Genomic DNA, 72,089 nt, shown 5'->3' with positions numbered 1-72,089 from the left:
TTTTCCAGATGGAGAAAAAGAGATAAATTAAAATGACATATGACTGTTACTTATGGAAAATTAAAGTTGGTAACTAAATTTGATGTTGAACCTAATTAATGTATTTTGATAAGAATGTGTCAGTGAAATTTTATGGAAAATTTTATAAAATGGTGGTTAGATCAACATCTGGAGCAAAATGACAGTCATTCATGAACATGGATATTCAAAAAATGAAGATAACAAATGTAAGTATGCTTGGATGGATGTGTAAGTATATTAGGAGAGATAGGATAAGAAAATAAAGTTACACACAACAAGGCTGAGTATGATTTTTTACTTTAGTATTGCGAATATATATCGAAAAATAATGAGTGACTTTCAGTAAAAATTGATTAAGTAAAATTTCTTTAGATAATTTATCTTACAATGTTCCAAAAAAGAAACAAAAATATGAAGGATAAGAGAAAGAACTGGCAAACAAACAAATGTATGATAACTCTTGAATTGGTTAAAGTTGTGGAGTGTGTTGTAGAGGTATTAACATTTAGTCATTTACACATGTTCATGTTTAAAGTTTGAAACCTTTTTTTAAAGTATGATTTTCTTTTTTAATTTTATAAATTGAGTTTGTGTAGTATGGAGACTTAAGTTCGCTGCTTTATCTTTCTATAATATTTATGGTGATCAAGCTAATGGTATATTTCTGCTAGCAGTCAAGAAGTAGGAATAGGCTAGATAGGAACTGTGGAGTTAAGACTACTGCTATTTATTTCTTTTTCATCAATAATGTATTTTTTTTTGTTTTATGAAAAATTATATGATTTGTTGCAAGTATTTGTATTGTTTCATGACAGATCTTTACATGTTGAATATTGAATCATATTCGTGTTATATCTAAAGAAATTCCTCTTTGAAGTTGAACACTTTATCAACGTCATGCTCTCCGGCCCCTACACTAACAAAAGTTTTGCTGGTTTAATGGGCTGCTCCTTTTAGTACATCAATGGAAGTGCAAACACCACATCTTAAAGAGTTCACATAAAAAAAATTATACATAAACTAAAGATTATTTATATTCGTTGGTAGATTAGTGAACGATATTAAATTGAGCATGCAATTATTGTATTAAATTGAGCATGAAATTATAATAGTAATCATGTAAGAAATTCAATTGTTGTTTATGTTAACGTGTACAACACTGTATGAATTAGCTTGTGATGATTTTCTATTTTACACATATAGACGAGCAGTCAACAGTTTTAGCTATGCTACCTAAAAGTACCTCAAATTAATTATAGAAAATTACATCAAAATTCAGCATCTTGGGCCCGTGCTCAGAACGGGCGATTCCATCTAGTGTGTGTGTATATATATATATATATATATATATCAATGGAAGTAGAAGTATCTAGTAATTTTTCAAGTGCTCATATCTAAATAGAAAGTAAATAGTAAACAAAGGAAGATAAATAATCATAAGAATCCAAAGATTATCCATTACATCTCTAAATTTATATAAAAAAAAAGTCATGCGTTCTGTTGAATTTTGTAGAAGTACTTAAATTTGAAGATGGTTACATAAAAAAAAACTTAAAATTAAATAAAATTTCAATAATTACTTAGTACTTCCGCATACACTTCAAACATGAAATCTCTTCCATAGCATAAAACGGATGAAGGATTGTGCGTGTGTGTATGTGTGTGTGTGTGTGTGCGCGTGCGTGCATGCGTGCGTGCGTGTGTGTGTGTGCGTGTGTGTGTGTGCGCGCGCGCGTGCGTGTGTGCGTGTACGTGCGTGCGTGCATGCATGGGTGGGTGGGTGGGTGGGTGTGTGTGTGTGTGTGTTTTGTGTGTGTGTGTGTTGTTAATTTTTCAATTTTCAATTTGTCATAAACAATTACAACTAAATTTACAAAACTCAAAAAGTTGGATAAGAATAGAAAAGAAAAAAAGACAAGAAGGAATTACTCGGTTGGTAAGCACCTTTCACTTTCAGATTAAAAGTTGCGAGTTTGAGTCATCAACGGAGCGCAACAAAAGAGGCGGAAGCTTATAGAGAGAATAAAAAAATAGAGAAGAAAAATGGGTCTTGCGGTTAGAAAATTTGGTTTGCTCAGTTTTCTATTTATTCTTTAACTTTGATTTTAAAATTAACTTATTAAATTATTTAATTTTAATTATATCTTAGCTCTAAAAGTTTTAAAAAGATGCCCGTCCCTTTCCCTTTGGAATGACTGTGGAAGGATGGTATATTATCAATGTTGAATTATAAAGGTGGTCAGATATTTTGTGAAAGCTTATAATTTATAATTTATAATTTATATGGTTAATAAATCAGACGATAAATAAAAGTATACTAAAAATATATTATTATTATTATTATAGTTTGGTCAAGCGACTTACATATTATAAAATTAATATTGAAAAACATAAATATGTTTAAATATGTTTAGGAGAAAATCTCTTCATAAACAAAACTCTCTAAATTAATATATTGTGGATGATATTTTGTTGTGCTACGAGAATAGGGATTTTCAATTTATAAATCTTCAAATTTTTGCTCTAAGAAAAGAATAAATCAAATATGGAAGAATATAATAATTTCCTTTCAGTAAATTTAAAAATATCAATGATAATGTTTTGTCTTTTCTTATAGGAAAAAGGAAACTTCAAATAAGGTAAGAAAATCAGAGTAAAACCATAACAAAATCTACCCTTTTAGCTGAATTTTCTGGGATAATAATTTGGATCCTCTTTCTTCACACAATTTTCATGTATTACTGCTGCTTATCGTGATTTAAAAATTGATATGGATTAAAAATTGAAGCACTATGTTAAAAGTTATGATCAAGGTTGAAAGTAGAGTTATACATTAAAAGTAATATGTATGAGTTAAAAGTGGAGTTCATGTGTTAAAAGTAAGATGCATGAGTTGAAATTGTTGGAAATAATTTTGTTTTAAAGGATGGAGCAACAGATATTATTGAAAACATATTTGAATTTTTTCTTCACATGAAGTAGTACAAAAATCTTCATTATCATCACGTTGATTGCAAATTGATTTGAAACCATATGAGTCTGTCTGCAATCTTATGCAGTCATTAGATCATTGAGTCATGTGCTCTAATATTACTTGATGGTGTTAGGTTGTGGAGCCTGATTAATATTTGATGTACTGTCATATATTACTGTTTACGCGGTTTAACCAAAAATAGGTTGTACTATTTATTCTCTGTAATAAAAAATCCTCTGATTTATTAATATATATATCCCACCGCCGTGGAAGTTACTCACGCGGTGTTACCACGATATATTGATTTCTCTCTTTCTCACTCTAGATCTCTCATCTCTTTCTCTTGAAAGTTCTTGTGTTCTTCATTCATCAAGTGTGTGTGCGTGGATTCGATCCTAGCAACTGGTATCAGAGCTAAAGAGATTCAACACGATCACTAAAGATGGATAGTTCAAAGCTTGGAATCGAGAAGTTTGATGGATCCGATTTCAGCATCTGGAAGATGCAGATCAAAGATTATCTGTACCAAAAAGATCTTCATGAACCGTTGATCGGGGTGAAGCCGAAATCCATGACGGAGGAGAAGTGGAAGCTCAAGGATCGTCAGGCTCTAGGGTTAATTCAATTGACTTTGTCAAAAAACGTGGCGTTCAACATTGTAAAGCAGAAGACTACGTCCGGTCTGTTGAAGGCACTGTCAAATATGTATGAAAAACCATCGGCTTTGAACAAGGTATATTTGATGTGTAGATTGTTCAATTTATAGATGTCTGAGAATGGATTTGTTTATGATCATATATACGAGTTTAATATGATTGTGAGTCAACTCAATTCTGTGGATATTAATTTCAAAGATGAAATTAAGGCGTTGATTTTGATGTCATCTCTGCACTAGTCTTGGATACTGTTGTTGCTGCGATTAGTAGTTCCCGTAGATCTGAGAAATTGAAGTTTGATAAAATCTATGATGTTGTTCTTAGCGAAAGTATTCACAAACAAGAAGTGAGAGATTCATCAGGCAGTGCTCTCAGCGTTGATAAAAGGGGGAGAAGTAAGACGAAAGACAAAATCAACATGGTCGATCAAAATCAAAGAATCGAGGAAAATTCCTGAACAGATCAAACGTGACTTGTTGGAACTGTGGAGAAAAAGGCCACTTTCGGACGAGATGTACAAAGCCAAAGAAGAAACCGAATCAGAAATTTGGAGATTACAATGATTCTGTAAATTCAGCAGAGGACATTGGGGATGCTCTAATCCTTACTGTAAACAGCGCGGTTGAATCATAGATTTTGGATTCTGGTGCATTTTTCCATTCATCTACAAGAAAGAATTTGTTAAAAAATTTCAAATCTGGAAATTTTGGAAAGGTGTATCTTGCTGACAATAAAGCCTTAGAGATTGAAGGAAAGGGGGATGTTTGCATAAAGACCACCTCGGAAATCAGTGGACATTGGAGGATGTCAGATAAATTCCTGGGCTCAAGAAAAATCTGATCTTTGTTGGTCAGTTGGATAGCACGGGATATGCAACAGAGTTTGGAAAAGGTTCGTGGAAGATTGTGAAAGGTGTTATGGTAGTAGCTCGGGGCACCAAATCTGGAACCTTGTACACCACTGCAGGTTGTATTAACATGGCCGCTGTTGCTGAAGGTGCTTCCGGTTCATGTCTGTGGCACAACAGACTTGAACACATGAGTGCTAAAAGAATGAAGATGCTGGTTGCAAAAGGAGCATTAGAGGGTCTGAAGTCTGTTGATATCGGTCTTTGCGAGAGCTGTGTTATGGGAAAACAGAAAAGAGTAAGCTTCACAAAGACTTCTAGAGAGCCAAAGAAAGTGCGGTTGGAAATGGTCCATACAAATGTTTGGGGACCATCTCCAGTATCATCACTTGGAGGATCCAAATTCTATGTTACCTTCATTGATGATTTCAGCAGGAAGGTATGGGTTTACTTCTTGAAGCATAAGTCGGATGTGTTTGCAACTTTCAAGAAGTGGAAAGCTGAACTTGAGAATCAGACCGGTTTAAAATTCAAATGTCTAAGGTCTGACAATGGAGAAGAGTATGACAAATCAGAGTTCAAGGCATTCTGTGCAGCTGATGGAATCAAATTGATGAGAACAGCTCCTGGTAAGGCAAGGCAGAATGGAATTGCTAAGAGGATGAACAAAACATTGAATGAGCGTGCAAGGAGTATGAGGTTACACTGTGGGCTGCCCAGAACATTTTGGGCGGATACTGTGAGCATAGTTGCATACTTGATCAACAGGGGACCATCAGTTCCTTTAGGGTTTAAGATTCCAGAGGAGGTGTGGACAAGAAAAGAACTCAAGTACTCACACTTGAGGACTTTTGGTTGCACTGCTTATGTTCATGTTGATCCAGAAAAGAGAGACAAGCTTAATGTCAAGGCTGTGAAGTGTTACTTCATAGGCTATGGTTCTGATTTGCTTGGTTACAGGTTTTGGGATGACAAGAACAGAAAGATCCTGAGACATTATGACGTGACATTTGATGAGTCTGTCCTGTACAAGGACAGAAAGCAGAAGGTTCAAGAGATTACAAAGAAAGTGGGAGTTGAGGTTGAGTTGGAGAAGAGTAACCCCAGAGATGTCGAAGCAAATACTCAACCAACTCCTACTGAAGAATCTGAAGTGAAGCAAGTTACACCTGAGTAGGTGTTAAGGAGATCATCCATAACCATCAGGGCACCATATAGGTATTCACCTTCTTTACACTATCTATTGCTGACTGATGAGGGGGAACCAGAGTCTTTTGATGAGGCCCTACAAGTGGAGGATTCGATCAAGTGGGAGCAAGCCATGGATGATGAGATGGAACGACACATGGGTGTTGACTGAGTTACATGCAGGAAAGAGAGCTTTGATGAACAAGTGGGTGTTCAGAATCAAGATTGAACCAGATGGAAAAAGAAGGTTCAAGGCTCGTTTAGTGGTTAAAGGATATTCACTAAGGAAAGGTATTGATTATTCAGAAATATTTTCTCCTGTTTTGAAGTTAACCTCTATTCGAATTCTGTTGAGTATTGTTACATCGGAGAAATTGCATCTAGATCAAATGGATGTAAAAACAACTTTTTCACATGGAGATCTGGAAAAAGAGATCTATATGCAACAACCAGAATGATTTGTGGTTCCAGGCAAGGAACACATGGTGTGCAAGCTCACCGGGAGCTTGTATGGACTAAAGCAAGCACCAAGGCAGTGATACAAGAAGTTTGACTCCTTCATGACCAAGAGTGGATTCTGCAAAGCTGAAAAGAATCCTTGTTATTACTTCAAGAAATACACTGATTCGTATGTCTTTCTACTCTTGTATGTGGATGATATGTTGATTGCAGGATCTAGTATGAGGGAGATTAATAATCTGAAGACAAGGTTGTCTGCAGCGTTTGAGATGAAAGATTTGGGTCAAGCGAAGCAGATTTTGGGGATGAAGATTTCTCGGGATAGATTTGCTTGCACTTTAAATCTATCTCAGGAGTTGTATATTTAGAAGGTGCTCAGAAGATTCAAGGTTAATGATGCTAAACCAAGGACTACTCCATTGGCAAATCACTTTAAATTGTCAAAGGAGTATTCACCCAAGACTGCCGAGGAGCGTGATCATATGGCACTTGTTCCATATGCTTCAACAGTTGGGAGTTTGATGTCTGCTATGGTCTGCACTAGACCTGATATAGCACATGCAGTGGGAGTTGTTTGCAGGTACATGGCGAACCCTGGGAAAGAGCATTGGGAGGCTGTGAAGTGGTTTTTGAGATATCTGAGAGGTACATCAAGTACTTCACTTTGTTTTGGTAAAGGCAAGGTGACTCTACAGGGTTTTTTCGATGCTGATCTTAGTGGGGATGTTGACTCAAGCAAGAGTATGTCCGGGTACATTTACACCATAGGTGGAACAGTAGTGAGTTGGATGTACAGGCTTTAGAAGTGTGTTTCTCTTTCATCTACTGAAACTGAGTATGTGGCAATAGCTGAAGCTGGGAAAGAGAAGATATGGCTGGCAGATTATTTGGAGGAATTGGGCAAGAAGAAAAGCGAGAAGATTCTTTACTCAGATAGCCAGAGTGCCATACAGTTGGTGAAAAACCCAGCCTATCATTCGAAAACAAAGCACATCATAAGGCGATACCATTTCACTCGCTGGGTAGTGGAGGATGGTGATATGTGCTTGGAGAAGATAGAGGGTGCAAAGAACCTAGCAGACATGTTGACGAAATGTGTTGATGTTGGGTAACTGGGGTTATGCAAAACCTCGATTGGTCTTCTATAGTTGTTGCTACAGATGTTTCGCTGCGGTAAAGATGTTGATGATGAAGAGATTTTTTTTAGAATGTATTTTTTTGGATGACTGAATCAGTCTCCAAGTGGGAGAATTGTTAGGTTGTGGAACCTGATTAATATTTGATGTACTGTCATATATTACTATTTATGTGGTTTAACCTTCACGTTGAGGTTGCCAGGGGATTATGGGGGCGGGATCTTCCCATCCGAAGGAGGGGTTTGGGGCAGCGCCCCGACCTAAATTTTAAGTTGCTCTATTTATTCTCCATTTATTCTCTGTAACAAAAAATACTCTGATTTATTAATATATATATCCCATCGCCGTGGAAGTTTACTCACGGGGTATTACCACGAAATATTGGTGAATTGTATATGTGTATTGGTTAGATAATTGTATATTATACATATTTATTTGTATATATGGCAAGAAAGATCGGGGGATGAATGAGAGAGACAGGCGATACTGGGAGAGAGAGGAGATAGGCGAGCGAGATCGATAAAGGGAGGAGAGAGGCGAGCGAGAGAGGGCAGACAGTGGGAGAGAGGTGAATTGTATATGTATATAATCGTATATAACTGTATATTATACATATACATTTGTATAAATGGCAAGCGAGATTGGGAGAGGGAGGACAGAGACAAGCGAGATTGAGAGAGAAAGGAGAGAGGCGAGCGATAGAGGGAATAGAGTGGGAGAGAGTTGAATTCTATATGTATATAGGTTTAAAAAATTTCATATTATACATATGTATTTGTATATCCTGGCGAATTCTACATATACAAACATGACTAATTATACAAAGTCAGCTCACGTAATTAATGTATAATGTTAGTCGCGAGTGGTAATTATAGCAAAGTATAGCTATGATGAGTAATTAAATAGTATAAGTTTGCTTAGCCAAGTAATTTTCCCAATTTTTAAATACATTTGAAATTAGGACTTATAAGTCCGACCCATATAAGTTATTGACCCTTGAGGCTTGATTGGTGTCTGGGAAGATCAGTCCAAGAGTCAAAACTTTTTATTTACGGTAACTCAACTTTTTAATTCTATACTCTAGTCAATTAAATACACACTGTGTTGTAATATTATGAATCTTATCAGATTTTGGTACATCCATATACATTACCTCAGAATATATGGACTCAAAATTAGGTTATTTTGTTCTTGATACACTCTATCCAAGTAGATTTGCATGTATCTAGGATATATAGACAAATCTTGCACCCTCACTTCACTCATATCTTGCTTGTCACTCTCTTATATCGCTCGTGAATCTAGTATGTGAAACACATGCTAATTACATTAGATTTTTTGCTAGTGTTGAAACAACACCATTATTTATCGTATTTGATTTGAATATCTTCTCTTTTTCTTGTTGTCATAGAGTTATAAGTTTGAAAAAGCATTAGCGCACCCAAGCTTTTGCCCTTCTAGAGTTGGGTTGGGTTGAGAACTTTTAGGGCCTTCTAAATGAATGATCGATCCGTCTTTGCCCTTCAAATTTCATGACTCTTGAGACTTGGGCCGGATGGGGTGTGATCGGCCCTTTTTTACGGCTCTAATAACTGTGTAGATAATAGGTGTATGTGAGTAGTTAAATAATTTTAGGTAACCACTTTTAAAAAAAATTCAAAAAACCAACTTGACATGTTTCATACATGGGAATTTGAATTCTCCATTTTACATTTTTTAAATTTTATATTCGAATTTAAATTTTTCTATTTACAATTTGGTCACCGACATATATATATATATATATAAAACCGTACAAAAGATAGATTATTATTATTATTATTATTAACTTAAATTAAATATGTGATAACTTTCCACAAAAAAGGAAACAAAGCACCTTTAGATCCTTATCATTCAAAACTAATTAACTTCTCAATTTTAAATTAAAATAATTTTATAAAAGACTTTAAAAAGAAGACAATTGTTTATTATTACTATGATAATTTTATTATTTATTATTATTATTATTATCAATCTTACGTTTACTTCGAGTAGATTCTTTGTACACTTACTTATTTATTTATTTTTTATTATTATTATTATTATTCTTAATATTATGATGATGATAAAGAAAAATTACCAATGCATCTTTTCCATCGTCCACATAAACAAAAGCAAATTCTGAAAATTAATCAAAAAAAATAAAAGATATAAGAGCACTAATAAAATGTCAAAACAAAATTCATAGATAAAAAATCATATGTTCTATTGATTTTTTTATAACGATGATAACACACTAATAGAAAATTGAAAATAAAGAATATTTAAATATATATCTAATATTTGTAGATACATTCCAAGTGCAAGATCTCTTTTCCAGTCATATATCGAATAGATCTATGATTTAGCCTATAATAAATTTCATACTTGTAATTCTTTTGTCACGATCCAAAACGAGTCGCGAGTGGCACACTTACCCTCCTATGTGAGCGAACCAACCAATCTAAACCCCAACATTTCAACCATAATAAACAGAATATAATGCAGAAGACTTAAAACTCATTAATATAACCAATAAATAACTTCTAAAATTTAATATTTATTATTCCCAAAATCTGGAAGTCATCATCACAAGAACATCTATTCTCAAATTACTAAGCTAAGAGTATCTAAGAAGCTAAAATAAGTAAAAGAGATAGTCTGTGTCCGAACTTCAAGACATCAAGACGTGAAAGAAAGAATCCAGTCCGAGCTAGGAACAATAACTCACCCTGAAGTCTGATTTTGCTGATGTCTAGCTAGAGTTGCGGTTGAGTCGAAATCGATGGCACGTTTGCTACACTCCACAAGAAACAAAGAAAGAAACATACAAGTAGGGGTCAGTACAAGGCACAAGTACTGAGTAGGTATCATCGGCCAACTCAAAATAGAAACCAATATATATCAAATAATATCATAAAATCAACTACAATACTCAACAGATAACAACAACAAGTACCATAACCATTGGCCACAACCCCAGCACATCTATGAGGACTCACGCCTCCACACCATACTCGTTTGAGAAATAGGTTCTTTAAATTTGAGTATATTAACATAATTCAAGATTCATTCTTTTTACTATCCTGGTGTCGGAACGTGACACTCCGATCCTCTACTACTATCCTGGTGCCGGAAATTGACACCCGATCCACTACTACTATCCTAGTGTCGGAACGTGACACTCGATCCATTACTACTATCCTGGTGTCGGAACGTGACACCCGATCCATTACTACTATCTTGGTGTCGGAACGTGACACCCGATCCATTACTACTATCCTGGTGTCGGAATGTGACACCCGATCCATTACTACTATCCTGGTGTCGGAACGTGACACCCGATCCATTACTACTATCCTGGTGTCGGAACGTAACACCCGATCCACTAACCTCATTCTTTAGTTCATCAAGTCTTCTTTTATACCAAGACATCATCATTAACAGAGAGGGTTTTAGGTTTAAGCTTCACAACCTTATCTTTCCAACCCATTACAATTACATAATCACATCATGCAAGCATACAATTAAGCATATAGAAGACTTTACAATACTACCCAATACATATCATTCGCTATTAAGAGTTTACTATGAAATCGCATAAACCATAACCTACCTCCACCGAAGAATCGTGATCAAGCAATCTACTTCTCCAATGCTTTCCTTCCCTCTTCGTTCTTCTCTCCCTCTTGCTCGCTCTCCCTTCTTTTTCTTTTTAATTTTCTCCTCTTTAAAAATCCCTTTGTTTTACCCTAATTACCATATAATTAAGTATAAAAGATGGTAAAAGTAACCCACTATTTATTCCAAGGTTATCATCTTTAACCCCCAAGTAATTGAATTATTAACATTAACCCACTAACTTTATAATTATAAGAAGGAATACTCCAAAACGCCCCTTAAAACTTTTAACAGAAATCCGACCCAGACAGAGTTACGCAACCTGTGACGGTCCGTCGTGCCTGTGACGGTCCGTCGTGCCTTCGGTCCGTCCTGCTGAGTCGTCACAGAGTTCAGAGACTCAATTTCATTTAAGAGGTCTGTGACGGCCCGTCATGCCTGTGACGGTCCGTTCTGCCATTCCGTCACGAAGTTCAGAGAGTTGTTCTCAGTACCCAATTTTCCAGAGTCTAAGTGTTCTGGAACGAGACCCCCTCGACGGTCCGTCGTGGGATCCGTCGACCCAGACAGTTATTACCAGAAATAAACTCTTCTGCTCAAAACGACTAACAGGTCTTTACAGTAGATACCAATTTACCCATCGTTCGTCCCCGAACGATCACAAGAAGAAAAACAAGGGCGAAAAGGAGTACCTGAATCTGTAAATAGGTGTGGGTATTTTTCTTGCATATCGGCCTCCTTCTCCCAAGTGGACTCATCAATTGGTCGATTCTTCCATTGAACCTTGATGGATGCAATCTCCCTTGACCTCAACTTGCGGACTTCTCTATCTAAAATGGAAATAGGCTCCTCCTCATAAGACAAATTTTCATCAAGAAGAACTGAATCCCAACGAATGATGTAGTTTCCATCCCCATGGTATTTTTTCAGCATAGACACATGAAATACCGGGTGCACTCCTGAGAGTCCTGGGGGAAAAGCTAATTCATAAGCTACCTCCCCCACGCGCTTCAGAACTTCAAATGGACCAATGTACCTCGGACTAAGCTTACTTCGCTTACCAAACCGCATCACCCCTTTCATGGGTGAAACCTTCAGTAAGACTTGTTCACCCTCCATAAACTCCAAGTCTCTAACCTTTCGATCTGCATATTCTTTATGCCTACTTTGAGCCGCTAAAAGCTTTTCTTGAATGCATTTCACTTTATCTAACGATTCCCTCAGAAGGTCAGTACCCCAATGTCTAACCTCAAATACATCAAACCATCCAATGGGCGACCTACTTCTTCTCCCATACAGTGCCTCAAATGGGGCCATATCAATACTTGAGTGATAGCTATTGTTGTATGAGAACTCTGCTAAGGGTAAGAAGTTATCCCAATGACCACCAAACTCTATCACACATGCACGAAGCATATCCTCTAAAACTTGAATCGTTCGCTCAGACTGACCATCAGTCTGAGGGTGAAATGCAGTACTAAGATCCAACCTAGTACCTAACTCGGCATGTAATGTTCTCCAAAATTTAGAAGTAAACTTCGTACCTCTATCTGATATAATGGAAAGTGGGACTCCATGCAATCGAACAATTTCTGAGATGTAAAGTTTGACTAACTTCTCTGCATTATAAGTCACCTTGACCGGAATGAAATGAGCAGACTTAGTTAATCTGTCAACAATTACCCAAATGGAGTCATACTTACTCATTGTCTTTGGAAGACCAACCACGAAGTCCATTGCAATTCTCTCTCACTTCCATTCAGGAATGGGCATTCTCTGAAGTGTTCCTCCAGGACTCTGGTGTTCATACTTTACCTGCTGACAATTCGGGCATTGAGCAACAAAATCAACAATGTCACGCTTGATCCTACTCCACCAAAAATGTTGCTTTAGATCACGATACATCTTGGTTGCACCAGGATGTATAGAATACCTTGAACTATGAGCCTCTGTAAGAATAGTGTGAATCAAGTCATCGACGCGGGGTACACATACCCTTCCCTTAATCCTCAAAACACCTTCCTCATCGATTTTTGCTTCTTTATCCTCTCCTCGCAACACTTTATCTCAGATCCAGATCAGTTTCTCATTGGTAAACTGGTTTCCTTTAATCTTATCAAAAAAGGAAGATCTTGCCTCCACACAGGCCAAAAATCCTCCCTTCTCATTTACTTCTAGCCTCATAAAGTCATCAGCCAGAGTCTGAACCTCTCTAGCCAATGGGCGTCTAGAAACCTGCAAGTGGGCTAGACTTCCCATGCTCCCGGATGATACACGATAGTGATATTATAGTCCTTCAGTAGTTCCATCCATCTCCTCTGTCTCAAATTCAAATTTTTCTGAGTAAAGACATACTGTAAACTACGATGATCCGTATAGACTTCACATTTAACCCCATATAGATAATGTCTCCATTGCTTTAATGCAAACACTACCGCAGCCAACTCCAAATCATGGGTCGATTAATTACGTTCATGCACCTTTAATTGCCTCGAGGCATAAGCAATTACATTCTTCTTTTGCATTAGCATTGCACCCAAACCAGAATAGGATGCATCACAGTAAACAATGAAATTCTTACCTTCCACTGGCAGGGTAAGAATTGGTGCAGTAGTCAACAAAGTCTTGAGCTTTTGAAAGCTTTCTTCACACTTGTCCGACCATACAAATGGAACACTCTGCTTAGTCAAGTTTTTCAATTGGGAAGCAACGGAAGAAAATCCCTTGACAAATCGACGGTAGTAGCTAGCTAAACCAACGAAGCTCCTTACCTCTGTAACATTAGTAGGTCTTACCCAACTCTTCACTGCTTCGATCTTAGAAGGATCCACCATCACTCCATCCTTAGAAACCACATGCCCCAAGAAGGACACTGAATCTAGCCAAAACTCACACTTAGAGAATTTGGCATAAAGCTTTTTCTCCCTCAAAATTTCCAATACCATTCTCAAGTGCTCCTCATGTTCTTTCTTGCTCTTTGAGTATACCAGTATATCATCAATGAATACAATGACAAAGAGATCCAGGTATGGCTTAAAAATCCCATTCATCAAGCTCATGAAAGCAGCAGGGGCATTCGTAAGCCCAAAAGACATTACTAAGAACTCATAATGCCCATACCTGGTCCGAAAAGCAGTCTTGAGCACATCCATTGCCCGTATTTTCAATTGATGATAACCAGATCTCAAATCGATTTTTGAGAAGGTACAAGAACCTTGTATCTGATCGAACAAATCATCGATGCGAGGAAGAGGATACTTGTTCTTAACAGTTACCTTATTCAGTTGTCTGTAGTCAATGCACATCCGAAAACTTCCATCCTTCTTCTTTACAAACAAAACAGGAGCACCCCAAGGGGATGCACTTGGTCTAATAAAGCCTTTGCTTAACAACTCTTGAAGTTGGGCCTTTAAATCTTTTAACTCAGCGGGAGCCATCCTATAAGGGGGTATGGAAATGGGACGAGTACCCGGCTCCAGATCAATGCAAAATTTGATATCTCTATCCGGTGGCATACCAGGAAGGTCTGCAGGAAACACATCCAGAAACTCACGAACTATTGAAATCGACTCAATTGAAGGTACTTGGGTAGTATCATCCCTGAGGTGTGCCAAGAAAGCTAAACAACCCTGTCTAACCATTCTCTTAGCACGAAGGAAGGAGATGATACGAACTGGAGTGGAAGTGTAGTCACCCTCCCACACTAATGGATCTGTCCTAGGCTTGGCCAACGTTACAGTTTTAGCATTACAATCTAAGATTGAAAAAATTGGAGACAGCCAAGTCATACCCAGAATTACATCGAAGTCAACCATTTCTAAGATAACCAAGTCTACATGAGTATTGCTCCCCATAAAAGTCACAAGACAAGACCTATACACCTTTTCGACTATCACAGACTCACCCACCGGAGTAGAAACACGAATAGGCATGTCAAGCAATTCACACTGTAAATTAAGACCAGTAGCAAATAAGGAAGATACATATGAAAATGTGGATCCAGGATCAAATAACACAGAAGCCATGAAATCACAAACCAAAAGATTACCTGTGATAACAGCATCAGATGTCTCCGCTTCAGACCTCCCAGGGAAAGCATAACAATGGGCCCTACCACCTGTCTGTCCGTTGCCCCTACCATGTTGTGCTGCAGTCGCTCTGGCTTGCCCGCCACCCCGGTTGGTTTGGTGACCACCATTACCTTGACCACCACGTCCTCCAGAATGGCGGCCTCTTCCATGACCACCTCTACCTCTGACTATTGGGGGTCTGTAACTCTGTTTTGGACAATATCTCTTAATATGTCCAATTTCCCCAAATCCATAACACTCTCTGGGTTCAAGCATAGGTCTCTGTGAGAACGAAGGAGTCTGGGGATAACCTCCAAACTCAGAGAAATGTTGACCGGTCTGCGTTGGACCCCCAGCTACAGTCTGTATTGAAGACTGAATAGGTTGGGCTGGATAACCTCCTGAACTCTGCCCTCTAGAGTAAGAACCACTAAACTCACCTCCCTTACGAAACTTCTTAGTTGCTGATGCCATGGTGAAGTCATCTGGCTTCACTCCCTCCACCTCTATCACAAAGTCTACCACTTCCTGAAAGGATTTTGCTGCAGTAGATACCTGTAAGACTGGAATCTGCAAATCTGACCTCAATCCCTTCACAAAACGGCGAATCCTCTCTTGTGTACTGAAGCAAAGCTGGGTGGCATACCTAGATAATGCACGAAACTTAGCCTCATACGCAGTAACCGACATCCTGCCTTGCTCTAGGCTCAGGAACTCATCTCTCCTCCTATCCCTCAAAGTCCGGGGTATATACTTCTCCATAAACAAGCTAGAGAATGATGCCCAAGTCATGGGTGGTGCCTGTGCTGGTTGACACTCAACATACGATCGCCACCACATTTTGGCATTTCCCTGAAACTGATAGATTACAAACTCAACACCGAATCATTCCACTATGCCCATCTTATGTAGCAGCTCATGACAATCAACCAGAAAATCATAGGCATCCTCGGATTCAGCACCCTTGAAGACTGGAGGTTTCAATTTCAAGAACTTACTGTAAAGTTCATGCTGATCACTTGTCATTACAGGCCCTGTAGTCAATCGAGGAAACGTGCCTATTTCCAATGAGGCATCCATGCGGGGGGCCACAGCAGCTGCATGTTGTACTCCCGGAACCTGAGGTGCTGGTGCAGAAAACACTAGAGGTGTCTGGCCCTGATCAGATAACCCGCTAAGATAAGCAAGAACCTGGTTAATCATCTCGGGGTAGGTTGGAATGGTAATTCTTCATTCTGCACTTGGCCATTCTCCCCTTCCTCACCCTCTCTTACTACTTCCTCAGTCGGTGGAGGAGTCACCGCCCTAGTACTAGATGGGCCAGATGCTTGTCCTTTTCCTCTAGAGGACGTCCTCCCACGACCTCTACCACGGCCTCTTGCCACTGATCCTCTTTGAGCTACAGCCTCAGTGGCTATTTTAGACGCATCTTGTCTTGCCGGTGTTGGTGTTGGCGCAGTTGTTGCTCTAGTTCTAACCATCTGCGAAATAGAGTGAAGATGGTCAGATACCAATTTGTATCACCTAGATACCCATTGGATCCAAGTAATAGCACGAAAGAAGAAAAGAATGGAATTTTCCTAAAGTCTTATAGCCTCTCAAAGAAAAGTAAAGGCGTCCCCCTACCGTTTTTCAAGACTCTACTAGACTCGTTCTTGGGTGATGAGACCAAAGAACCTAATGCTCTGATACCAATTTTTTCACGACCCAAAACGAGTCCCGAGTGGCACTCACACTTACCCTCCTATGTGAGCGAACCAACCAATCTAAACCCCAACATTTCAACCATAATAAACAGAATATAATGCGGAAGACTTAAAACTCATTGATATAACCAATAAATAACTTCTAAAATTTAATACTTATTATTCCCAAAATATAGAAGTCATCATCACAAGAACATCTATTCTCAAATTACTAAGCTAAGAGTATCTAAGAAGCTAAAATAAGTAAAAGAGATGGTCCGTGTCTGAACTTCAAGACATCAAGACGTGAAAGAAAGAATCCAGTCCGAGCTAGGAACAATAGCTCACCCTGAAGTCTGATTTTGCTGAATTCTGGCTAGAGTTGCGGTTAAGTTGAATTCGATGGCACGTTTGCTACACTCCACAAGTAACAAAGAAAGAAACATACAAGTAGGGGTCAGTACAAGGCACAAGTACTGAGTAGGTATCATCGGCCAACTCAAAATAGAAACCAATATATATCAAATAATATCATAAAATCAACTACAATACTCAACAGATAACAACAACAAGTACCATAACCATTGGCCACAACCCCAGCACATCTATGAGGACTCACTCCTCCACACCATACTCGTTTGGGAAATAGGTTCTTTAAATTTGAGTATATTAACATAATTCAAGATTCATTCTTTTTACTAACCTGGTGTCGGAACGTGACACTCCGATCCTCTACTACTATCCTGGTGTCGGAACGTAACACCCGATCCACTACTACTATCCTAGTGTCGGAACGTGACACTCGATCCATTACTACTATCCTGGTGTCTGAACGTGACACCCGATCCATTACTACTATCCTGGTGTCGGAAATTGACACCCGATCCACTATTACTATCCTAGTGTCGGAACGTGACACTCGATCCATTACTACTATCCTGGTGTCGGAACGTGACACCCGATCCATTACTACTATCTTGGTGTCGGAACGTGACACCCGATCCATTACTACTATCCTGGTGTCGGAACGTGACACCCGATCCATTACTACTATCCTGGTGTCGGAACGTGACACCCGATCCATCACTACTATCCTGGTGTCGGAACGTGACACCCGATCCACTAACCTCATTCTTTTAGTTCATCAAGTCTTCTTTTATACCAAGACATCATCATTAACAGAGAGGGTTTTAGGTTTAAGCTTCACAACCTTATCTTTCCAACCCATTACAATTACATAATCACATCATGCAAGCATACAATTAAGCATATAGAAGACTTTACAATACTACCCAATACATATCATTCGCTATTAAGAGTTTACTATGAAATAGCATAAACCATAACCTACCTCCACCGAAGAATCGTGATCAAGCAATCTACTTCTCCAATGCTTTTCTTCCCTCTTCGTTCTTCTCTCCCTCTTGCTCGCTCTCCCTTCTTTTTCTTTTTAATTTTCTCCTCTTTCAAAATCCCTTTGTTTTACCCTAATTACCATATAATTAAGTATAAAAGATGGTAAAAGTAACCCACTATTTATTTCAAGGTTATCACCTTTAACCCCCAAGTAATTGAATTATTAACATTAACCCACTAACTTTATAATTATAAGAAGGAATACTCCAAAACGCCCCTTAAAACTTTTAACAGAAATCCGACCCAGTCAGAGTTACGCATCCTGTGACGGTCCGTCGTGCCTGTGACGGTCCGTCGTGCCTACGACGGTCTGTCCTGCTGAGTCGTCACAGAGTTCAGAGACTCAATTTCATTTAAGAGGTCTGTGACGGCCCGTCATGCTTGCGACGGTCTGTCCTGCCATTCCGTCACGAAGTTCAGAGAGTTGTTCTCAGTACCCAATTTTCCAGAGTCTAAGTGTTCTGGAACGAGACCCCCTCGACGGTCCGTCGTGCCCATGACGGTCCGTCGTGGGATTCGTCGACCCAGACAGTTATTACCAGAAATAAACTCTACTGCTCAAAACGACTAACAGGTCGTTACATCTTTCTACAATTTCTTTGTTGCATAAAATTATTACAAGAGTTGCATGCTTGTTTTATTCGGTAAAAACCATATACATGAAAATATAAAAAGAAGTGATGAAAATTGATTCATAAGTTTTTTAATATCAAAATATGAAAAGAAGTGATGAAAAATGATGATTACTTTTGACAAAACGAAGTTTAGGATTTCTTTACATAGTGGAGAGAGTAAATTCCTTTCACCAATTGCTTAAACAATGATAAAATTTTAAAGTGATCAATTATATTTAATTTATGACTTTATATAATATTTGAATAAAAATACATTCATAACTTTTTTATTTAATATTTAATTGGCTATTTAAAATTTAAAATTCAAAATAAATTAATTAGTAGTTATCTGATCTTTTAGGTACGTGGCAAAGAACTTTTAAAACTACTTTATTCAGTTGGATAAATATTTGTTCTAAAATAAAGATTAATTCATTTTCTAAATTATAAATTTTATAAGCGTAAGATTTTATAAATATTTTTGAGATTTTTTTTGTATTGATAATTATAGCAATTCTTATGGCTATATATATGGGAAAATACACAAGTACCCCTCAACCTATGCCTGAAATTCCAGAGACACACTTATACTATACTAAGGTCCTATTAGCTCCCTCAACTTATTTTATACGTAATTTTCTACCTCTTTTTAGCTTACGTGGCACTAGTTTGAAAAAAAATCAACCATCGTTGGGCCCACAAGATAGTGCCACGTAGGCTAAAAAGGGGTAAGAAATTACTAATAAAATAATTCAGGAGGTAATAAGACCTTATATATATATATATATATATATATATATATATATATATATAAAATTAAATTATTAGTTTAATTCTTTTCTTCATTTATATCCATATTCTTTTTTATTTTATGTAAGATTACATAGTATCCTTTCTTTTCTTGATTTATCTCCATATTCTTTTTTATTTAAGATTATATAGTATCCTTTTATCTTTTGAACAAATTTTTGTCCGTGGTGCATGTAGCATTATTTGAGTTACATATTTGTTATTAGTTGATACTTTTTATTCCTTTTGTGAATTTATCTTTTAATTACTCTTTTGAAATAAATTTTAAAAACATATCTAAATTATATCATTTTATTGAGTTTCATATCTAAACTATTGAGAGTGTGAGTTTCATACCTAAATTATCACCTTTTAGTTGAGAAAAGTTCTCTCTCTTTTATACCACTTTCAACATGGTGTGTGTAATACACTCTTTTATTTTACAAAATTATCACATCACATTCCACACAGAAAAAATATTCAACCTTGACAAAAATTAAATAAATAAATAGTATTATTTAAAATTTAAAATTTAAAAATTATTATCAAAAATTATTATTTCTTTTATAAAATAAAATGCAAAATTTTTTTCTTACCCTACTCCATCAGCCCCTCCCCCCCCCCCCCCTTTTCAAATACTAATTTAGATATTATTTTAATTTTTTTGAGATAATAATTCTATCCACCCCATCTAACCCTCCGCTTTCAAATTTTTTTTCATATTGTCTTAGATATATAATGTAGTCACTCAAAATTTATTAAATATAAATTTATAAAGTTGTTTGGATTATATTAAATTAATAAATATACTATTCCAAATAAATATTATGAATTAATATAATTGATTTAATTATTTAAATTCAATAAATATAAATTTAATTAAAGCCCGCTCCATAAAGCCCATATGATATTTCACTTAAATCTGATTGGTCGAAGAAAGTCTTGTTCCAATCGCAACTTCTTTATTCTAAAACTATAAATAGGGGTCTCATAATTCAGAAAAATGGACCCAAGAATTCTAAACAAGAAGCTAGAGAAATCTCTTAGATCAAAAGCCATAAATTTCTCTACAAGTTCAAGAATTCAAGTGTTCAAGATCAAGTCCAAATCCTAGAAGAAGTCAAGATCAAGTCCAAGTCCAAGAAGAAGTCAAGTTCAAGTTCAAGAACGATCAAGATCAAGACAACTGAATTCAAGATCAAGCTCCAAGCCCTTGAATTCAACTAGAAATTCAAGATCACGATAAAGTTCAGGTCAAGATCTAGATCAAGTCCAAGTATAATCAAGATCAAGACCACAGGATTCAAGATCAAGCTCCAAGCCCTTGAATTCAGCTAGAAAGTCAAGATCAAGATAAAGTTCAAGTCCAAGATCAAGTTCAAGAATGATCAAGATCAAGCTCCAAGCCCTTGAATTCAACTAGAAAGTCAAGATCAAGATAAAGTTCAATTCAAGATCAAGATTAGGTCCAAGTCCAAGAGGAAGTCAAGATCAAGTTCAACAACGATCAAGATCAAGACCACCAAATTCAATATCAAGCTCCAAGCCCTTGAATTCAACTAGAAATTCAAGATCTAGATAAAGTTCAAGTCCAAGATCAACATCAATTCCAAGCTCAAGTTCAAGTCCAAGATCTAGATAGAGATCAAGATCAAGATAAATCTCAAGTTCAAAATCAAGCTTTAACTCCCTTGAAATTATATTTGAAAAGACAAATTCAGAGGAATCGTAGAGATTGTAATACTCACACTTGAAATATTAATCGATTGTTGCTATAATCTTTCCCTCTTGATTATTGTTTTCTCGACATGAATTTTATTGTCTACAAATTCTGGCATGTCCAGTGGGACAATCTCTACCTCTCATCTCAACTTTTCAAGCATAAAAGAATATCAAAATATCTTCCACTATAGACGAACAACTAGTAAGTTTAACCAAATCAATTGAAGGCCTGACAAAGTGCGCACACAAACAAGATGCTAAACTTTCCAAGCTAACAAATAAGATGGATAACATGATTGAAAGAAGATCAAGTCAATCACCTGTGAAGCTTTAAAAAATTCAAGACGAATGAGAGTCTTGCGTAAAGCAAACAAAGATCAATGACATTCATATCTCAGCTGAAGGTTTGATTCTAATTGATCAATTAAAGAACTTTATCATCGAGGCTATCAAAGACAAATTTGAGTCTTCATCCAAATTTCCTCCCATATATGCAAGGTCATATACACAAAGGATTGATAACTTGGAAATTTCTAAGGGCTATCAACCTCCTAAGCTGCAACAATTTGATGGCAAAGGAAATTCCAAACAACATATAGCGCACTTTATTGAGACTTGCAATGCTGCTGGGACATAAGGTGATTATCTTGTTAAAGAGTTCGTTCGATCTCTCAGAGAAAATGTATTTAATTGGTACACAATTCTCCTTAATAATTTCTATAGCACGAGACATGTCATTAGTATGATGGAACTTATAAAGGTTCGTCAAGGTGAAAATGAGTTAATTGTTGACTTTATCAATCGCTGGAGAAGTCTGAGCCTCAACTGCAAAGATCGCCTTAGTGAAATTTTCATCCAAGGTATGAATTGGGATCTTCACTACATTTTGCAAAGATTAAAGCCCAATACATTCAAAGAATTGACAACTCGTTCACATGACATGGAATTAAGAATGACTTTAAGAAAAGATCAATAATCTCCTGTCTATGGACCTCATGAAGATGAAGATATAGAAAAACTCCAAAGTGGAAACAAGTCTGCATCCGAAGATGACTTTGAAGAGTCAATGTATATCTAGACGCTCCTTAACGCATGAGCTTAAACTGAAAGTTACAATGCTCCTTAAAACACGAGCTTAAACTATATGTCACTTAAATCTTCAAGCTGAAATGCTCCTTAAAACACGACCTTAAACTGTATGTCACTTAAATCTTGAAGTTAGAGTTAAATCTTCAAGTTGAAATGCTTCTTGAAACAGGATCTTAAATTGTATGTCACTTAAATCTTCAAGTTTGAGTTAAATCTTCAAGTTGAAATCCTCCTTGAAACACGAGCTTAAACTATTTGTCACTTAAATATTCAAGTTTGAGTTAACTCTTCAAGTGTAAATGCTCCTTGAAACACGAACTTAAATTGTATGTCCCTTAAATCTTCAATTTTGAGTTGAATCATCAAGTTGAGATGCTCGTTGAGAAATGATTCTAAACTGTATATCATAAAACTCTTTAAATTTGAGCTAAATCTTCGAGTTAAAATGCTCCTTAAGGTACAAGCCTAAATTGCATGTCACTCCTGGCCTGCAAGAGTATAAACTGTGTACGATACAACAAAAAATCACTCACTCCTCCATAACTACGTTGTGACTTGATCCTCTTCATCGAGGTACATAGGCACTTAGAATCATATTCTAAGTTCAGTTGCATGAGTGTCAAAAAAAAACAAATGTTCTCACTTGATCTGTTGTATGAGTGAAAGTTATGAGTAATCATTTATAAAACTTCAGACTTGCACCGAATGATGGTGGCTCAATGGGGGCAAACCCTTATGAATAAAGTTGATTCAAGATGAAGTCTTCAAAATCTCCAAGCATCCAAGTTGAAGTCTTCAAATTTTTCAAGCCTAGTTTTTGAAAGATAAAATATCTCGACAAGACTTGAAGAAGGGGCATTTGTGCTCACTTGAAATTTATTAAATGTAAATTTATAAAGTTGTTTGGATTAATATTAAATTAATGAATATATTAGTCCAAATAAATATTATGGACTAATATAATTGATTTAATTGTTTGAGTTGAATAAATATAAATTTAATTAAAGCCTATTCCATAAAACTCATATGATATTTCACTTAAATCTGATTGGCCAAAGAGAGTTTTGTTCCAATCACAACTGCTCTATTCTAAAACTATAAATAGAGGTCTCATAGTTCAGAAAAAGGGGCCCAAGAATTCTAAACAAGAAGCTAGAGAAAGCTCATAGATCAAAAGCCATAAATTTCTCTACAAGTTCAAGAATTCAAGTGTTCAAGATCAAGTCCAAGTCCAAGAAGAAGTCAAGATCAAGATCAAGACTACCAAATTCAATATCAAGCTCCAAGCCCTTGAATTCAATTAGAAAGTCAAGATCAAGATAAAGTTCAAGTCAAGATCAAGAATAAGTTCAAGAATAAGTTCCAGTCCATGATCAAGTTCAAGAACGATCAAGATCAAGACCACCGGATTCAAGATCAAGCTCCAAGCCCTTGAATTCAACTAGAAAGTCAAGATCAAGATAAAGTTCAAGTCCAAGATCAAGTTCAAGAACGATCAAGATCAAGACTACCGGATTCAAGATCAAGCTCCAAGCCCTTGAATTCTACTAGAAAGTCAAGATCAAGATAAAATTCAAGTCTAGATCAAGATCAAGTCCAAGTCCAAGAAGAAGTTAGAATCAAGTTCAAGAACGATCAAGATAAGACCACAGAATTCATGATCAAGCTCCATGCCCTTGAATTCAACTAAAATGTCAAGATCAAGATAAAGTTCAAGTCCAAGATCATGATCAATTCCAAGCTCAAGTTCAAGCCCAAGATCATGATCAATTCCAAGCTCAAGTTCAAGTCCAAGATCATGATCAATTCCAAGATCATGATCAATTCCAAGATCAAGTTCAAGTCCAAGATCTAGATAGAGATCAAGATCAAGATAAATGTCAAATTCAAGATCAAGTTTTAACTCCCTTGAAATTATATTTGAACAGGCGAATTCAGAGGAATCACAAAGATTGTAACACTCGCACTTGAAATAATAAATCGATTGTTGCTATCTTGCGTTCTTAATTATTGTTTTCTCGATGCGAATTTTACTGTCTACATATACATGTCGAAAATAATTTTTACTTGTTGTCGCATAATATTTTTTAAATTTTTTACTTGTTTATGTTACATTTGGTACAGTAATAGAATATTATTTTCTAAAAATATATGTACATACATATCTAAGACAAAATGAGAAAAATGTAAAAAAGAAATCAGGAGCGGAGGTTACACAGGATGGGGTAGAATTTTTTGGGTACGTAGAGGAAGTGGGGTAAAAAAATAATTTAATTTTTTAATTTTTTAGATAATAATACTTTAATTTTTTTTAATTAATATTATAGTTTATTATTTAGTTTTTGTTAAGGTGAAATATTTTATCCATGTAGTGTCATGTGTCAAGGTTTTTTTCAAATTAAAGAGAGAGTGTATTGCACACACCACCAAGGTGTGTTTCTCAAACTAAAAGGTGATAGTTTAGATATGTAACTCACACTCTCCATAGTTTATGTATGAAGATAATTTAAGTGTGTTAATTACACTTATGTCTTCTTTTTTTGTTAAAGATTATGAAGTATTAGTATCCTTTAAAGATTATTTTTATAATAATAATCTTTAACTTTATATATTGTCTTGAATTTGACTTCAATAACTCTACAATTTTGTAATAAGAAGCAAGACACTTGCAAAGAATTGTGCTCCTCGTCTTACTTATGCTCTCTTCCACATCTCAACTGGTGTTCTTGTTGTAGCTCAATCAATAAAGTTATTTTATGAACAATTGGTACATCGTCATTAACAATCAACTCTTTAATTATTAACAACATTAATAAATTTTTGACACTTACATGATGCTTCTTTCCATATTTAATAAAGTCAGTATCAGATGTAAAACTTCAACTCATATAACTTGCAAAATCTCGAAGACGGCTGCAATTCTAAAAATTGAAAACAAAATATACAAATTTAATTATATATCAAAAAATACAATTCATAGAGAAAACAAAAAAGAAGTACACAGAACTAAAAGGAGTAACTGATAGACATACCAAAAGAACTCGTTGACATTTTAATACCTTGGCACTAAGAATATCATGGAAAACATTTAAATTCATATTTTGAGTTATTAAATACATATCGTTCTAGCACCTCCTACTCTACTCATATTCACATTTCTCCTTGATGAATTGTTTTCTTCATCACGCATGAGAAGACAATCTGAAATAATTAGTTAATATTGTTATATTCAAATAATGATAAAACTTTTGAACAGTTACAACGATGTATGGTAATTTCGAATTTGCGGTGATTGATTTTTTTTTTTCCGTAGAAATATTGAGTGGGGTTGGTTTTAGAAGACTCATGGGATAGTTTATTTATAGGATAATTGTAATGAAGTAAAAAGTCGTTCATTATAAGAAGTTAATAAATTGATAAGAAGTTGCCATCAGTTTAAAATTCAAATACATCAATTCAAATTAAAAATTTAAAAATATATTTTTTGTATATATTTTTAATTTCGAAATTAACTTATATATATTAATAAAAAGTCTCTCCCCCCCCCCTCCCCCCCCCCCAAAAAAAAAGAAAAAAGACTATAAATTTTTTTAGAATTGTTTTAAATTTTTTTTAAAACGTTTAGTTTATAAATAAAAACTATTTTATTATTTGATTCTATTACATACATATTAGATTATTAAAGATATCCGTTTTTAGATATAGAATAGTGATAAAAGATTATTATTATTATTCAAATTAATAAAAATATAATAACTCCATAAAAATATAATAACTCCCCACTTAAAAAAAATCACACATCCTAATTTTTTCGAACTGTTTTAAGTTAAAGGAAAAATACTTTTAGTTGTAAAATAAATAATAATTTAATATTTATAATTTTTATCCAAAGAACGTGGGTAGTTCTTTCAAATACTATGTTATATAATTAAAATTTATTTTGAGATAAATAATTAGTATTAAATTTTAAAAAAAGGAGGATGAAGAAGAAAAGTTCTAAACGTTAAAACACAGGGTTTTTTTAGTGATTGAAATTTTTTTTAGTTTAAGATTTTTATATTTTAAATTAATTTTAATAATTAAAAAAAAATTGTGGTGCTGTGGTACATTTTCTTCTTCAATTGTATATAGATAAATGATATGATATATGATTTTAATTGTAACTCGTAGAAGACCACGAGAGTATAATGTCAGGTACCTCAACTCTTTCTTCACTCTTCTTCTGCAATTCTTTTGTAAATATTGTTAGATTTTATTTGCCCTGATTTCTTACCATAAATAGAATTTTCTTTTAGGAAAAGGTTTTGAATTGACTAATTCTTTTTCTGGTAGGAAAAGGTTTAGGACTCTAAGGAATGTTCGTTCTAACTTAATCAACATTCAAAATGTAGTTTTAAAGGTTTTGAAAGTTTTAGTTAGGGAGAGAATTTATGGGTCACAAGCTTGATACATTATCCCTTGTGTGAGCCTCCCATGTATTCCGAGTGAATTGGTTGATGTTGTTTCTCTCTGTATTTTGTACTCTCAAATTTATAGTGATTGCTCATCTCCTTTGTGGACTTAGGTTGATTGACCGAACCACGTTAAATCTTTGTGTCTTTTGGTATATTCCTCGTTGTCTTCTTACTCATGGTCTTTTGAGGTTTGCTTTGCTAGCTTCCGCGTATACGCCTGCTTATTTACGGTCCTAACAAGTGGTATCAGAGCCAGATTCAATGATGGAGTCAGGTTTAGTGGTTCGATAATCGATGATTGAACCAGGTTAGAAAGATGTGTTCATCTTGGCGGGTGTAGTTCTAGCTGCAACCATTTTGACAGTAATGAAGATTTTGTTGGAGAAATTGTTTCAGAGAAATTGTCTGTGTTGAGACATAAATTTTGCAAAGGAGATTATGGAGAGGAGAAGCAAGTTGTTGAAGATTAAGTGAAGAAGGTGGACAAGTTTATTTTGTCAGAAATTCCGGCCAAGGGGAGATTTGTTGGGTTTTATTTGCCTTGATATCTTACCATAAATAGGTTTTCCTTTTAGGAAAAGGTTTTGGATTGACTAATTCTTTTTTTGGTAGGAAAAGATTTAGAACTCTATAAATAGAAGAATGTTCGTTCTAACTTAATCAGCATTCAAAATGTAGTGTTAAAGGTTTTGAGAGTTTTGGTTAGGGAGAGAATTTATGGGTGACAAGTTTGATACATTTATCACTTGTGTGAACCTCCCATGTATTTCGAGTGAATTGGTTGAGATTGTTTCGCTCTGTATTTTGTACTCTCATATTTATAGTGGATTGCTCATCTCCTTTGTGGACTTCGATCGATTGACTGAACCATGTTAAATCTTTGTGTTTTTGGTATATTTCTCGTTGTCTTCTTACTCGTGGTCTTTCGAGGTTTGCTTTGCTAGCTTCCGCGTATACACCTTTTAGTTAAATCAAGAATTATAATTATACTTGGGTAAATCTAGTTACTTATTTTATTTGATATTTTTGTGGACTATGGAGTTGCATTTTAATTTTATTAAGTGTTAGCTTACCCACCATCATAGTATGTGTTAAGATTTGTGTTTTATTTATTTATTCAACTTCTTGTAAGAGTCCATACGATCACAAAAAAAATTCAAGTCTCGAGTCACGTAATATTCTCTTCCATCGCTAGTATGTCAATTCTTCTATAAAATCAAAAAAGTTAGATCTAGGTGCTCTTGAATCTATTGACATGACAAATTGATAATAATATTTATATTTAAAACACAAATTTAAAATTCTGAAAATCTACCTATATGCCACAAGCAAGTAGTGTCATGCTTTGTTAGTTCATCCCCACAACCAGCTTAAATACTTGTGATCATAATGTTTGTTTATGATCTGAGTAAACCCTATCAACATATGAGAGAAACATTGTTGATCCAACTTATAATTTTTCCATCTAGTAAAGTTATTTTCATTTTTTTTTTTTGACTCAACTAAGATCTAATTTTTCCATTTCCAGTCATGAGTGAGTGTGTAGGCAAAGGAGGAGAATCGTCCTATACTTGCTTCTAATTTATTTCGTCATAGCTCAATACATAGTTGCGTTTCTCAATTTACAATCATCAAAGGAGTAAATATTCATTCTATATTCTGCAGCTGACGAAATAACGTTTCAATTTGTTTTGCAAAGCTAAATATCACCAACAAAACCTCAAAGCAGTTCCGCTGCACCATAAAGTAGAGATACAACACAAAGCCGTATTACATTCTCTGACTCAAACCACAAAATCACTCCCCCTGCACCATAAAGCAGATATATTATATTCAAGACTGGTTGACATACAAATCAGAGTAAAAACAGAACCAAATTCAGATCAGTATTTCATTAAAGTCCACCAAACCCAAAGATGTTGTGCTCCTACTGTAAGCTGGAACGTTCAACAAGTTCATAGGATAACTGATCCAATAAGAACACAATGGCAGTAAAGTCGAACTGACATTATCCCCTCTGGTTATCCTAACAAGACTATTGGCTCACTCTAATAACTTACCTTTTGCATGATGGGTCAACGAGGAAATGAGAACAACGGCTTAAGACATTAGGCATGCGAATCTTCTAGTTCTTCCTCTTTGATTCTAAACTGATCGATCTAGCCATGAGTAGGTTGAAGAGAGCTCTTACATGCCTTGGAGGACCCTACTTTACAATGGATTACTCTAATGGAACCATTTCAGGTCCAACCACATGTCCCTTTTTATCAGGTGTTCACTATAATTCAACAATGGAAGGATAAGTAATTAAATTTGTTTTTAAATCACCAAAGACAATCCAGTGAGGACTTAACATGCAAGAAAGATTTATGTGTTATGTATCACTAAGATCAATCTTCCACAATCGACTCGACTGATTGTAAGCCCAACTCTTTGGAATACCAGAAATTCCTATTTCAGATACTATGATAGCAGTCAACAAGATGATAATCTAGTTTATCATACAATGGTGATTACAACAAACAATCCTAGTTCAGTTCAGAACAATGACAATATTATTCTTTTCTTGCTTTCTCCCTAAACTACTCCTCCATCTATCTATTTGTTTCTTCTTCTCTTTTTTTTTCCATTTTACTTTGAATGCATTCAGGGCCTTCTCTTTCCTCTTTTCTGGTTAGGATAAAGGGGCAATTACCTTTTGACGCTTTGAGCTTGGTGGCAGTGGAGGATCGCGACGCTCATGCGAAGAACTTGCATTCTCTGTGTTTTCTTGCGCCTGCAGAAAAGCAAATGATGCTGGAATATATAGTCTATTGTGCAAAGCTTTCAATTCTACAAGTGATAGGTGTTGCAAACTATTAAGTCTCTTTTCAAATCAACCTTGATTTCAAATTTGGCTTCATATAAGAAAATAAGATGTCAAGCATATAAATATACCTGTGTTTGACGACCATCGCTTCCATCTTCAGCCATATTTGATCGCTCACTAGGTAAATTAGCTGATGATGTTCCATTGGTTTCAGAAATAATTGGCATGATATGACGTAGAATATTTGATAGAAAAACCCCGTCATCTCTTGCTGCTTCTGTCCCCTGAGAATTGCTATTGTTTTCAGCTTCCACACCATCTCCACTAGAGGAATTCATACTTACACCACGATCATTAACATTCTCAGGATGAATAGATTCCCCAGAGAATAATGACCTCAGAAGTTGGTCAACACTACTTTGGTACTGAGCAGAAAACTCGTCACCATTTGATGCTTCACTGAATGAGCTAAAGTTACCTGAAACCATTGTGACATATCAAATACGTAGAGATAGTTTTTGCATAAGCTTATATACTCAAAACGGAAAATCAAAAGCAATGTCAGACCAAGTAAATCACAGTCATATAACCACATTGCAATATCACATGTTCCTCTCTTGGAACTCAGAAATAAACAAAAACTCTACCAGATTTGACCTTAAATACTTTTAACTCCGTTTTATCAAACTGGAGCATACAAAGTTTTTTTTTTTTTTTTGATATGTAGCATACGAAGAATATTGATGCAACTGACATGTCAAAGCCTCAGTTATATTTAGTTCATACAAAACCTGGAAATATCCATCATGAAAAATGTTTCCTTCTAAGATGGAAGATTGATACAATAGACAAGAAAGGAAATCTATTGAACAATACATGCCAGTGACCTATGAAAGTTATGAAAAAAGGTTGAATTTGTGACCAGTAATATATACCGCAACTTTATGATAACGGATGTTGGATATGTCACACTTGTCAAGTGTGAAGTACAGAAAGTCCACAAAACTTGTCAAAGTGCAACCATCTTCCACCTCATAAGATTTAGCACCATGTTCAGAGAAAAAAATTGCAAGCGCTTATACATAAACCAACAGAAAGCAATAATTATATAAAAAACTGGTTACCTTCAACACTAGGAAGTCCAGCATTTTGTTGTTGCCCAGCAGAATCAGGATTAGCTGGGTCTCGAGTGTCAATACCATGTAAATTATTTTGATCAGATTCTTGAGAAGCTCCTGAACTGTTAGAATTCCCAGAACTGACATGTTGCACTCTAGCTAAAACTGGATAGAATATTCCCATGGGATTTCGAACTGAATCAGAAGTTGAACGCCCAATGGAAGCTGGAACTGCAGTAACTACAGTCCTAATAGGAACTACCCGCACAGCTGACTCCCTGGCAGAAGAGCTTCTAGAGCCTCCAGTGTTCTGTTGATCAGAACTTCCACCAATAGAAGCTGCTTGACCAGCTTGCCCTGGTTGCTGTGGACCACCAGCAGGCTCTCTTCGATTCGGATTTGAAGCCATAAATGAACCTAATGATACAAGTGAGTGAGTAAAAGAGAAGATAAACATGCAGTCTTTGTACCTAGCAACAGCATAATAAACACTAACAAGAAAAAGTAACCTGTTCGTATTCTAATGTCAATATTCCTTGGAATAAAGCCAGAACTAACAGATCCCCCAGAAAATCCAGTATTATTTTGTACAGTTCCAACAGAAACAGCCCCAAAGCTTGTATTTGGCTGAAAAGGTAATGGCTATACAATCAAAGGAACAGATATCAAGCATCCACACAATCGGCTGCATAATGAAGTATATATCTGACAAGAAAATAACCTGAACCATTATAGGATTGGGGCCAGCAGTGGACACAAAAACAGCGGGTCCAGCATTCACAACAGCATCAGCCTACGGTTGTTTTTCCCTTGTTAAATACTTTTTACCTTCTTATAGCAGGATGAGAAGAGAAAACAACAAATCTGGGAAATAACCACAGAAAGGGTGATACTACACTCTTGAAAGAGAAAACATACTGGTGTTTCGCCCATTCGCAATGTCATTGCCGTCCGACCAAGCTCAAGTAGCATAGCACCTATGTTTCGGAAAAGACCGCCTGTTCTCAAAGCATATGATTGAATTCTCATTCTCTCCCCTGGATTTGTGACATTTGCTTGATTCTCTAGCAATGTCGAAAATTGCTGCACCAAAGGTCAGAAAATGAGACGCACAAAAATCGATTGGCGCAACAATACAACCCCCTAATGTAAGCTACCAGTACATCTCTAACCTCTAGGCATCTCTAGAGGACTTCCCTCGGGACTTTGCTGTAAGTCTTTTCAAGCTCAATGAACACCATAAGCAAGTCCCTATTCTTTTCCCGATATTTTTCCACCAGTTTCCTCAAAAGTACATTTTTCACTTTTGTTAATATTAAAATATTTTGCAAAATATGAGATGATCATTATTTTATATAATTTAGGATAAAATAGTTAAGTTCTACATGAAAAAGTTATATACATGTTGATTCCATAAAAAAGTTCATTAAATTAGGAAAAGTAAAAAATGTTATTTCTTAACAGGCATCATTTGAAAGAAAAATAAGGCTTAAAGTACGAACAGTTTAAGTTTAAGAAAAATAAAGCTTAAAATACGAACAAATTACTGGTTTAATTTGAAAGAACATCTATAAAATTATATTTCAATACCAAAGCTTTTAAATATTTATGTTTAGTCGTCAAAAAATATTTATGTTTATATATAAGTTAACCATTTTTTTTTGAGAAAGTAACAACCAGAAAATCAGGTTTCCTAATTACAATTCAGGTAGAGTATCCAGAAGATGTTCAACCCTTTAACAAAAAACTACAAAGAGCTTAAGACGTCTATAACTGTTTCTAGATCTTGTTCTGGTGGCACTTGAGGTTTCTTTGTGTCCAAGCACACTACCAGATACACGCTGGTGTAATTTTCCACCTATCCTCGTGGTCAGAAATGTTATCATAGCTGCTCCAGATCTTCAGGGTCTGAGCTATTTTCCTGGGCATCACCCAGCTCAGACCCTTCATATTAAGGAAGATTTCCCACAGTTAAAAGGTAATCCTGCCGCGTATAAATAGATGAGTTACTGTCTCAACCTTTTCTTCACAAAGAGGCACCTAGGGCTAAGATGGATCCCCCTCTTCATGAGATTTCTTGAGTTAACACAGCTTGTTTAGCCAAAGCCGAGTAAAACAGGAAACTTTACAAGGAATTTTAACTTTCCATATAAGCTTCCAAGGCCAGTCATTAATCTGATTATCATAAGCATTAAGCTTTTTGTAGGCGCCTTTCACACTGAATCTACCTTGACTGTGGCCCTGCAACTCCAATCTATCGAGGTCATTTGAAGTTGCTTTGAATTGCTCCAACTTGTTGTAGAACTCAACTAACCTCAAAATCTCCCAGTCATTAAAAGGTCTTGTAAAGCTCAACTTCCATCCTTGTTCTGACAAAACTTAAGCCACAATGGCCCTTTGTTGTTGGTTTAGGATGTATATGCCATTAAAGGTATCCTTAAGGGAAGCTTGTTCAAGTCAGTTGTCTTCCCAGAAAGAAAAATTCCAGCTATTTTTGTTCTTATACTACAATTCTCTCTTAGCTTTGGCCACAGATTCCTGATGGACCTCCAAAGGCTGATTCCATAAGTGTCGGTGGCCATTTTGGTGGTCCAATGATCTGTCATTTCATATTTCAACTGGATTACTTCTTCTTTCCAGAGTGCCAGTTCACTAGATGCAAGTTTCCAGAGCCACTTCATTACAAGGCATTGATTCTGTGTTTTTAAGTCCTCAGCCCCATACCCCCTTTTTGTTTACTCCCAAGCAGTGCATCCCACTTTACCAAGTGGAATTCCATGGTTTCCCTATTTCCTTCCCAGAGAAAATTTCTTCTTAGAGCATCCAATCTCTCAATGACCCCATCAGGGATAGGTAAAAGGGACATCATTATGTAGGCATTGAGTCCTACATTGTAGCATCTGTTAGTCGCTTGACGAAATCCCTACATTGTAGCATAACTTTTTTCGATGATTTTTTTCTCATACAGGACCGCAATACGGGACAGAGGATTGGAACAGGATATGAATCACAAGGCCTTTACTATCTTACCTCTTCAAATTCCTTGACAGCATGCTCCGTTACAGATTCCCCAGATCTAATTCACAAACGTCTGGGACACCGAGTCTATCCAAACTGCAAAAGATGGTGCCTAGTTTGTCTAGTTTATCTACATTAGATTGTGAGTCATGTCAACTTGGAAAACACATTCGTGCTACGTTTTCTCGTAATACTGAGGGTCGTTTAGAGTCTATTTTTTCATTAGTTCATTCTGATATTTGGGGTCCTAGTAGAGTTAGTTCCACCTTAGGATTTCGTTATTTTGTTAGTTTCATTGATGATTATTCAAGATGTACTTGGGTTTTTTTAATGAAAGATCGTTCTGAGTTATTTTCTATTTTCAAAAGTTTCTTTGCTCAAATACAAAATCAGTTTGGTGTTTCTATTCGTACTTTCTGTAGTGATAATGCCTTAGAATACTTATCATCCCAATTTCAGCAATTTATGTCTCACCACGGAATCATTCACCAAACATCTTGTCCATACACTCCTCAACAAAATGGTGTCGCAGAAAGAAAGAATAATCATCTCATAGAGGCTGCTCGCACTCTCCTCATCGAATCCCATGTTGCGCTGCATTTTTGGGGCGATGCAGTCCTTTCAGCTTGTTATTTAATTAACAGAATGCCCTCTTCGTCTATTCAAAATCACGTTCCACATTTCATACTATTTCCTCAGTCACATCTCTATCCTATTCCCCCTCGTGTCTTTGGGAGCACATGCTTTGTTCATAATTTAGCCCCACGGAAAGATAAATTAGCTCCTCGTGCCCTCAAATGTGTATCGTTGTTACTCTAGAGTTCAAAAAAGGGTATCGTAGTTATTCACATGATCTTCATCGATACATTATGTCCGCTGATGTTACCTTTTTTGAGTCTCGGCCTTACTGTATATCTTCTAATCATACTGATGTCTCTATGGTCTTACCCATACCTCAAGTTTTACATGTGCCAACCTTAAAGGTTTCTACAATTACGTCTACATCTCCAGTTGCAATGCCACCACTACTAACTAATCATTGTCGTCCACGTCCAACCCTAGTCCCAGATGATTCATGTCATGCGCTAGATCCTGCTCCTACTGCGAACTTGCCTCTACCTAGCCCACCGCTTGCACTTCAAAAAGGTATATGATCTACTCGAAATACTAACCCGCATTATACCTTCTTAAGTTATCATCGTCTATCATCACCCCATTATGCCTTTGTGTCGTCTTTGTCCTCTATTTCCATTCCTAAGACTATAAGTGAAACACTTTCTCATTCTGGATGGAGGCAGGCTATGGTCGATGAGATGTCTGCTTTACATAAGAGTGGTACTGGGGAGCTTGTCTCCCTTCCTGCAGGTAAATCTAATGTTGGTTGTCGTTGGGTTTATGCAGTCAAAATTGGTCCAGATGGTCAGGTTGATCGACTTAAGGCTCACCTTGTCGACAAAGGGTATACTCAAATATTTGGGCTAGAATATAGTGACACTTTCGCTCCTGTGGCTAAAATAGCATCTGCTCGGCTTTTTCTATCTATGGTTGTCGTTCGTCATTGGCCTCTTAATCAGTTGGACAAAAAGAATGCTTTTCTGCATAGTGATCTTGAGGAAGAAGTCTATATGGAGCAACCACCTGGTTTTGTTGCTCAAGGGGAGTCTAGTAGCCTTGTATGTCGATTACGTAGGTCACTCTATGGTCTGAAACAGTATCCTCGAGCTTGGTTTAGGAAGTTCATCACAGTAATTCGGGAGTTTGGCATGACTCGTAGTGGAGCTGATCACTCTGTGTTTTATCGACATTCTACACCAGGTCAATGTATCTATTTGGTTGTTTATGTTGATGATATTGTTATCACCGGTAATGATGAAGATGGTATCACCGATTTAAAGCAACATCTTTTTAAGCATTTTCAGACTAAATACCTTGGCAGATTGAAGTATTTTCTAGGTATTGAGGTTGCTCAGTCTAGATCAGGCATTGTTATCTCTCAACGCAAGTATGCCTTAAACATTCTTGAGGAGACAAGAATGATGGGATGTAGACCTATTGACACTCCGATGGATCCGAATGTTGAACTTTTTCCTGGACAAGGGGAGCCACTTAGTAATCCTGAAAGGTATAGACGACTTGTTGGAAAGTTGAATTATCTCACAATGACTAGACCATACATCTCTTTTCCCGTGAGTGTTGTAAGTCAGTTTACGACTTTGCCTTGTGATAGTCATTGGGAAGCACTTGTTCGTATTTTTCGATATATAAAGTCAGCCCCCGGCAAAGGACTACTCTTTGAGGATCAAGGTCATGAGCATATCATTGGATATACAGATGCTGATTGGGCAGGATCACCCTCTGACAGACGTTAGACATCCGAAAATTGTGTTTTAGTTGGAGGTAATTTAGTGTCGTGGAAGAGTAAGAAACAAAATGTGGTTGCTCGATTTAGTGCAGAATCAAAATATCGAGCAATGGCGACAACAACTTGTGAGTTAGTTTGGCTCAAACAGTTACTGGAGAACTAAAATTTGGCAAAATTGATCAGATGGAACTTGTGTGTGATAATCAAGCGGTTCTTTATATCGCATCAAATTCAGTGTTCCATGAAAGAACTAAGCACATTGAGATTGACTGTCACTTTGTCAGAGAAAAGATACTCCCAAGAGATATTGTTACAAAATTTGTGAAGTCAAATGATCAGCTTGCAGATATGTTCACCAAGTCTCTCACATGTCCTCGTATTAATTACATTTGTAACAAGCTAGGTGCATATGATTTGTATGCACTAGCTTGAGGGGGAGTATTAGAATAGGAATAAGTATTTCTTACTTAGAATATGAATTAGAATAGGAATTAGAATAGGAATTCTAGTTGGAAAAGGTTTCCAATGTAGTGTCTATAATAGGGTCTTCATGTAACAATTTAGATACACAATTCAATAATATTTTCTCCAATATTTCTCACAGACTCTATAGTCCACTAGTTCACTTGCCATTAGGATGGCATCCATTATTTTCCTTCCTTCAATGAAAGCCAATTGTTGGGTGTCCACCAATTTGTGTAGACACTACCGATCAACTGATAGGTTTGAAATGCGTGAACTCTTTAGCACCCATATCTTTAGGAATCAAAGCTACATAGGTAGAGTTGAAGCTTTTCTCAAAAACACATCTTTTATGAAAATTCCTGATTGTACTAATTACTCCCCCCTTCTTACTTCCCAATAATGGACATAAAAAGCCATGGTGTATCCATACGGGCCAGGATCTTTGTCTTTGGCACAAAGTTCCACACATTCCTATATCTCCTGTTCCTCAAATTCCTTTTTTAACATTTGGTTGTCTTCAAAAGCAACTATGTGGTCTACCCTGCATCCACCAGATGGTCTCCATGTCTCTGTCTCAGTGTATAATCCACAATCTCCTTCTTTATAGCTTCTGGATTTTTGGTTGCTTCCACATCTACCATTAGTTCATCAATATTGTTATGTATTCTATGAGCATTTGCTGATCTATGGCAAAAACATGGAGTTGTTGTCACCCTGTTTCAGCCAGTTAACCCTTGATCTTTGCCTCAAAGCTATTTCCTCAAATTTAGCTATGTTTTTAAATCTACAAGGAGTTCTTCCTTTGAGTGTGTCTCATCTTCTCTTAGTGCTCTTTGATCCTGAATCTCCTCTAATTCTGTCAGTTGATCAAGCATGCTTTGTTTCCGGATTGCTAAATTCCCATGGGAAGTTTTACTCCATTCCTTCAATTTATCTTTTAAAGCTTTCAACTAGAATGTCAAGATAAAATCTGGTCTCCCTTCACAGACTGTAGAGTTTCACCACAGCATAACTCTATCTAGAACACCTTCTATTTGCGACCACCAATTTTCGAATTTGAAATAAGATTTCTAGGTTCCCAGTTCCCACTTTGGAGCATTATGGGGGTGTGATCAGAGATTACCTTGTGTAAGGTTGTCTGCTTGATGTTCTTGAATTCCTCAATTCATTCTTTAGAAAATAAGAACCTATCAAGCCTGGCAACAACATAATTCTATCCCCTTTCCTCCATGTGTAATTGCCCCTATCAAATGAGGATCTTGTAGGCTCATCCTCAATGAAATTAGACAGATCATTCATTGCTCTTGTGAATCTAGAGCAGTTTCTCTTTTCTAAAGGAAATCTGACTATGTTGAAATTCCCACATACTACCCAAGGCCCATCAAACAGTCCTTTAGTGACCTCATTGGTACACCATTGGGAGTCCTGTCCATACTTGTTAGGTTTTTTGTAATTAGCCTTCCTAGCCCCTCTATGTACGAATTTTTGGAGGTCACCAGCATGTCCTTAATGTTGAGGAATACAACACTACCGTTTTCAAAAATATATATATAACCAAGAAATATTCCGCAATAGGGTTCGAGCCCGTGATACGCCCAACCACACATCAGGCATTGCAATCTTGCCTCTGACCAAAGTCTGGGAGCGGAAAAAAATACTCTTACCAGATATTAGCAGTTTTAAATAAAACTACTAAAAGTACAAGCACATACCGACAAACACTCTACCACTTGTTCCATGAATAATTGTCTCGTCAAAATAATCACTTCCGCCAAGGATGCAGGTGTCGGGAACCCCCTCTCTCCGATTGAATGAGCGGTAGCCTCCAAAGCTGTTCTATCTGCTAGATGTACACCAGCAGATTGTGTAGTCTCACTTTGTCCTCTAGCTGCCAACACCAAATTTCATTTAATAAGAACATATCTTACCCACCCACCCACCCCACCCCTCCTGTAGGAGGCGAGTGTATGTAAAAGAAGAGGAAGGGACTTTTACCATTGGCTCTGAACTCTACAGTTAAATGGCTCAAGTACTGGGTCAAAGTTGTAAGAGAATCAGGAATAACCTGCATGAAAAAAAACAAAGATATTAACGTGGAAATCAGAGGAGATGAAGTACAAAAACATATGAACAATGCTCTGCCATCTTAAATGATGCATGAGAAGGTCAACATGTTGACTACATGTTGAATGAAGAGTGTGCCCCAAAAACATGAAGGAGAATTTGAAGTCGAACAAATTGATGTAAAATTTACCGGTGCTTGCAGAGCTTCTGGTGGGACATCCGTCGAACGTGCAGAAGCACTATTAGTGACGTTGGATTGATCCCTTGTATCAGCTTGCTCAGTCTGTGATCTACCAGAATCTCTAATATTTCCTAGACTTGCCGGACCAAAACCCTGCAAAGAATACAACATGCATGATTACAAAGTCACAAACGATTATCCCACGGCCAAGACTGAAACTCCTCCCAACCCCACATATGGGATGTGTGTTCATTAAGACCAGGGTACTTAGTCCCTAAATAACGACCATAATAGAAAAACTACTTGCCTCAGTTCCAAATCAGTTGGATTGGCTATATAGATCCTCACTAACAATTAAATTCATTTCGGGCCAACATTTCAATAAAAGAAAAATGATCAGTACTTGAAGTTCTCTATATTTATTGGCATAAGAATATACAATAAGGAGATAAGTCTTATAGAATGAATAGGAATATAAAATAGGGAAAGAAGACCCTTAGAAAGCATAGGACCTAAAGTAAATGTATAAACATGACAAAATAAATTCCAAAGATATTTGGTATCGCCTATATAAATCTTTTCACTGTGTCCTATCTTTCCCCAGAGATGATTTAAGTCTATCTAGTCCCTTTTTTAACACTCCCCAGAATTTCACACCTGTTGGTCGATGCATTAGAAGATCGACATAGATTATGGCCAAACCATGCAACACGACCATAATGGAACAACACATAAGATTATTGGGACTTCACAACATAACTTGTATTCAAACCAAACAACCCCTTCCACCTAGTGACAAGTATTGGGACTTCCAACTGGATAGTTTCTTCTCACACTTCTCAGTGACACCATTCCATATTTCCTTGTATTTGGATTTAGCTCTTAAAGCATACCAAGATATACAGATGGAAGGACCCTACTTCTCCCCTCGTTGAGGCTAGGAACTCCATATCATTGACTTCATTAATTGGATACAGTGAGCTCTTCCTCCAATTTGATGTGCAGACAGTATACACGGCAATTGAACCAAAATCACCCTCAGATACTTCAGTTCACCCACATTTGTATCACAGAAAATTAGAGTGTCACTGGCATATTGTAAGTGTGATCTTCATGCTAATGTTTTCCTTCCTATCCATTTCAAAACCATTAATCCAGTCGATGTGCTTAGCAGCTTTTTTCACTATGTTGTTAAAAACTTCCATTGCCAAAATGAACACCTTCTCTTAGCCATCTTTGAGCTTCGAAAAAACAAGAGGAGAGCCATTCATCAAAACTAAAAAGCATATTGTGGAAATGCATTGCCTGATCCAATTGATTCATGTTCCTCCAAAGCCCTTATAATCTCCAGTAAGAACCCCAGTTGACATGATCATATGCCTTTTCTATATCAAGCTTGCATAATATTTCATGTTTTTCCTGTTTGAGTCTTGAATCAACTTCTTTAGACGTTAACACAGCATCCATATTTGTCTCCCTTTGATAAAAGTCATTTGTTGAGAATCTACCAGTTTTGCCATCACCTTTGTTAATCTCTCAGGCAGTACCTTTGGAGATAGCTTATAGATACTCCCTATCAAACTAATATGCCTGAAGTCTCTCAATTGCTGAAATCCTTTCCTTTTTGGGATTAGAGCTATAAAACTCTTTTCAAATACCTCATGTTCATGAAAATTCCTGAATGCATCTATAATGTCTTGTTTCATTATCTCCCAACAAGTGAGGACGAAATCAATAGTGATCCATAAGATCCTAGGGCTTTGTGTCTAGTACACCACAAAACCTCTTGTTCTTCAAAGTTCAAAGGTAGATTGCTAAGTCTCATTTTCTTGCTCTGAAATAGCGGGGCAGTAGGCAAAATTGTAAACGGGTCTCCAGCGCTCTGTTTCTATATATAACTTCTATTACAGAAGTCAATGATCTCCTCTCTAATTCTTGATGGACCTTAAATAATCTCTCCTTGAATCATCAGCTGGTCTATATTATTGTATCTCTGATGAGCATTTGTGGAAGAACTTGGTGTTCTTATCACCTTCTTTTAGCCATTGCATCCTGGACCTTTGACTTCATAAAATTTCTTCAATTTTGACAAACTCCTCACACTACATAAAGTCATAAACAGTGCAGCTTTCCTCACATTCTCCTCCTCATTTAATGGTCTGTGATCCAGGATGGCCTCTCGTTCAGATAATTGCCCAAGTAGATTCTTTCTCTGAAAGCTGAGATGTCCTTAATAACTTTTACTCCACTCCTTAAGCTTTGATTTGAGAACTTTGAGTTTATTAATGAGGATGAAGTCTGGCTTCCCTGAGAGCTAAAAGAACTCCATCAGTACCTGCTTCTATCCATAAATACTACAGTTCCCAGCCACTACTTTTTCTACTTTGGAGTCGATTTATTATGTGTCCATGTTCCACATTGCAAAGCCAGCCACTACTTTTTCTACTTTGAAGTAGATTTGTTATGTGCCCATGTTCCATATTGCAAAGCCAGCCACTACTTGTTCTACTTTGAAGTAGATTTATTATGTGCCCATGTTCCACATTGTGATCTAAAACCAGTCTTTGCGTTAGAATTTGTTCTATGTTGCTGAATTTGTTAGCCCATTCCTCTAAAATAAGAGTTTTGTCAATCCTAGATGTTGTGAGGTAGTTATCCCCTTTAAACCATGTGTAGATTTCCTCCCTTCCAAGTTAAGATCAATCAGCTTGATATCTTCTCAAGAGTCAAAAAATTACACAATATTTTTGGATCTTCTCTTGCAATTACTCTTTTCTGTGGGGTATCTAACTATATAAGAGCTCAAGTCCTTCCATCAGACCTCTAACTGCACTACTTTCATCCTATACTATTCTACTTTCAGTGCCACAATTAGGGGCATATACACCTGTTAAATGACGAGTACTCCTGAAGAAGAGTTCAAATTTGCAAGTAATAGTATAAGATCCAGTTTCTAGAACCTCCCCTTTCCACATGCTACTGTCCCACAACAATTAAATTCCCCCCTTGAACCATTAGCCTTCAGATATGCATACCTCACCCATCTATATCCCCGTATTTGCTTAATCATCTCTTTACGTCCCCCTCCAATTTGGTTTCTTGGAGGCAGAGGATATCTGTGTTCCAATCTATAACCAAACTCTTCACTAATGTTATTCTATCCCGTGCATTCAGACTCCTTAAATTCCATGAGACAAGTTGGAAATTCATGAGTCATTTGTTGTCGAATTAATTCCCCTGCTCTTGTTACCACTTCCCTTAAAACTTCACGTCAAAAGATACTAGGTCTTTTAGCTCCTGTACATCTTTGAATCTAATTTTCTTGAATTCCTTCTCCATTACAGCCTCATCATGTCCCGAAATGTCCACCCCAATCAATTTGCTCAACTTGATCAAATTTTGATGAACCCAAATAGTTGCATACATTTCTTTATCAAGGGCTGTGGTTTGGGGTTGCATCTGAAGTGGCTCCGCAACTTCCACTACCCAACTCTACTCCTTCGGGTTTGTGTTTAGAATCGCCATCGGAGATTCATCTTTTCCCAACGCCACACTGATCTCGCCCTAATCATTACCTTGTACCTCTGCACCCGTCTTTCTCTATGTTTTCCACTCTCTATTGTCTGCTCTGCGCCTAGACTGCATGTTTTTAAAATGCATCACTAGGATGTACGACCTACTTACTTATATGCCCAACATCTCTCCTATGTTTTGCTAATGTGGGACTTCTTATCCTAAGTTGGGGTGTCACACTGAACGTCTCCTCTTATCTGATCATTTTTTTTATACGGTTGTCAGAATCTCACGCCAAAACAGTAATTTGAAAATATAACTGTCATTTCCCATTTCCACCTCTCTTGGAACTTCTACTTTGTCTCCCCTAACTTTAATTTTAGCCCAAAGCATGATTCTTCAGAGTTGTTTCATCCTCTGTTTCAATCCAACCCCCACACATCTCACCGATATGCTTGAAGGTGATTACAACCACAAGTTCATAGGCAGAGCATAAATATGGATCCATACCTAGCTTCTTGCCACTTCATTCGGCCAGCATCCAGCAGTGGGGGACCACTATTTTAGTGGCAATTTGGATTTCTTCGAATTCCAATCACCATTAATGGCATGCTCTGCTTCCTTCCTAGATGGAAGCTCAATCAGAAACTGGGTATCATTCATAACATATATGTTGATTCCATGAGAAGGCTTCCACATGCTGCAAACCCATCTCCATATGTCAGTCAGAGTTGGCTTTCTTGCTCATGTCCAAAAGTTTCCCCACAATACATCTGCCAAGCACATGGTCTTTTGAAAATATAGAGCTTCCAAGGAGGGTGATTCTGTGGTGTCAAACCTTTTATTGCTTCTGTCTGCCATTTATTGCTTCTGTTGGCTTCAACAAAAGAAGATTTGATCTGATGTTGTCTAATACTGCTGGTTTCTCACCCCTTTCTGAGACTCCAATGAACTTTGTAACTTACTGAGCTGTTTCTATCCATACATCATTTAATGTAGTCTCAGGAGTTATAATAACTGACCTGCTGCCCCCTTGTACTGCGATAAAACTGGCATACCTACAATGCTCATTGTATTTAAGAGTGCAAAAGAATTCAGCAAAGTGATGTTTTGTTTTCCATCTCCCAACTGTCATTATTTGCTCCTTTGAAGCTTCAATAAGTACTTGGACTAGCCATCTCATAACTTGAAGGCTTAAAGTTATTTTCCTCATAAATACCTGCTACGCTCAGTCCATTTAAACCATGTTTCTGACCTACAACTGAACTTAAAGATGTCATACGATTTAAATCTAGAGCGAAGGTGAATCCTTTCTTCCCCCAAGTAAAATTTTTGGTTCTTAATTCTGAAAAGGTGAAAGAAATAAGGGTGAAAGCTAGCACAGAAGGTGAAAGCTTGGCCTGAGAAGACAAAAGAAAGTCCTAAGCTGAGAGATTTTGTCCATGGGATAATTTTAAAACCACATATTTCAATCATCCGTAGAAAAGGGAAATGGACAAACTACAGCATAGGATAACGAGTGAAACCTTTGATACTTACATGGAGATCAATCCCCTCATTCCCACCGCCAGCGCTTGCAATTCCAAAAGATCCAAGCACAGCTGTTACAATCTTAAAATATGAAACAGAAAAAATTAGTCCCGTCTCCTGAATTCTGACAGCAAATACATCATGAAAAGGAAGAAAGAATGATAATGCCTACACGATTCAAATCAGGGAAAATTCCATCTCCATGATCAGATGAGCTGTAGGTTCCAACTACCATATCAGGACTCACTCTGTTTCCTTGACTGTACCCAGCATTTGATGCAGAAGCAGTTGCTGCAAAATTTCAAACTTAATGGTTATAAGGAACTCGCGACATGACAGAATCCATATAAAGTTTCAAGACGTGACAGAACCCAAATAAAGCATTTATCATGGTATTGTCTTCTGTACATTTTCCGGTACTGTCCGACTTCAATTACATCCATTTATAATCAAGTTTCCCAAGCTTCCCAAAGTTGAAAGATTATAAGATAAATCAAGACAGCAAGAATGAAGACTAACACAACGGAAGTTCATGCGACCCTCTGTAGCTACAGTTCTTCGTGTCTATTTTCAAATGGAATTCAATAGTTTGTCCAAATAATACAAACCTTGGGGATCAGGGGTACTGTCTGATGAAGGTTGCCTCACAACCAGATGCAAAGTGTGACCGTCTTCCACATCTATTTGCAAATCCGTGAAGGAACTCAAATTCCTAAATCATATATTAGGTGCATGCTATGTTCCTAAAACACATGAGAGTCAAAAGGATACGGTAAGCGGAAAGCAGCTGGTCATCCTTCAACACTTTTCCACGGCATATGAGCCGTTGTTGTTCTGTCAAGACACCAGTAACTGTCGCAATTTGTTCCTTCAATGCAGGGACTGGCACCTGTATTGGAATTGACAAAAGGTATTAGAATGAGTGTCAGAAAATTCTAAAGTTAAGCAGATAATACTACAGTCAACTTTTAAACTCTTAGTTCAAGAGCATGATTGGTCTTTGTTATTGTATTGCAATATCCAACAAGAATGCACATAGGCAACTCTCACAGATACAGAAAATCGGGTGTATATGGAGCAACGATTAATTGAAATTCCACTGTTTGAAGAACTATATAAACAAATTACAAATAAACCGATTGGCCTTGATGTTTATATTGTTCCCCCTGTTTGATAGGTAGCACAGCTCTTTTTCTTAAAGAATTGAAAATAAAAGCAATAGATATTTACACATTTATCCACTCGCAATGTATACGTCTGTGAGTCCAACATCTTTATCTTTATCTCCACTGTGGTCTCAGGACATTCAGCCTCACCACTTCCACAAATCTGCACATCTTCAGCACCGTTGCTAACCATCTTCTCCAGGTTTCTTTCGACCCCTGACTAACATTCAAATTACAAACAAATGTGTGAATAAGGTGAAAAGTCTGCAGTAAAAAAAACAGAAAAACTATACGAGGCAGTTACATTGCAGAAGAAATAAGAGTATCCAACAATTATCCATTATTCAATACATCTCCAGGCATGTATAACCCTGTTTGGTAGTAAACTAGAAGAGGGAAGGGCAAACGAAGAAATTGTCTCTTCCATTTTTTGGTTTGTTAAAATAGGTATTGAAAGAAAAATAGGAGAAAAAACAGTCCTCTTTCATATCATCCCACCTTATCTTTTACTATCTAGGCGGAGAAACTGGAAAAAGTTGTCAAATAAATCAATCAACTAAGCTTTGACCCCAAGCTAGTTACATATTCAATATAGATCCTTTACATATTCTCCCAGTTCAAGCCAATTCCATTCCAATACTGGTAGTAACTTCTCTTTTAAGGAAAGTTAAGGGTTTTAAAACTGCAGGTTCCAAAAACCTCAGACTTGCCCCTACCCAATCTCGATGTAAGTGGAACCACAACATTATAGTCTTAATCTCAAATTAATTTGTATCACTATAAATATCGTTTTCCTCTATTATGATACAGTCAAACCCCTTATTTTGAGTCTTTACCCCTAAACTAATGTTTCGAGACTTTCTACAAGTTGTTTTTACCATTTGGGACTTGTTGGGGTGGTTCGGTTTGAGACCCAAGGAGCTTGGGTGAGGTTTTCGGACCATTGGAACAAAAACTGCAGATTCATATATTGTTGTCAACTTGTGCACCACGATCACGGCCACCCTGCACAATTGCAAAGAATGATATCCCTCAGTATTGTGTAATCGTGCATGAAGATCCCGATAGGCTAAGTGGCCAATCACTGCAGCGTGATCATGTCCCATCCTCAGTGATTGCGTAAGCCAATGCCTAGGTCCTAGCCACCCCCCTTTGTTCAGCGCGATTATGGAAGGCATGCAGTGATAGCTGTGATGTAAACGCACCAGAATTTGCCAAAACTAAGTCTAATTTTCCATGTTTTAAGGGTCCTAAGCTACAGGATTTCACTCTTTCTAAAAAGTAACCACCCAGTCTTTGAGGTAAGGTTTATAATAGTAGCTTTGGTTTATATACATGTTTTCCTTTGAATTTTTAAGATTAAAACATGCATTTTCTAGTGTTTCAAGTTGGAATTAACCCTAACTCGTTGAATCACCTAAATTGAGATTAGACCAAGTAAAGTAAGTCAAGATAGGATTTTGACTATAGGTTTAAATTCCCTAGCTTACTGGTGATGTGCTAATATAATTTGTTCCGGGTTTTGACCCCATTGACCCATATTAGGCTTTGACCAAAGCCTAGATTTCTAAGATGAGTCCAATGGACGTAAATTAACCCCAAGGTTCATTAATTTGGATAGATTGAGAATTTTAGCAATCCTTGGTGCGGGCAAAAGCTATTTTACATCAGCAGCTTTTATGGATACGAGGTATGTTTAGACATTGACCTTAGATAAGCATGTTTAAGAAAAGCCAAATGTCTACTATAAGGAAGGGGGTGACTATGTAAACAAGGAGACGAGTGTATACATATACACAGGTATATACATTCAAGTCACAAAAATTGCTAGTATTTATGAATTGTGTGTATCTAAAATACACTTATGATATGAGTTTATATGCGTTCTCATATGCTTTAATTTAAATATAAGAAGATTATATGTCAAGTGGAACAAATTACGGGTGAAAATGTAGACTTTTTGGGTGGGTTAAGGCAAGCTAAGGAGGGCAAACAAGAAGGGGAGGGCAACTTAGTGATGTATGGGAGAAGGAATAGGAATATGGGAAGTGTTAGGGGTAGAATAAGGAAGGAAAAGGAAGGGGGGGAAGGGGGTTTCAAAGAAGTTATTGGATAGATAATAAAATTGCTAGCTGGAATCTGAGGTGATGAAACCAAACAAAAGGGTCATCATCAAGATAGGGATCAGAGTGTAGGTGAAATATGACCAGTTAGAGGCTCGGGGAAACGCAGGGGGGATATTGTCACTTTGGGATGAAAGGAAGATTACGCTATGGAAGTGGAGAAAAGAGATTACATGGTAGCAGCGACATCTAAAATATTGGGAATGGGACAGAATGGAATTTGGTGGAGTTAATGGTCATGTTTGGGAGGGGTCTAAGGTGGCTTTTGGGGAGAAATGGGAACAGTTTTGGGACAGTGGTATCTCATGGGTACAAGGTGGGGGTTTTAACACCATCAAATTGCTGAAAGAAAGAGTGAGGCATAGGGTGGTTCCTAGGGAAATAAAGGAGTTCTCAGAGCATTGATAACTTTATTCGTATTAATCTTCCATTGACAAGTTGCTGCTTTCACTTGAGTTAGGTCATAGGGTTCATCTTTTAGATAGCGAGTCGTTCTGGATTTTCTGCCTGATGGAGTTTGCTCCAAAAGTTATACAAACTATCCTTATGAGGTTGACATAGGATCATTCATCCATTTTGTTAGATGGTGAAAGAGAAGAACTCCCTTTAGATTAGAGAATATGTGGTTAGGAGAGACGGACTTCATGAAAAAAATGGTTGGATGTTGGAACAACTATGATATGGTGGAAAAACTGTCATTCAGGCTAGCAAAAAGCTGAAGATGCTTAAATAGGTGTGGAACAAAGAGGGGCCTGGAAGGGTACAGGTGAAAATAAAGGGGCTATGAATAATACAGAGGGAACAAGGAGGGAATTGGGAGAACTGTCCATAAAGCCATCAACTTTAGCCACAGATGCTAAAATTTATAGTAGCCTTGATTCTTTTTGTTAACTATCCATGAACTCATTAAGGATTATTCTAGTTGACCAATCCACTGAAAAACTTAGAGCTCAGGCATAGAAACATTTCATCTAGCCAACCCAAACTAGTTTGCAATTAAGGATAAGTGATTTTGCTTTTATTCAGTAATAACCAAAGAGGATAACAAGCTGAATACATAGAAAAGTGTCAAATCAACAAAGATGTTCTTGTAATCAAGTGGCCATCACAGAAAAATCAAGCAACGAAAACGAACAGCATTCTCTAACGAAAAAAGAAAAAAAACAATTGCTCTATGAAGTTGGTTATGCTAAAAGATAGACCATGAATTACCATAGGAGTGAGACCATAAACATAAACAGTACAACATCAACTCCTATACATAGCATGTAACAGATAAAATAGTAAAATTGATGAGATGAAGTAGAAAAGTTTTTACCAATTTCCTGATTTGATCAATCAAAAACAAGAATCAGGAACCCTAGAGATTATCGATGTATATGATGTATATATAAGAGAAGAAAGATGAAAAGTAAAGAGAATCAGACAAAAACCAGATAGAGAACTTGATCCACAGCGTTTCGTAACAAGTATCTACTCAGCCGAGCGGACAACAAGCAGAGCTGATGTCTCTCTCTTGCTATTTTTCTGTCTGAACCAAGCAACAACGGTAAAGATGAGATCCCTTCTTACATTACATGCCTATAATACTTTGCTTACCTGTTTATTTTCATGGTCCTTTTATTTTTTTAAGAACGTCTATATTTTTATTTGTGAATAGGAACAAAAAAAACGCATAACACCTTTAACTCGTAAACTATGGCTTTCAATTTTGATTACGTTCAAGTATACACTTAAATTTATATTAAATAAATAAATAAGTATTTTTGTATTATATTACATTCTCCATAATATATACAATATGCGTGTCTACTTATAAGATTTAATACAAATTTAAGTGTCTATTTGTGCACATCCAAAATTAAAGGTCGTATATATTAACTAAACTAAATTAAAGATCATTCTTATATATTATGTCAAAATGAGTAAAAAAAAAATCTTAAAAATGAAGTTCACTTTATTTGATTTGACATGACTTGACTATTAAACATGAAGAATAAGACGAGCCTCACAAATTACTTTTTTAAAATTTTATTTATTAATAATTAAATAATTTCCTTAAATGATCACTTGAGCTTTTTAAATTGCATTCAAATATTACTTTTATTTCAATTATTAAGATCAAGATATTATTCAACTATCACTATTTTACTTAAAAAGAAATACAAAACACCTCAAAAATCGTTTTCTCTCCTAGCTAGCATGATATATTATTCAACTTTTTTTTTTATAATAGACTTATTTACCTAAAATTATGATCTTCTTATTTAAAAAATAATACATTAGTTTGCCCATACTTAAACTTTATTTATTATACTTAAAAATTCTTGATTGTATTTAAAATTTTATATATATTTCTACTATAAAAAAATAATTTGAACACTTACTATAAATGTCATCAATTTTGAATAGTTATAGACAAATGTATCCAAAACATATCACGATTTTAAAAAATTCAATAAAAGTTCAAATTGAGTCATGATATACAAAGCATTTCTTGAACATTAACTTATTTGATCATACTGTACAATAGATCAATGATATTTAAAGTCAATTAATTATTAATAATAATAATTGTGTACTTTGAAATTCATATTCCAATATCTTTGAATATTTTTATTTTTTCAGAAGTGATCGCTCTCTTTATTATGCAAACCCTAGTATGTAACGCTTGACTTGATGGACATTGCAGTGATTGATCAATTGATTCCATTAGCTTATGAATACAAATTTCTACTCTCTTTTTTCTTTTATTAAGATAAGAGTTTTATTCATTTGCGTAGAGAACCTAATTTGTCAAACGGGGAGCGTTTTGAAATTTAAGGAAGACAAAGATGCAGCTTTATTGAAGCTCACAAATATGAATTAACCGAATAAAATCAAAGCTCATGAAGGTGCGCTAATATTGCTTAAGCTAACTACTTTTTATAATGGTATTCTGAGTGTGACATGAACGAAGGATGAAGTTAAAAGGATGAATATCTTATAAAACCCTCAATATGCAGTGATAGCAAAATTTTCATAAAGTTGGCCAAAATTGAAGGAAGTGAAGGAGTTAATTCCATCTCAATGTTAAATGAGATAAGATTTGGACTGTGAGAAATAAGCATTATTAATAAGGCTGAAGTTATTTGAAGATTTTGTTAATATGATGTCTAGGCCTTTTTATTTCTATTTATATTATTTATTAGGAAGGTATGTGATACCCTATGAGACTTTCATCTATAATGAAAAATTCAAGATTGTTGAAGAAACTAAATAAGTTGTCGTATGAATTTTCTTCCTTGATTTATAACCTACATTGTTTGGGAAGGAATCTTTCTTTTCACTAGCTTCAACAATTAGGAAATCAATTCACCTTGATAAGGTAACTAATGACAAGATGAGACTAAGTTGTGCAAGGGTAAAAGTACAAGTAGATTTACTGAGTGATTTACCTAAGTTTGTGAAGTTAGAAGTTATTGATACCTCAAAGAACTCATTTAGAGTTGAAAAGGTAACAATGATATATAATATGCTTTTAAAGTATCGCAAGAAGTTCACACTATTGGGTCATAATGAAGATAACGATATAATTCTTTATCCTGAATTAAAAAAGGAGAGATTAAACTAAAGAGAAGAATTAGAAAGACAAGAAAACATCTCAACAACAACAATAAAGATTCCTATGAAGAAATTATAAGTAGTGAATTCCTACTAGCAGAAGATTTATCAGGAATAACATCATCTCTGTTAATACCACTAGAACGAAATAGAGAAAGAAAAGGTTATCACTAGTAACCCTTTCAAGCACTTACGTAGCAGGATATAGAGAATGCAAATGCAATAAAGGATATTTTTGTTTTAGATTATAATTTGGAGTAGAGGAATACTAAAGGATGGATTTGTAATGCCTTCTATAAATTAACTAACAAACATGAGGAACAGAGTATTAGAATTCATGTAGTCACAAGTAAAAAAAGTCGTGAAGATACTAGCACAATTACAAACATAAAATAAAAATGATCCATAAATGAATATGGATCACAACAAAAGTACAGAATCAAATGAGTTAAATATAATGGATCAATATGATCGTGAAGACTTGAGCAAATTTGTTGTTGAACACTCCAATCTGTAGAGCATAACATATGAAATTAACATAAGTAGCAGTGTTGAAAATCAAGCTATTGTACAATTGGTTATTAAGGGGCATACAACGAATACTAGCTAAGAAGAGGAGTTCCCACTTCTTTGCAAATTGATATTGTTGATACTACAAATGCCTCTGAGTAAGAAGATTTGTTAGCATTTCCATTAGTGATAATATTGTGGAAAAATCTAATAAATCACTTGGAAAACAATTGATAAAAGAGTCATCAATGCAAAATGATAAACTGATAATACCTTTTGTAGAAAGTCAACAGAGTTATCCTATTTAAATGTTTCATGAACTAGTCTCTCATCCAGTAGAAAATAAGGAGAAATCAATATAAGTGATATCAACACAAGATATAAATTTAAAGGTGGAGGAACATAATGAATTTGAAACCAACATAATTTTTCTGAAGTTTGTAAAGAAGTAGGGGTATCACCTCAAGATAAATCAAAGAAGATAAAGAATAATCTTCAATGAGTGGAGCATCATGGTTAATCTTGTGATGTTTGGAAGATCTATTTTGAAATGAAGTAAAAGCTCTCATATGGAATATCAAATTTATGAGGCCTCATCATTCTTTCCATCGAGTTCAAATGTTTTATAGGCTTTGCAAATTTGATTTGATGGCACTGATGAAACTTTTTCAAGAAATAAGATATATTCTACAATATAAAAGAAGATTGGGCATGACTTATGAAAAATATAATGTAGACGGTAAGATATGATTATTTGTATAGATGGGCGTAATATTCAGAATAATATTTGGTTGTGGAGTTACTTTTTGATAATGGTCATCAGATGATTAATATTTTGATATATGCAAAATGTAATCCCTTTAAGAGACTTTATGGAATGAGATCCATCATATTAGTCAAAACATGGCATACCTTTGGTTTGTAGGTGGAGATTTCAATGTCTTGTAGAATGTTGAAAAGAAGATTGGAGGACTGCTGGTGTATCTTAATGAGGTGGAAGATTTTGCTTTCTTTGTAAACTCATGTGAGTTGACTAATTTAAACTTTAAAGTCAATCCTTTCACATGGTGGAATGGAGGGTTGATTAAGAGTTCGTCTTTAAAAGATTGGACATATTATTTGTTATCATTTTTAGGATAAATGTGTAGTGTGGATTAGATATTCTATTCCAGATCTAGGCTAGATCATGCTTCAATGCTTCTATATTGTGGTGGACATGTTCCATATTTTCATAAGCCTTTCTGATTTTTTAAAATTTTAGATAGAAAAGGAAGATTATAAAGAAGTGGTGTTACAAAATTGGGTTGTTAAAGGTTATTCAAATGTCTTTGTTGGCGTGAAGATGAAAACAAAGAGAACTAAATGAGCACTATCAAAATAGAGTAGAGATTGTTATGAATATATTCTCAACCACTCCTTATCAGGAAAGATATTGTAAGAGTTAAAAAACAACTATTTGAGGAGTCATATATTGTTGCCAGCAATGCTATACTTAGTAGAGTTCATGTTGAGTATAATATGTACTTACACTTTGAGAAAGTGTTTTGGAGACAAAAATTAAATATTAAGTGGTTCACAGAGGGACAATAAAAATATAAAATTCTTTATATTGTCTTATAAAAGGTAGAAGGAAAAGATTGGAAATTTTTTATATCCAAAAAATTAATGGTTCATGGTATAGGTAATGAAGTAGTGGATGAAGCCAACGAATTTTATCAAGATCAGTTTAATATATAGAAGGTTAGCTGATATGAATATGTCTTTATTATATTTGACTCCTTCTGTGATATCTGAAGAAGATAATAATGATTTGAATAGACCTTCTACTTTTGAAGAAGTCAAAAGAGTAGTTTTTGAGCTAAATGGAGATAGTTTATGTGGTCTTGATGATTTTTCATTGTTGGTAATTATATATTTGAAGTTGTAAGTAACTTTTCGATGTTTTGACTCTACCTAAGTTAATTACTCATACAACTTTGATTTTAACCCCAAAAAAAGAATGTGTCTTTTTTCAGATTTAACACCTATCAATCTTAGTAATTTTCTAAAAATCATTTCCAGATGTATCCATGACATTTTAGAGGTGTTATTATAAAATCTTATCTCTACTAACCAATTTGGCTTTATCAAATGTAGTAATTTTTTAAATGAGGTCATTTCGAGACGTACACATGACTAACTAGAGGTGTTGTTACCAAATTTTATCTCTGCTAACTAGTTTTGCTTTATCAAAGGTAGGAGCATTATGTAGTGTCTTACTTGCACAAGAAATTATAGTAGACATCAAAAAAAGGAGTAAAACTGCTATTGTAATCTTTAAGCTTAATATGACAAAAACGTATAATAGAGTGAACTAAAGTTTGTTATGCAAGTTCTTGAAAATATGAGCTTTCTGTTTTTTGAAAAAAATTGGAGACTAGTTGCAAATAACCAGTACTGTGTGTTTATTAATGGATAAATTTCTAGTTTTTTTATTCTACTTGAGGGGTTTGATGAGTCTGAGATTTCGAATCATTTGAGGCCTTTTTATTTCCATAAATAATAGCCTTAATGCCTATTTATGTCCTTATGTGATGATATTTTGATGTTTTGCATTTATGAAGACTAAATGAAAGGCTCAAAAGTCAAAAATATTGAAAAGAGTGTAAACAGAGGATCGCCTAACACAATGGGTAAATCACCTAATAGGTCGGGATGTCACCTAAAGTGATGGTTTTCAATTCTTAAAATCTTTGAGGTGAGTCAGTGATACAAAGTGTAAACGGTGATTCGCCAAAAAAGTTGGGCAAACTAAAACTTTCACCACCAAAAGTGGCAGACATTTGAGTTAAAATGAAGATGAATGAGCGAACAAAGGCGATAATCGGAGATTCACCGAGTGTGAAAGGTAGACTCAATAGAGTTAGCCGATTGAGGTTCAAACACTTAAATTTTGAAGCCAAAAAACAGTGAACTGAAGAATAGAAATGTGATGCGTCGAATCATGTAGGCGAGCCCGACTAATGTCACCAATTAGGACACACAAGGAATTTTAGACTGGCTGTATGAAAAAATATGAATATTCCAAAAGAGAATGAAAATATACCCCCCCTTTTTTTATCTTTGATGTTTTATTTTTTGACATCGAAACTTTTACTTTATATCTGTTCTAGCTTTTTTCTTCGTTTGGAGGTTTTTGAACAATCTTGTAATTCATAATTGAGGGTTCAATTTAAAGAGGGTGTTGAAGATTATTGTTGATTATTAATACTTTAATGGCTGAAAACATAATAAGTATAATATCTTTTCCTTTTATGATATTTGGTTAAAACATCAAATCTAGGGGTGTAATTATGAATTAGTGGGTTTATAGTCTTGCTCTGATTTTTCTAATACACATTCATGGATTTAAGTTATTTAACATTGATTTAATTTATGGGTTAAGGATGCAAACTTAATCCTATTTTAGATCTTTGATTGATTCTTGAAGAGATTAATTGAACTAAGTAAATATCTTAATACTTGCAAATTGGATTTGATTATTGTAGTTTGCTCGAAAGAGAAATTGTAGTTCCATTCTAATTGTCAAATCTTCTCAAAAGAGATATTTTAGTAATGGACCAAAAAGAGATTCTATGATATGAAACATTGAGATTGAAAGAAGATTTGTGTCGTTAGCGATTACCCAGCCTATCCATGTTTATCCAACATGTTGAGCAAACACCTTTATTTGATGTTGATACCAACTTCCACGCCACTACGTCATATTCTATTTGTTTAATCCCTATTTTAAGTCAAATTATGAGAATTGATTCCAAAATCCTTTTACTAAATTTGGTGGAATTATCCACTCATTTGTCCTAATTACTACAATGAATTGGTTTGCACTTTTATATTCCTCCTTAAATTCTTACATTTATATCAATCCTTGTGCTATTTGACCTCGACTCTTTTATTGGGTATGATTGCTAGCGATCGCTTACTCATAACTGTCTTAGTAAGTAATTTGAATGTTCTTAGGGTAAAGCAAGGGGATACTTTATCCCCTTATGTTGGGGGTTCTTTCTAGGGCTATAAATAACTTATACTCATATTATAAGGATATGGAGTGAAAACATTACTCACTTAGCCTATGTTGATGACATCCTGATTTTCTTAATGGTTATAGGTGTTCTATAGAATTGTTGATTGCACGACTATGAAAGAAAACGGAGATAGAAGATTAACAAAGGAAAAAGTGTCTTTATTGTGCAGTCTATGGCTGCTCAAACAGATATTTAGCTTGTAGAAGAATATTCAGGTTTTCCTAGAGACAATTTTCCCTTAACTTACCTTGGATGCCCAATTGGGATGCTAGGAGAAGAAAAACACACTCTTCTGATATGTGGAAGAAAATGCATAATAAGTACAAGCTTTTAAAGAAAACTATTATCTTTTGGAGGAATGATTGTTTAGATCAATAATGTTTTATAAAATATACCTAGTAACCTATATATCAATTATATGTAATGATTCTTCCCAAATGTGTGATTCCATGATCTACATAAAGTTTTTGCTAAATTCTTTGGAGCTTTAAGAAAGTGGGCAGAAATAAGCCCTAGGTTTCTAGGGCTGAAATTTGTCAACCTAAGAAATTTGGTGGCTGCCTAACCATGGATCCCCTAGTATTTTGATGATTCGAATCATCTTGAAATACTACACTACTATCAACGAATGTCTTTTTCTACTTATCCTTTTTAGGATGATATTAATCAGTTGATGCAAGAGGGCAGGTGGAATGAAGAATTTGCTAAGACATAATTTCCATGAAAGAGTGGTAGAACATATACTTAACAAGATTGGTATAGTATAAGAGAGTAAGGAGGTGACTAAACCTTACTGGATACTCAATCATTCATGTAAGTTCTATTTTATTTCAATATAGAAGGTTATAAAGACCCGTAGAGTAACACATGAAAGGTCTAGACAGGTTTGAAAAAAAAGGCACTCCTTTTAAAATCTCTTCTTTCTAGAGATTAATCGAACAAAGAATTCCTATTGGAGAATATTTTGTCATAGTAGGACTAGAGAAGGTTGTTCATTATTGTTGTTATTTTGTCAAAAGTAGGACTAGAGAAGGTTGTTCATTATTGTTAATGAAACATTGGAACACCTCTTTATCTCTTGTAATGCAAATTTGTGGGAAATGTTTGCTAGAGTAGCGGGTCTGGAGGGGACTTTCTTGTAAATAGAGGACACTATTTTTAAATGGTGGAATGGTAAATTAACACCTAAATTGATACCTTTGTTTAATGTTATCCTTGGTTTTATACTCTGGCAAATTTTCAAAGGGAGAAACAGAGTAAAACAGGTAGTTGACTATTTTGGTGATTTTATTTTTTCCTGTGCAGTTATAGATGTTAAAGCTTTTAATTTGTTTCAGAAGGTACCTAAAAAGGGATGTCACTCATCATCATATATACTAAGAAAGTTCCCAATTTAAGATTTACTAAATGTCAAAATTCTTATTTTGCATTTTAATGAGAACAAACACTACAATACATAGACACCAACATCTAGTCAAATCAACACTGAGAAGGGCTCAACAAGATTCATCTTATAGAAAGATCATGGATCCTATATCTATGAAAGGACAAAGGATTAGGGTTGTGGTCTTCTCTCTTTGATAAGACAAATGAATAAACAAGAAAAAAAAAGCACTAGTTATTTGGAATGCTATAAGATTAGGAGCTTATAAGTCCAGAGGCACACCAACTGGAGAACTATTGTGAAACAAGCAATTAATCATAATAGTTTCTTAAAATGTTGATATTAGAGAACTTACCTTCGACATAAAAGAGTAGATTTGGGCTTCCTCAAATAGGATTACATGATACTTGTGAGAGTTAACCCCATTGAACTAAGAAAGAGTCTTGTATCGACCAAGTATTTATTTAGAATATTTATTTTGATAGATCCGTTTTGAATTTGTTATTCCATAGATCTTCCATGAAGAACGGAACGAATTGATCTGACCCACAATCTGTATCTTAAATCTTTGAGAGTTTTGAGCATTCTCGATGTAATCCATCCAAGCTCATTGCACCTCATCTCTAATCTCTTTCATTAATAAGGTTTTTTTTTGCATTAATTTCATCTGTTTTTGAGTTCATCAATGGCGACCAAAGGTCAGGAAGACGATGGGTGACTTCGTCGAGATATTCCCATTTCTAATGGATATTTTTCTTTCTTTCATTTTGTTTGTTTTTTCTTTTATCAATAGGTTTTCATTATTTTGTTTTGTTTTTCAAGTTATTGGCCACTATTGGGCCTAAAACCTTGTAAACATTTCCTTTTTATTAATAAATGCCTCATTGGGCCTTTTAGTTAAAAAGTCCTCTCAATATCTTTTTAAAGGGAAAAAGGATAAATATACCCTGAACTATCGTAAATGATATGCATATAGCCTCTGTCATACTTATGGAACATTGGGGGCCCTAACTTCCATAAACTAGCGCATATACACCCTTTATACTAACAAACATTCACGTGTCATAATCTTATCCACCGATCCGACATTTATCGACGGATAAGATTGCGCCACATGTCTCTATTTAGTCTTCTGTTAGAGTGAAGGCATATGTGCTCTAGTTTTTGGACGGCAGGGGCACCAATGTCCAAAGAGTATGACAAAGGATATATATATATATATATACATACATATATATATATATATATGTATGTATATATCATTTAGGATAGTTCGAAGGTATATTTGTCTTTTTTACCTTTTTGAAAATATAGAAAGTGAATATATGTGTATCTTTATCTAATGGATGATAAAGCATGAAAAAGATTATTATACCACATTGATTAAAGAAAATAAATTTTGACTTTTATTAATGAGAATATTAATCTCATATAGTGTGTGGTTAATTAGATTAAAATAGGTAATTGTTATGTTAAAATTGCACAAGCAAGTGTACGTATTCTAACAAATAATAAAGTGACTCTCATTAACTAGATTATTAAACCGAAAGAACTTTTGACTAGTAAATATTCAATTCAAATTTCAATTTCATTTAGTGCAAGTGCTTAAAAAGTATTCTAATAGTGATTATAACTTAAATATTGCAATTAACAACTATGTAGAGCTAAGTGACGATGACTTTAGTTCAAACTAGTTATAATCAATATTTAGGAATTTCCAAGGTCACGACTTTCATATGAAGTCATGGAGAGTGTTTGCACCATTAGATTTTTCTTGGTTATCGAGTTATTGACTTACGAGGTTGACAATATGGTTATGGTATCTCTAGAATCTAACATTCTACCAAAATTGGATACGTAGCTATATAGTTGATTGGCGATTGGCCCAATTTCAGAGCATTACACTATCTTCTGATATATTAGACAAGAGACACAAACTAGATATATCCTAATCCTAGTTAAACATCGATTCCTTGGTTTAGCAAAAAATGAACTCACTTTTTATATTTCATGTTCTATCTCTAAATCCCTCTCATGAGTTCAATACAAGACAATAGTTGTATTTCAATGGTTATCAAGCATCAAATTGGTAAAAATACGACAATAGAAATAACTCATACAATAACCAAACTTCATCTTATAGTTTTACAACTCCACAATCATTTGTAGTTGAAACCTTAGAAAGATAAACTTTAGCCACTCATAATTTGATTCACAAGCTTATAATTTTGTTCATGTCCCCAACCAGAAAGGGGTGGATATTAAGGATTTGTACAAGAAATTTCTAATTAATATGCTAAACTCATGCTAAAGTTGTAGACTCATAAGAAACTAAACAAACATCATGACTCATATGAAAACATAGATAATAAGAGCGCTCAATGGGCGACTTCAGAATTTAAACAAACTATGTGTAACACCTCAAAAGCTTAGCTCAGACAGAACAACAAAGAATATGTGAACCATGGAGGTGTTCACAGACTATGAAAGAAACACAGTCTGTCATCCTCATCGTGGTTTACACCGTCCTAGGATTTGTGGATCACAGGATCTTTTACGAGTCGTGGACCACCACAGGAGCCGTGGAAAGGCTTGTAGAGGTGAGACAAAACCACCAGGCCTAAAGCGTCAGACCAAAGAGCCATCATGCGTCGTGGTCTTGATGACAAGTCATAGTGAGGCTCGTGAAGCTGATCCAGTAGGTCCCTAGCCAAAGTGAAGGACCACGCTAGCCTTCATGATCCATGATCGTTCACACGGTCAGTGAAGTAGACTATAGAGTGAAGGGCCCTGAACCAGTAGACACTAGCAAAAAACCACGACCCACTTGATGGTCCGGGGTCCCCACGACGTGCATTAAGTGGCACCATGGTCGACCTCATCAGATTTTAAGTTGGGGTTATTTTTGTCTTTTACCCTATGCACTGGACACATAAACTACGTCTCTTAACCCCTAAACTAGGTCGTTTTATTCAGTTTATGCCTATTATTCTAATCAGAACCTACCCTAATCGATTTATTCACAAAAAAATCATCAAACTGAGAGCAAGAAAGTAGAAAATAGGTGACCCAAACTCTTCCAAGAACTCAACAAATTTTCTTCAGCTCCAGCCTCAAAATCAAAGAATTTCTCCGTGAAATTCGTTACTAAATATTTGGGATTTCACTTTATTTGGTATTTCACTATTAGGTTCTTTTCATCTATTAGGTCCCTAGAATTCAGTTACATTCTTTATTCCTATATCTTGTTTAGACGTGTTTGTAAACCTTAGAGATTGATTGTGATTTCGCTGCCAAAGTATTCCTAATTGAATTATCTAGTTGTTGTGGAATTGTTGCTTAGTTCCTTGCATGAAACTGAGAACCCTTGATATGTAGATTGTCTTAGTTCATGAATAAAAATTGCTAGGTCAGTTAAGCAGATATACATGTTACAATTTTAATGTTTCATTGTCAGTACATAAATGTTGCATTTTTAGATTTGCATGTCAGAATGTTGAGCTATACAATATTTCAGTGACGTTGCATCTTTCACATTTACATTTTGGAGTACGCTAAGAACCAAGTTGGACTAAGGATTAGTGTACCCTCATAGTCCCAGAAATATGTGCCTTCATATGATTATAAGTCTCATCTGTGGGCATCAGATTTATTGATCACGCTAGTCATGACTTTATATCCCTTTAAAGGTATATTGGGTCCTCTTAATGAGGCGTATACATTGGACTCCAAGTTTAGCCCATGTGGTTTTATACCGGTTAAAAGTGGCTCCACAATCAACTATTAGAGCATTTGAACAGCTTTTAGTTATACTATATCATCCAGTCTCAACATGTTATGTTAAAAATCATTACTTGGTCATTGGATTTAGTTAAGCTCATATATGTATATTTCAGTATTATTGTTATAACTTTGGATTATGTAATTGCTCAGTTATATTTTGTTCATCTTATATATTTGTCTAGCTATTATCCATATCCTACATGCTCATTACATTCCAAGTACTGACGGATACATATTAAGGAAAATAACATTATCAAAGACACTTCATCAAGTGTCATCGATCATTAATCAGTATATAACTCAACCAAATGAGTTGGGGTCGAATCCCACATGGAGCGATACGCGTTTGAGTCTCAATTGGAAAGTATGAACATGTTCAAATCAGACATAGGAATAAAAGTTATCGATTAAAATTATCATTCAAATCAGGTGCCAACACAAATATTAAATGAGGGTTTTGGTTTTGATTAACTACTACAAACAGTAGCAATCAATACGAAGTACGAATAATGAGATGGGTTCTTCGATGTGATTCGAGTATAGGCTAATATAGACAAATGGGTAATTGAAACTACTAGAAAATAACTAGATATTAGTGAATAAGCTAGGGTATAGAGGATATAAATTTTCTCTAAAAAAATCTACCCTGAATCAAGTTGATTTCTCTAACATCAACAAGCAAGAAAAATAAGAACAACTCACACCTTATTCCATTCACTCTCTCGAGCTGAATATGTGGGATTGGGTTTAGTATTCACCTTCTCGAGCTGAACCCAGGTCAACCCAATACCCACTTACCATCAATCAATAAGATTATCAATACCATTAGTTTTAAACTTCTCTCTCAAGCAAGCCAAAAACACAAGGGTAGAACTGCACGTATAACTACAATTCTTAAATTAAACCACAATTAATTATTGAACTCACTTCTATATAGCATTTAGACTAACAATTATCAATACCCATAATTTAAATCTGCCCATAATCACATAATTAATCCCCAAAAATTGGGGTTTTAGCCACAGATCATAAAAAGGTAAAAACTATTACCAAATTGATTATTGATGGGTAAGAGTAGATTTCTCCTTGCAATGCTCCAATTCGATGAATCTCAAAGACCCACTTCCAATTTCTCAAAAGTGAAAAACTTCAATTCTTCAAATCTTAGGAAAAACTAGAGAAAACTTGTCTTAGTACTCAGAATATGTTGCGAAGAACCATTTGGCGAAGTAAGTCGGTCTCGCCGAACCAACCGCCCGCTGCCCTTTGGTCACTTTCATCGCCTTTCTGCCTTGGTAGTCAGCATCCTCAAGGTTGGTAACTTAGGATGATCCAGCATTGCATTACGAAACTACTCGGTGATTTGTCGACTTCTCCTTTCCATCGCTAATTTGTTTTTTTCCCTCAGGGCTTAACACACTGGAACTTTAAGCGGTCAAATGTCCACTTGGCGATCACCAGACTTGCTTTTCTTCATTCTTTCAACTCGCTTTTTTCCTTTTTGCAAATTAGTGTCCTTTCTTTGTTCCTCAATCCATATACTTTGAAATCAAGGGTTTTACATCAGTTATTGGCACAAAATAAGCATTTGAGGACACTAAATCTATATAAATAAAGACCTAAATAATTTTAAATCTAGGACTCATCAACACCCCCTACTTAAACTTTTGCTTGTCCTCAAGTTAAACTCAAGTTCAGCAGTTAATAAATGATGTCTCAAACAGTGCTACACAAGACTCAATAATAAATTCACACAAAAAGACTCAACTTACTCATGCATTGTGCACTCAAAGATTCAAGTTGTAACTCATCATCATCAAAGATTCTCAAGTTCACCATACTTGCTTCAAATGCAAGTTCAATCTCAACGAAGATACTCAAATGCCCTATCAGAAGAATGACTCCATATTCACACACAATTGTTCAACCAATTATAGTTCTGGAATGACATAAAACTCTCACACTCACAAAGATGAACACTCAAGATTCACTTAAATACACTCAAGATCAAAAAGGGCTTTTCTAGGCTTGTAACAGGGATAAGTGTAAAGGTATGCTCATTTAGGCTCAGTGGCTGCTATCCTCATGAAATGTTGTATGAACATCAATTTTCTTCCTTTTCTTTAACATTTTCACTCATGTTCAATTTCTAATGGAATACCGGACACCCCATTTATTTTTCCACTTTGCCATTTTTTTCTCCTGCTTTTTTTTTAGTATGAAGGGGTTCTATCTTTTTCAAATCCATGGATAAAAGGGGGGGTGTTCTTCACACTCCTTGATTTGCCTTTTCTTTTCACCACACCCCAACTTAGGCTTTTGCCCTATGTTGTCTATTCAAATAATCCACACTTCATGAGGATTATAGGTGAATGGATAAAAAGGGATTACAATTGCATCAAGTTTCTTCCAAGAAAAGGATAAGTCTCAAAAAGGGTTCAAGAGAAAGTTTACACACTCACAAGATTGGCCACAAAAGAGGTTTATTGTAAAAAAAAATTGACGCTTCAAAATTGTTGCCTAAGATAATTTTAAGAGCTTGCATCACTTATTTAACCGGATCAATAGGGAAAATTCACGGTGTCATCACACAAAGTTCAGGGCAAGGTCATCACACAAGACATTGGCACCAATATTAAACAAGACTCCACACTTTCACTAGTGTGCAATGTTCATCACAAGAAAACTCATTTGATAATGTGCTAGTTATAACAAGATGCAAAAAGTCTACATATTGTCTATGTAACTTCATTTCGCCTCATCATAGCTGCACATTAATTTTTGTTTGATAAAGAGCACTATTTAAGTCATTTGTATTAATCATAACTGACACTAAAACTTGCACAAGAACAACCAAAATCATACACAAGAGGTGGCAATATTTTTTAGAAAGGGTCAACACCACTTACATTCAAAACAATGAGCCATAAGCTTAAACATCGACAAAATAGTGTCAAACACACAATTTACAACACAGAAACCCAATAGAAATGACAGAGAGAGAGGTAAAAGAAGGTCAGGTCTACACAATCACTCCATCTGTGGGGCATCAATCCCAGTGTAATACTCTGATCTTAGGAATCATATCCTTAGGTATCAGTAACACTATATCCAGCAATAAAGGACCCCATGGATTGTGGCCTCAAGCTTGGAGACATGCTTATCTGCAAAAATGGGCTAGCTGCCCCATCCGAAGGAATGAACCCTGCGTAAGTGGGGGCAGGGCAGTAGTAGTAGCAATCCTAGAAGGTGTTGGAGATTCGGAAGCGCTAGGAGTGACAAAAGAAACAATACTAGATAAACCTAAAGTCCTAGGGGCTAGAGTAGGACACTGCCTAAGCAGGTAATGTGTCAATATCAATGCCCGGGGAGGTTTCCACTGGGGCTACCTTCTTCTTTTCAGCCTTATCCTTTAGATACCCAGCCTCAATATGCAGATGTTGATAAAATATATGGGAATCACTTTCACATCCTTCTTCCATCAAAGGACACTTGGGTTTGTCTTCACAGCTTAGTGATCAACACCGGAAAAATGTAGAGTGGTTTGCCACTGCCTAGCTTTCAAGGCCTTCTCTTGTCCCACAATCATATCTAAGTTTAGACCGTGCTCATCATAATGCAACCAAGAAAGGATGTCTTCGTATGGCGGAGAATAGACATATTAGGGGATGGTATGATAGTGTTGTTGATAAAGCCAAACTAGTACCTCGCTACTACATTGAGGTCCTTCTTCTTTATTGGAGCTCATTCCTCCGACCATCGAGGAGTGCCATCAGATATGAAATGGGACATTCACTTTTTCAAGGTCTCCAATTACTTTATCTTGGTCATGTAGTGATAGTCATCGGAGATGTTGTTGGTATTCCAAAACTACATTGATGTCATAACTATTACACTTAACCTTCTTGCCTCTGACAACACATAATCAACCGGCTTGAACTTAGCGACATGCTTCTTCCCTTGTGGCACTAGGGATCCATAGGTAGTGTAGAATTTTCGGACCCGATTGTGAAGTAAGGACCATGGGTCTAGTGAATAATTGGAACTTGTGGGACCTTAAGAAGCTCATAATATGTGGGTATCTATCTATTTCTCCATCAGTTGACATCTGCTTCTCCTTAACGATTGTCCTCAATCTCTCAGTCTTTAGTTTGTCCATAGACCAGGAAAAGAACCATGTAGAGGTGGTGCTGGGACCACAACCTAGTCAAATACAGGAGGAGGAGTATGGGTCTCAGGCACTCTGATCTTAGACGGATCCTGCATCCTCTTGGATCGCATCTCTGCTTGCCGGGCCAATAGTGGTTCGTCATCCTCAATCTCAGAAATTGCCACCTCAGGGTCCTGGTGGTCACCCTCACTCTTAGAAGTGGTGAGGTGAGTTGCATATATCCCCTTACTATCAAAGCTGGCCTCTTGTGATGCTGGTGTAGGTGCCTACAACAGGTGGTAGGTAGCTTTGTGGCCTTTGCTTGGGATGCAGTTGCATCGTCATTTATGATGATTCCCTTTGTCCTCTTGTGGGGCGGCATCTGTCTACCTACCACTTTGGGTCAAGCCATATCTGCAAAATGCACCAAAATAAGTTAGGTTCAATCCTAGAAAAATGCACAAATCATGATGTAGACAAACTTGTCGAATCAATCGGAAAGTCGCCAAATAACTTTTGCGAGCTAGATCGGGCTCGCTGAAAAGATTGACTCAAAGAGATTCTAGAAGAATGGCTTGTAAGCGATGAAAATGTCCTTTCGGTGAATTGTCGACATCATTTAAGGAGCATATATTAGCCTCTCGAATATCACAGTGTATTTTAGGGATTGGGGCACAAAAAGGGTGATGAAAGAAGACATTCCGCAAGTCACCGAGTGTACTCGGCGAACTCAAGCTTCTCGCCAAAAACTACAACACCCAAACTCAAATATAACATGAAATTAAAGGCGATAAAGGGGGTTTCAGCGAACCATCGAGTGGTTCGGTGAGCTCGACCCAACTCGCCAAATTGCCAAACATTTTGACTTTCTATACTGACTTCCAAAATCAACCCCACAACCCCTAAAAAAAATTAAGCCATACACTTATTCAATTAATCCTAGACCCATAGGACCCATGCCACTGGGGGTACTCAGACTTCCTCTTTGTTTGGCCAAATTTGGTCATTTGACAACTTTAGACCTTAAGAATAACGTTAAACTCTCTATCATTGGGAAAAGTATATCATTAGGAACAATTTGGGTTACTTAGACTTCACCCGACTAGACTTAACAACAATTAGCACAACCCAACAATTTTTTGAACAATTTTAAAGCATGCACATTCAAGAAATAAACAATTTAGGATATCTAGGCATGAAATCAAAACTAAAATAGTCACACAAGCACTCATTTACGATTTTAGAGAGGCCCAACACGCATCACTAAGAATAATACGATTGGAAATGAGTTAAACTACTAATTACAAGTTTTGGGGTTCGGAAAACCAACCTTTAATGCTAATTAGAAGGATTTGTAATGCTAGGTGGCAAAGTATCAAACTCTGAACACCGAATAAACAACTAGAAAGCGGTAAAAATGCAAAAATATGGGAAATATAAAGTGTGTGTGAGATTGTATGAAGTTAAAAAGTGAGGGAATGTGAAGTCGTTTGAAATTTTAAACCTTTGGCCTTTTAGAACCATCTTGTACGCGCCCTTTTGACGATGTTAGTCAACCTCGACGAACCACTCTGTGATACACCGAGTGGTTACTTACCTCATCGAGTTTTACATGAACTCCAACTAATATGGGGATCCAAACTGCGGATAAGGTCGCTGACATGTTCGGTGATTCTCCAACTTGTCCATGGGCTCGCCGAGTTTTACAAAATCCATATCCATAATTTATTCAGTCCAATGGAGGTCCAAGTCAGGCTCACTGATCTTTTCAGTGAGTCATGATTGGACATTTTGCTCACCAAACTGCACTTTTGAACACTTTCTACACTTTAACCTTCACAATCAACACATAATTAATTCAAAAATAAAAACAAAACAAATAAAAAGTTTGGTTGCCTCCCAAGAGGCCCCTTAGTTAATGTCGTGGCATGATGCAAGTCCCCACTAAAACTTTATTCTTAGGGTTTGACATAGTGACACTAGGAAATATCTCTTGTTATTTGGGGTAGAGACGAGACAACGTATGACCTATTTGGGTTTCCAATAGTTAAATGGATATGGAATGTTATGTAGTCATCTGATTCAACATCGAGATATTCTATTTTCTCTCTCTCAATACTCTATCTTGTTCTTCAACTTTATGGAGAATAAGTGAGAATGTCTCTTCTATATTTTCACCCTCAAAATCTTTGTGCTTTACACACTCATGAGGGGTAATGTACCTATCTTTATTTTTGTACATTACTTCAGATTCTAGAATTTTTCGGCCAAGAGATTAAGATGAGTCAATAGTGTGGCCAAGTCTTGGTTCATCTGTATCTCCTTGTTGGTCTTAGCCATGTGATCAAGGAGTTGGGATACTATTGAATAGGGTTGTTGTATCAGCCACTTGGAGAAAGCTGGTTAACATCTTCTCTATTCTCAAGACCAAGAGCATTACTCCAACTCTATCTTAAATCTCAGCCACAAGTGATGAATTGTCTCTCCCTTCATTGGCTTGAAATTTAGGATGATATCCCTAAGAATCATCACTTCTAAAGAATGGTGAGGCACTTGGCTACCATTTCTTTCTTTGAAACTCATTTTCTTTTTTGCAAATCTTCACGAAAACCAAAATTAAAAATAAGTAGATTCAAATATGTAATAAGAATCAAAATCGACTTCACCAAGAAAATCTCAAACAACACCACTCTCCGATAGAAGTGCTATTTTGACTAAGTGAATTAAGTTATCAAAGACACTTAATAAAATTCTAAGCATCAACTATCATTAATCAGTATATAACCCAACTAAATGAGTTAGGTCGAATCCCATAGGGAGTGATACGTGTTTGAGAGCCTATTGGAAAGTATGAACGTGTTCAAATCAGTCATAGGATTAAAAGTAATCGAATAAAAACATCATTCAAATCAAGGGTTGAAAGAAATGTCAAATGGAGTTTTTGGTTTTGATTAACAACTAAAAACAATTGTAATCAATACGAAGTAACAATAATGAGATGGGTTCTTGGGATGTGATTCGATTATAGGACAATATATAAAAACGGGTAATTGCAACTATTAAAAATAGCTAGATATTGGTGAGTAAACTAGGCAATAGAGGAGATAAGTTTTCTCTAAATAATTTACCCCGAATTAAGTTGATTTATCTTGAACATCAACAAGCAAGAAAAATAAAAACAGCCCACACTTTAGTCCATTTACTTTCTTGAGTTGAATATGTGGGATTGAGTTTAGGATTCACTTTCTCGAGTTGAAACCAGGTCAATGTTCTCTATCGAGCAAGACAAAAACACAAGGGTAGAACTGCATTTGCAACTACAATTCTTACATTAAACCACAATTAATGATTGAACTCACTCCTAAATGACATTTAATCTAACAATTATCAATACCCATAAAATAAATCAGACCATAATGACATAATCACAACCCAAGAATTGGGGTTTTAACTATACATCATAAAAAATAAACTTTTACCAAATTGATTATTCATAAACCAGGTAAGAGTAGATTTGTCCTTATAGTGATCCAATTCGAAGATCTTAAAGACCCACTTCCAATTTCTCAAAAGGGAAAAGTCCAATTCTTCAAATCTTAGGAAAAACTAGAGAAAACTTGTCTCAATGCTCAGAATATCAACTACAAATTGAGATATTGTGATATTAGATACTAAACTAAATGTTCAAAAATGTGTTTATAGTCATCAAAAATATGCTGCAAAGAGCCACTTGGCAAAGTAAGTCGGGCTCGCCAAACCACTCGCCAAGCCACCCTTTGGTCACGTTCATCACCTTTCTGCCTTGGCATTCAGCATCTTATAGGTCTGTAACTTTGGAGGATCCAGCATTGCATCGTGGAACTACTCACTTATTTTCCAACTGCTTGTATTCATCGCTAATTTAATTTCTTCCATTAGTGCTTGGCACATTGAAACTTTAAGCAGTCAAATAACCATGCTCGGCGACTTGCCAAGTGGACTTGGTAATCACCAGACTTGTGTTTCTTCATTCTTTCTACTCGCTTTGTTCCTTTTTGCAAATTAGTGTCCTTGCTTTGTTCCTCAATTCATATACATGAAAATCAAGGGTTTTACATCAAATATTTGCACATAATAAGCGTTTGAGGACACTAAATCTATATAAATAAATCACTAAATGAGTGCAAATCTAGGACTCATCACACACTCTACGCTACATCATTTCATGACGTAGGTTCAGAAAATTCGCATCAAAATTCATACTTCGAGGACAAAAGACATGTTTTCCCTTTCACTCTTTTATTTTAGTTTCAAATTGCTAGAATTAGTTTGGGGCATGTTCTAGTAAGTCTAGTTAGTTAGAGTCTTTTTGAGACATAGTGTTAGACTCAGGTTCAGTTTTTGGATGATGTTTAGTATAACTAAACTCTTAGATATTATTTATACGTTCAAATCAGTATTGGCTATTTTCGCTTCCACAATAGTTCTTGTTTTCTTAGATAATGTCAGTATGATTATTTTATGCCAGACAAGGTTAGCTTGGGGTCACTCGTGATCCTAGGTCCCGGGGTGGCCTCTGGCGTGATCATTGCATTAGGTTTAAGAGTCCTAAGATGTTTGAAAGGCGCCACTAAGTAGAGTCCTTTTCATGGGTGTGAAGTGTACCATATCTAATGAGAGGGAGACTACGAAGTGTTTAAGGAAAAAATTCACTTTCTTGCTACTCTTATCGTATGTGAGGTATGATCCAACTTCTCATTCTAATTCATTGTATTGTGTTTCATATCATGCCTTCTCGTAGAGCCTTCTGACGAAATACTAATGCACCAAAGCTAATGCAGTCCCTCTAGTCTCAGACCATGAGGTTTAAAATGTAATGTTTTTGAATGTCATCCAACTTTTGGCTCAAAGTATTGCCAATTGGAACAATTAGCATGCTCAATTTCCTGCAAATGCTAATAGTGTGTACATAAAATCTAGGGTTTGAGATTTTATTCGAATGAATCCGCCTGAGTTTCTAGAGTCGCAAGTTGGTTAGGACCCTCATGACTACATTGATGAGGTAATAAATCTTTTGGAGTTATGCAAGTGACTAGTAAGTATAGGGTAGATTTGACATCCTACCAGCTTAAGGATGAGAGTCTAAGGCACACAAATTCATGAATTTAAGTCAAGGCACAATGTCATTCCATAAGTACAACCTTATGTTCACCCAAATCTCCAGGTATTCTCCACACATGGTTGGTGATCCAAGGACACAAATAAGAAAGTTTATGTTTGGGATATCTTACTTGGTGAAGACAAAGTGCTGAAATGCTATGTTGTTAGAGGATATGAACATCTCCAAGCTTATGAATTACACTCAACAGGTTGAGGGGGATAATCTTAAGGAAATGTCTAAGTACAACAAGAAGTCTAGAACAGGGAATTATGAATACTATTAGCAGAAATCGGGTTGTGGAAATCCCTCACAGTTTCAGCAGTGGTCTACAACCCCAACACCTTACCAGCTACTGCTCCATACCCCAAGTTTCGACAAGAACATAAAGGTTGGGCATGAGGCTCTGAGTCTTAGGGGAGTAATTTAGGTAACCAAACTTTCCTAGATTGTCCAAAGTTATCTAAGAACCATCTAGGAGAGTGTCTTGCAGACAAAAAGATTGCTTTGGGTGTTATCCTTATGGCCATAGTTCGAAGAATTACCTATATTCCAGGCAGGGGTAACGAGGTAATAATAATAAGGCTTAGCCTACAATTCCAGTAGCACAAGTTGGTCACCCAACTCAGTAAGGTGTGTCATTTGGTACAGGTGTCGGTCAGCATCAGAACAACTTGTATGCTCTCCGAGCTCGCCAAGACTAGAGTTACGAGTCTTTAATTTAGATGTTTATGCATTGTTATTTTCTAAAAGATCCCGACTACTCGTACTTAGATCCAGGGGCTACTCTTTTCTTTGTAACATCCTATATTGTAGTACACTTTGGATGATAGACCAAAAGCTCTTTTAGAAGCCTTCTCAATATCTACTCCAATTGGTGACCAAGTTATAGCTAGACGGGTATAAAGAAATATCCATGTCACAGTCTCTCAGAAAGTCACCTCAACAAACCTTATAGATATAGAAATGGTAGAGTTATATATCATTCTATTCATGGATAGGTTATATTCGTGCTATGACTTAGTCAATTTTAGAAGAAGAATCGTTCAGTTTTAGGTTCCAAATTAGCCAGTCTTAGAATGGAAGTATTAGCTCAATGCATATGGGTTAATTTATCTCATACCTCAAGGCCAGAAAAATGATTTCCAATGGATATATATATCATCTTATTTAGGTTAAGGATTCAAACTCTGAAATTCCAACTCTTGAGTCAATCCTAGTAGTAAATAAGTTCCGAAAGTGTTTCCATAAGACGTACTGGAGTTTTTCCCGTAAGGGAAATCAACTTCAGAATAGATCTTCTTCTAGATACCTAGTCTATATCTATTCCTCTTTACATAATGGTTCCAACCGATCTTAAAGAATTGAAAGAGTAGTTGAAAGAACTTCTAGATATATAAGGGCTTCATCAGACCTAGTATCTTTCCATGGGGTGCTCTAGTGATGTTCGTGAAAAATAAAGATGGTTCTCTCATAATGTGCATTGAATACCGTTAGTTGAACAAAGTCGCCATCAAGAATAAGTATCGCATCCCCCAAGTCATTACTTGTTCGACTAACTTTAGGATGCTAGTTATTTTTCAAAGATAGACCTCAGATATTGGTATCATCAGCTTAGAAATAAAAATAGTGACATTTCGAAGAAAACCTCTAGAACTCAGTATGGTCATTATGACTTCATTTATGTCATTTGGACTAACAAACGCTCTTGTAGATTTCATGGATTTAATAAACATGATGTTCAAGCCATATTTGAACTTATTTGTTTATTATCTTCACTGATGATATCCTCATTCACAATAATAATGATCATGAGCATGCGACTCATCTGAGATTTTTCTAAAAACTCTCAAAGATCGCCAAATTTTTTTGTAAAGTTTAATAAATGTGAGTTTTGGTTACAATCAGTCGCTTTCCTTAGTCATATGGTATCTAGTGAAGGAATCCTGGTGGATTCTCAGAAAATAGAGGTAGTAAAGCATGCCCAGACCCACCTCTTTTGTAGATATCAGAAGTTTCTTGGGTTTGGCTGGTTATTATAGGAGATTTAGGGAAGAATTTTTATCTATAGCTTCCCCATTGACCAAGTTGACTCAGAAAAAAGTCATCTTTTAGTGTTCAGATGAGTGTGAGAAAAGCTTTTTGAAAGTGAAGAGTAGGTTGACTAAAGATCTTGTCTTGACTCTACCAAATGGTTCATATGACAATGTAATTATTGTGAAGCATCTAGAGTCAGCCACGGTTGTGTGTTGATGCAACGAGGTTAGGTCATAACTTATACTTCCAGAAATATTAAAGTACTTGAGAAGAACTACCTGACTCATGACCTCGAGCTTGTAGTTGTAGTATG

General features: G+C 35.9%; 1 protein-coding gene across 11 annotated transcripts; it reads right to left on the bottom strand.

The window, feature by feature from the left end:
• Nucleotides 1-28,302: 28,302 nt before the first annotated feature.
• On the bottom strand, nucleotides 28,303-48,766 carry LOC101255405 (ubiquitin-like domain-containing protein CIP73). 11 transcript variants are annotated; one of them, XR_011221716.1, is made up of 16 exons: nucleotides 45,864-46,106; nucleotides 45,050-45,205; nucleotides 44,591-44,708; nucleotides 44,428-44,499; nucleotides 43,992-44,110; nucleotides 43,829-43,900; nucleotides 38,786-38,929; nucleotides 38,527-38,596; nucleotides 38,244-38,419; nucleotides 31,605-31,769; nucleotides 31,408-31,479; nucleotides 31,196-31,328; nucleotides 30,504-31,103; nucleotides 29,697-30,046; nucleotides 29,455-29,535; nucleotides 28,303-28,565 (listed from the first exon to the last, which is right to left on the bottom strand). XR_011221716.1 is itself a non-coding variant. In XM_010323668.4 (16 exons), exons 2-16 carry the CDS (start codon nucleotides 45,176-45,178, stop codon nucleotides 28,557-28,559), a joined length of 2,121 nt encoding a protein of 706 aa, XP_010321970.1. In that variant the 5' UTR covers nucleotides 45,179-45,205; nucleotides 48,542-48,766; the 3' UTR covers nucleotides 28,303-28,556. The 11 variants fall into 11 exon arrangements, 9 of the variants coding, with proteins under 9 accessions (XP_010321970.1, XP_069155246.1, XP_004240703.1 ...); XR_011221717.1 differs by having other exon boundaries at nucleotides 31,196-31,313; XM_010323668.4 differs by lacking the exon at nucleotides 45,864-46,106 and adding an exon at nucleotides 48,542-48,766 and having other exon boundaries at nucleotides 30,693-31,103.
• Nucleotides 48,767-72,089: the final 23,323 nt, after the last annotated feature.

The sequence above is a fragment of the Solanum lycopersicum genome, chromosome 6 (assembly GCF_036512215.1).
Source record: "Solanum lycopersicum chromosome 6, SLM_r2.1".
Taxonomy (NCBI): domain Eukaryota; kingdom Viridiplantae; phylum Streptophyta; class Magnoliopsida; order Solanales; family Solanaceae; genus Solanum; species Solanum lycopersicum.
This window is presented reverse-complemented; position numbering and strand designations above follow the sequence as displayed.

Coding starts and splice junctions, on each gene's coding strand:
- LOC101255405 (XM_010323666.4), bottom strand. CDS start 46,091: ATGGGACATGATCACGCTGCAGTGATTGGCCACTTAGCCTATCGGGAT. Junction 31,480..31,604: donor TGCGAATGGGCGAAACACCA/GTATGTTTTCTC, acceptor AAACAACCGTAG/GCTGATGCTGTTGTGAATGC. Junction 31,329..31,407: donor CCAATCCTATAATGGTTCAG/GTTATTTTCTTG, acceptor TTGATTGTATAG/CCATTACCTTTTCAGCCAAA.